Source organism: Metopolophium dirhodum, chromosome 6, assembly GCF_019925205.1.
Source record: "Metopolophium dirhodum isolate CAU chromosome 6, ASM1992520v1, whole genome shotgun sequence".
Lineage (NCBI taxonomy): Eukaryota > Metazoa > Arthropoda > Insecta > Hemiptera > Aphididae > Metopolophium > Metopolophium dirhodum.
Genome location: NC_083565.1, coordinates 13,332,409 through 13,394,791, shown reverse-complemented (window position 1 = coordinate 13,394,791; position 62,383 = coordinate 13,332,409). Strand labels below are relative to the sequence as shown.

The window sequence follows — 62,383 nt, the reverse complement described above, 5'->3', positions numbered from 1 at the left end:
ATCAGTATTTATTTTTAAAATTACCCAACGCGCGTTCGATAGTTATTACTTATTAGTTACCTATTTAAAATGTTTTAGAAAATTTCGTAGCGAGCGTTTAAATCGGTTTTTTTTTTAACGATGCGATATAATATATCGGTCGCGGCTTTCCCGTGCACGACGTCTATATATTGTAGTGCAGCTGCACTCGTTTTAATAGCAGAGACGTCCATCACACCGAGTCGATCGTGTCGATGATAATATGGGATTGACGTGAATATTATAGACGTCACGTATGGTGTTATTAGATTATTATGTTTGGTAATCGGTTATCTCCGTTGTCGGAGCATACGAAATATTATATTGCACCATAGCTGCAGCACGTGTCAATGTGTCACAGGTATAACCGGGTAGCCAGGTATACGCTTTTTGTGAGAGTCTGCCTCGCACGAAAACTACCGTTACGACTCACGGGCCACGTCGAAATATAATATACAAATTAATATATTATAACATAAATTGTATGTTTGTATGCATTTCTATGTTTTCTCGAAAAGAGCGATTTTATGCGTTCAATGTTCATGCACGAGGAAATAGGATGCTCACGCAAATATTATTATATAACAATATAAAATAATATTTGGAGGCACCGAATTGATTCAAAATATTAAACACAATCCCAAAACGACATCCCCACCACACGCGTTTATATACGGAACCACTCGAGCGATTTTTACGCTAATAACAGTGGTGTAACTGAAGCTCGACCTCTAGGCTGGAGGGACAGGGGTAGGGGATGGTGATTAAAATGTCTATAGTACAACTTTACCCATGACATATAGATTATAGAGGGTTCTCCCTCCATACCACACATTAATCAACTTATTTATATTTTTTGTTAATACAGTATCTAATCATATTTAATGGTAGATAGGGTAATTTGATAAATTTTATTACAATTGTACCTAACCGATGATGGCAACAGTATCTGCAACAGTACATATCGGGTAAAAACTGGAGTTAAAAAAATCAATATATACTTTATTGACGCGTTTGAATTGGTTTTTAAAGTTTGTATCGGACAATGTGATAAATCGCTACGTAACTGCTATTGACAAAACGTATATTATATATTATATCTGCGCATCATACCCTGTGAATGGATACATAGCGATGGCGGTCATACACATTAACACTTAACATTCGCGTTTCGTTAATTATTTTAAAAACAACAATGTAACTGACACGGTGACACCAATAGTCAATAAGGCCATTATAGGCAATACAAGTACTCACACATAAAATAAATGCACTGTACCGGTATCGATATAACAATACATACTATATTATAGTAACTATAATCGGCCATTATGATATTGTTTTATCGACAATAATAGAATCATCATCAAGTAAAATTTTCGACGATCGGAGAGTGTACGATATATTATAATATATATATTGTATATTATGCACGTACGAATAGGTTCGACCCGATATCATACCGCCCAGACAGACGATTTAACCTAAACTAACCTAACCCAGTAAACGCCGTCTACTAACCTGCAGAAGCAGCTGTACTAAATACAAAGCATATAGACACTACATATCACGTATAGCTAGTACAAATACACGCGAAAACCCGTTTGTTCAATTTATTATTCTCGTGGTCGTAGTTTTGTAGGTATATACCGGATGATCCATTTAACGTAAGACATTCGATATTTCAAAAGTTACTAACGTTTTTGAAAATATTTTTTTACATAATTTTAAAGCGTCAAACAATTTTTTTCTAAAAATATATTTTTTTCCCATTTTTTATTGTTTTCATTTTTAAATGAGAACACCCATTTTTATTTCAATATTCCAAAGTGGAATATTTTTTTGAGTTCTTAAGTAGGTATATATATATATATTTTATTTTATTTCACAAACGCACACACACAATCTATACAATTTTGTACAATAAGCATATAGGATAAGTGTTAAAAATAAACTTGGATTTCTTGAATAAGATGCCACCCATTATAGTGACACTAGCATGGTGTTAAATTTAAGTATATGAAAAACAAACTTTGGACGAGTAGTTGATGAGTTATAATTATTTAAAGCTTTAATGAGCCGAGTGGTGTGGTACAGGAGTACTCCACAAAATATCGGTACACTACAACTCCGATTATCATAACTTTAAATACTTATAAGTAATAAATATTAATAAATAACTTGTCCAAAATTTGATTTTAATAGATCAAAATAATCCAAATCATATAATTATGCTTCGGCATATTATTATGAAATTAAAAATGTGTTCTCATTCAAAAAGAGTAAAAAAACTCAAAAAAATATTAACCACAAGAATAGTAAAAATTTTAACTTTTATTCAAAAATGTTGTTTTGGCACGACTTATAAAATGAAGAACAACAAATATTTTTAAAGACATTGGTATTTTCCGAAATAATGGGTGTCTGAAGGATCACCCTGTGGCCTGTGCCTATATATACGAGAAATTCTCACAAATACGAATCACTAAATGGCATATAACAATAATAATATTATATACGTTCTAATCGAATTTCGAACGACCGGTACGATTACGGGTCATCATTACAACGGTCCTATGGATGAGCTGCGTGCGGTTTCGAGTCTTATCGAAAACACAATCGCATCGACCGCAACCGGTCGGACTTTTTTTTTTCTTTTCTCGTAAAACAGCGTTTGTTCAAAAAAACGTACAATTAATTTATACATTATACCATTATTTTATAATCGCGTACCTACATCGAATATAATCGACAATAACTTTGAGCAGATACAAAACATATTATTATAGAATGTATAGAGCCGTACAATCAATAACCGCATTGCCACTACGATCGCTGATGACTAAGAAAAAACGACTTGCGATACCTGTCCTTTAACCGTGCGTACCTGTTTTGGTCAGCGTAATAATGCAGGTGTAATTATTTCGATTTCGCCGCTTATCAATCGACGATGTGATAGGTAAAATGTTTGACAAAGTTTTCTAATATTAAAAAAATACCACCCGAAAAATAGTTAAACACCCTATACTTACTAAAATTTAACCCAAATAAATTCTCACTAATTTATCGTAGCGTAATATTATTATATTGTACGGCGCGATTTTTCAGCTCATTCAACACACTGTCATACTCAATTAACAGTAAAATTAAGCATTTTTCCGAATTGCGATTTCTTGAACTTTTAAGTATACTATAGTAAAGTCTTCTGACGATTTTTGAAATCTTTTTTAGGACGTTGTAACCAATGTGCATCTCACCTTGACGCAACGCCTCCGGCGAGAATCGAACAGCAAACGCGGCTTCGGCCGACGAAGAGGACGGCGACGACCGCGTTTTTTTCATCGTTCCTAACCAGTAACCGACGACGCGGAAATAATCGTGGTTACCATCTCGCGAGAACGTGAACCGTATGGACGGTGGTCACGTCGACCGCGGTATAAATTCGGAGACCACATGCAGTGTACATTGTACATAACGTGGTTTATTCGCGAGCGGATAACCGTGGTATAATAATTTCCGTCGTCGGTCGGCCAGACAAAAACGCGGTCGTCGGGTAGGCATTTTTTCCGCGTCCGTCGTGCCGATCGATTCTCAATCAAACCGTTGCGCGTTTTTCTGAGAACGCCACTGGCCTGAGGTTCGCAAGTGCGTACAATATTACAGTAATGGCGTCTGATACACATCGTTCGTGACGTGGACGGGCTAGGTGTGTGGTTCGCGGGGTTTCCATACTGCACAGAATAATAATATAATAACCGTACACGTGTGACATATAGGTGGAGGCTTAGAAGGGTGTAGCCCTCCCCGGAACATCTCAAGCCCTCCTTAAGATATCTTACTTTGGATATAATTACGTTTATACTTTATAGTCTATGCTCAAATACTCAATAGATAAAAGTATATATTATAATGCTGGGTTGCATAATACATAATATATAAGTCACTATAAAAATCAATCACTATAAAAAAAATAATCATATTTATTAATGAATCGATTGGCGTGGATTAGTGATTGCTTAAACATATGATTGGTCGATTGAGTTTTAGAGAACCATTAAATTAATATTTTTTGTATGCAACTCGGTATTGATGCATTTAATTACATTATTCGATTATTAAAGTTATTGGTTATTTTAGTAATTTTTATATAAATGTATCATGCCACTGATTTGATACTGGTATTGTTAATGTATAGACCTATAAAAAATATTTTCTTTTGTACATCCCAAGACCCCATTGAATTCTACGATATAGAGTATTACAGTGACAACTGACAATTAATGACAATCGTATTATATTTTGTACATTTTATTCACCGTGTTTTTTGTGAATTATTCATTTAACTTTTAGACTGTTGTCTGTTATTGATTATTATGTTTAACATTTTTATAATATTAAGGACTACAAATTCAGTCACTGATGGAAGATGATGCTCAAATAAATCTATCAACGAATACTGACTCTCAACAGTCTCAACAGCTAACCTAACAGGTATCAACTAAAATGTTTGATTTTACAATGTACCTAAAAAGTTTATTTTATTTATACATGTTATTATTTTCACATATTAAACAGTTAATTTAGTAAATTAGGTACCTATCAAGTAAGGCTTTGATATAACAGCTATTATGTGTATAACTGTTATATTATAATATATTAATTTGTGATTGTTTTGAATTGTATCATATGCGAAACCTTTAGGGCTCAATATTTTGAGAACTCCATTTACGCCATACTGACAATTTCAAAATTTGCGTCAACGTTGCCAACGGGTGTCGGTTAGTATAATATATGTATACTGTATACATTAGGTTAGGCTAATACAGTAATACCTATATAAACTACTAGCTGATCCCGCTGACACTTCGTTGCTCGTTAAATGTACCAATTCGATATGACTCAAACTTTGTTCAATTCGTTATTTAACATTCGGTGTATGGTAAATTTATCTTAACTTTTCTGTTGCCCGGAATAAAAATTCTGATTCGCAGCAGTATATTATCAGGTAGGCAATATACCTGCGGTAGGTCGCGGACCCCGTGCTGTTTGTACGTAAGTATATGATTTAACTCTAAAGTATCAAAATTGTACCAAATTTGTCATTTTTACTTAATTCCACCTACGGAGGATTAATATAATCAATTAATACAAAAGCCTAACGCAACCGTTGAATAAAAAAAACAAATTTAACACTTATTAAATTAGCCTATCTTCTTCCAGAGGTATAATCTACACACAAATATTCATTTTTATCTATATCTATACTAATATATAAAATGATAGCGTTTGTTTGTATGTTCGGGATAAACTCCGAAACTACTGAACCGATTTCGAAAATTCTTTCACCAATACAAAGCCACATTCTTTGTGAGTGTCATAGGCTAATTTAAAAAGGGAAGTGATCACCCCTGGTAGGTGCTCAAACAGGAATTTTGAGATTTACGATAGAAATGTTTGTTTTTTAATGGTTGCTATGGGTTATATATGTAGATAAAAATAATTGTATAGACGTTGTTATTGTTTTTGGCCATGTCACCAGGTGTGCACTTAAAAGGCCATAACTCCGGAACCACTAATCTCACAGCGTACAAACTTCACAGAAACCATCTACATATCAATCTTAATATGTCCTGAAATTTTTATCAAAATCGGTTTGGTAGATCTTGAGTTATAAAATGTATTCAAAATGTACACTTATTTTTATATATATAAATAAAAATACGATACTCCATATATATAGATGGAAATCGAGGGGCTTAGCATTTATGTTCAAAATGTAAGCCCCTCCTGAAATTTTAATGGATTTCCGCCTATGATGCCATACCTAATATAAGTACTAAACTTCGGTTTCAAGCAATATAGCGCATTTTACCTTAATTATTGTTCGTTCGTGAATTCTTGATATTAGTTTCCGTGTTTCAGGCATTTCAACCATCGTTTGAAAACGATTTGGTGATTTCAGAAACTCGTGAGCCCGGAGCCACATCTCGTACTGCACTCCATGATATAAAAACAAGGTATGATTGTAACTTTTTGACGGTCAGATCCTTCGGTAAGCACATGGCGTGGCGTAGTGTATGGTAATAATAATTTAATGACAATATGATAATACTGGTAAGCAAGTGACGAACTGCGCGGACTTGGACTTTTGCGGTCATATTATACCATGATGGTGTTTATATCATGCTGCACTCCATGAACACCGAACAGCAGTCTCAACTCTTAAGTATAGTCCTAGATTTATAGAGTTGAAAACGAATTATAAAAAATCACTGTTACTATATTATTTGATATAATATAAATAGATTAACATATATAACGGAAACAAAACTGAAGTACCTAGTCGTCATCAACGAATATTGGGAATGCAACACCCAATATTCGTGAAAATATTATGTCTAGCTTGCGAGGGCCACTAAAGTATTTTTGAAATTCTCAAAATATTTTGATTTTGGCATTGCGTACGCTGCAAGTAATATATTACAGGGCAGACTTAACACGAAACGTGACAATGCGGTGTTGCAAAGTGCTTTAAAATGTACTCGGAAGCGATGCATTATAATATATAATAGTTAAGTTTCCAAACGCGTGCTGACGTGCCGCTTGGTCCCTGCAGGCCGCGGGTTGTTCGGTATACTCGTCCAGAATTTTGCATGTTATTCAACCGAATTCGTCCAAAGGGCTTTCCTCCCCCCATAAACAGCTACGCTTTATTAATAATAAAATATATATATATATATACTCCTACCATTCAACCCTCTGTCGTATATGCGCACGCCCGCACGGATTCCAACGTGGGGGAGTCGTTTATAAGCTTCGCAAACGCGGGCAAATCCGCACGTCTAAAACAATATACGTATTTATATGTAAGTGTATACATTTCAATACCAATAACCGTGTGTATATTACAATATTATAACACTGAACACATTCACGTCCGATATTCGTTTAAAAACGTGCGTTATTATTCACCTCCAAACTGCAAACACTAATGTTTACTGATGAATATAAATAGAAAAAAGTCATCATATAATAACGATGACATTTTTATGGGATATTATTATGCCTATGACAAAATGATAATTGTCTGGTCTATTATTGTATAGGTACATTTAATAATCCAACAAAGTAAATATAAATAAAATTGCGAACGAACCGTAGAGCACACGTATTATCGTATTGTTCTATGGTGTTCTATGGTAGTGTCCGTATAAAAATACCCGTTATTAGGCTAATTTTAAAATGGTCAAATTTGATTTTTTTTTATTCGTCTGATTTTAGTACGGTTAGGTTAGGATTTTGTATTAATTGATTATATTAATCCACCATAGGTGGAATACGACAAACTTGGTATGACTTTGATACTTTAGAGTTAAATCATACACGTACAAACAGCACGGGGTCCGCGATCTACGGATTAACGGAAAAGTTAAGATAAATTTTGAACACCAAACACCGAATATTAAATAACGAATTGAACAAAGTTTGATTCACATAGAGTTGGTACATTTAACGGGCAACGAAGTGCACGGGATCAGCTAGTAATAAAATTATAATATAATTATTATGTTGTTGTATTAGTTTAAAACAAAAATTTAAAATGTCTGATATAGTAAATATCAAAAGTTTATGCACATTTTTTTTTTTGTCATCTTAGATCAACGTCGCAGGTCATAATGTAATACAATATCATTATGTTATTACGTAAACGTACACGTAGGTACGTATTCACGTCATATTATTGTTACTATAGGCTATATATAGTATACATATTATACGAATGTGCATTCGGTTCGTCAACGCCGTAGGTCCGTTAATTTGTCCGAGTAAAAGGTAGTGTACGCGCGAAGAGAAATTTATATATTATATTAGGTATTATTGGAGCGTGTAATGTACAGATAGGTAGGTCGGTGTATACCTATACATATCCGTCTTACGTTCCCACGACACGTTCTTCACTCCGACAATCGTGTGCGAAACTGCAAAAGTCGTACTACTCGTATAGGGTACCTATATAGCATAATATTATATAGTATATAACATATTATTATTGTATTATATACGTATTATACGTCATACGTGTCTTCGCTTTAATGATAATCGGTATTAATATATGACGCGTACCGTCGTACCGATATCAACAGGTTGTATACAATATATAATATAATACGTAGTCGCTGGTTCTATGCATCTATGCGATCTTAATATCTTATACCCATTATGGGAGGGTCGAGATGAGAGATGCCCGGAAGCCACGGAGCCGAAGTCCACTCCTAATAGAAACTATTTCAAAGGGTCTTTTTCGATTACGTATATTAGTTAATTTTTAAAATGGTATTCCTTGTATTATGTATAATATGATATATGATATTATATGTTTATAATTATAGTTCAGGTGTAGTAACACTACAGTAGGTATAAGTTATATTGTTATTTTTTTTAATAGGTATACACACGCCTTACAGGCTACAGGAACTACAGAAGTATTTTATAAATTATAAGCTTATAATAATATGATTCATCATGTATTAATTAAAACCTACACTAATACTGGTATTTATTTTATATGATATTTTATTGGACTTACTCGTTTACCCGTATATAAGTACCTTTATTGGTGGAATGGCGCATGTCTTGGGCCGAGCCTTCCGCCCGACCCGCTTTCAGCCAAGATCCACTAGCCAAGCTACTATATCTACACAATATATTATATCTATAGGTACCTGCCTAGTTGTTAATACTTAATGGTTATGTAGGTATATTTATTTTACGGGCGGTGATAAACTCTCCCGATTTTTAAAACTACTAAACTCTCCTGTTTACACACTACCGGGTCAACATTATGTTTATCTGAAAGAATGCTACACTATGAATCGGCTATTTTCCTAAACCTCTAGTACTGATCAATTTATATTTATATTTATTAATGCCCTAACCGAATTCAAACTGAAAAGTACATACAAATTCAAAGTTACAATAAACGAAATCAAATCAAATCAGTAAAACAAACCTTAAGAGGATGTCACACCCGCACGTGTTGTCTCCGTCTTACAACATACCAAAAACTGTTTTATCTTTCTGTATTGGTAGTAGTGGCTTCAACATTTCTGAACATATAGGGTGGAAAAGTATCTATGCAACACCGTGCCAATATTTTAGATAACATAAATACAATAAAAGTTATTTGCTTCTAAACATTTTGTTTTTTTTTAATTTGCTTATGAAAAACGATTGGATATTGCTGTTAAAAAAAAGCACACTGTTGCACATATAAAGTTCTTCTTTACGTGTTGTGAAAATTTGGTAGTTCTACAACAAAGAAAAAGAACAGAAAAGTTGTCCCGCGCAAAACAGTTTTTGCTATGTTGTACATTCGTAAGACGGAGACAACACATGCGGGTGTGACATCTTCTTAAGTTTTTTGAAATCTATATGTTCGTATTTCGTATACCATCATAAAAATTAAATTTAAACGTTTATAGTATTATACTTTAATATTATAGCTCGCAGCAGCTAAAGGCATTGATTTTTATTATTATACAATTTACTTTTTTTAAATGAAATTTAGTCGTACACTAGTACTGAAGTAGATCCGGGAGAGTTAAATGCTTCCATCAGGTAGTACTGGAGTAGACCCGGGGGCCGGGAGATTTTACCATCGGAAGAGTTTAAAGTTCATTAAAATCTGTAGAGTTTACAATCGCCCTGTTTCACTGCGGTAATATTTGACCGATATAAGAATTATTATAAAGAACGATAAAGAAATATATTATAATTAACTTTCGACCGCACGTTTTGGGAATAATTATGAAATCGTCGTCGGATGACCAGTTGTATTCTCATTTCTCGTGATATTATATATTTATATCTTGTGCTGTATATTGCATATTATGTATATATAATGAGTATTCATACAATGCTCGCGTATTATTTGTTTAGGGTTTCTAGACTCGGTACACATAGGACGTATTAATATGACAATATACCAATATTGGTACACGCGGAGTCCTGTTCGGTAATTATTTTACGATCTGCCGATCGCGTACCTTGACGTAAGTACAAAAATACCTATAATATAACCTATACATAACCATTTATTATAAACACTAGTATTTATGATTAATGATATAACATATCTATGTTCTCCGTCGGTTCAAACCAAGGGTGTATTGATATAATATATATATTGGTACACCTTGGTTCAAAAAAACTCTAAACAAAATTATATACAAGCGATGATAATATATTATATTGTTTACAGTAGAGAGCGAAGAGTACTGTTCGTGGATATAGCAGATAGCATATAATATGGTGCTTATAATTTATAAACTATTAGTAAATAAGCAACTTTTTTTTTTAAGTACTCGGTATACTATTCCACTTACACTAAACAACGGCCGTTAGATAGCCAATACTATAATAATAATATAATCGCATTGCAGTAGCATAATAATATTATGTATATTGAATACATACTATTAGGTATACACTATACGTTATAGACCAGGTATTACAGGTTCCTATTGTGATATAGGACATAAGTACTGTAAACCTAACCACACTTTTTCTTATTTTTCAATGTGACTGTCTCTTGATTATAATTGATTTTAGAATCAGAGCGAACCGTTAAGTATGATTTATTGATTTTACAATGATTTGGATTTTATTTTTTTTCTGTCATCTTGGGCTTTTGGAACAGTGACAATCTTCAACTTTGCGAGAGGTTTCTGTCGTTTCTAATATAAAACTGTATTTATATAGTTGTTACTTTATAAGGTCGAAAGAAAAAAATGCTCGGTTATTTACGAAATAATCGAGAAAAACAAAAACAAATTATAAGAGAGACGGGAATATTTATGCAAAACCAGTTTTTGGCAATATCGATGTTGTTTTTTTGCTGTAATTCAAAAACGAATAACTGTCGGTAAATTCTTTTATACAGGGTGTGCCAATACTCAATACACTTTGTTTTCATAAAACTGAAATTTGCCAATAACATAAAATGTGACCAAGCGTGGACCATAGTGGTGATTATAAACTATATATTATAAACACAATATCTTTGAATCGACATGGCATTTCTCATGTATTATCAAGAAGAATAAATATGATGATACCTACGTGTAAAACGTACTAAGCACCTATTGGTGGACAAGAAATAGTGCCTATTGATGTATGCCGTATGCGAACGATGTTTGAATATTCGCAATGTATATATCGTTTTGTTGACTTTGCACATCGATGACGTACAAATACAGATTGTAACGTATCCGTGCACCCGACACTGAAACAACTGAACAGTGTTATTACTTATTTTACATTATTATATTGTATATTTTATATATATACTCGTAATATTATAAATGAATACCTACTATAACGCCAAACAACCACCAAGGCTTTTTTTTTTTATTGTGCAAACACGCCGACGTATTATTACGATACCGCGGGTGTGCGTGATATATAATATTTTGTCTCCTACAGCTGTATAGGTATCATCATTGATATAATAATAATATGTAATAAAATATTATGAGCTATATTATAACAGCTATAATATGGACCGCTGTTGTATCGCATATAGACAACCGCGCGTGCTCCGTTGAAATGTATATAATAATATTATGACGTATCATAATGTACCCAGGTATAGGTTAGGTACCTATTATTTATGTTTTTTCAAAGAATAGTGTACTAATCACTGTTATGGTGTACTGCACAATGCATGCAGGTGGGTATTACTATACAACCGACAGGCATTAGGGCCCAGTGGCGTCATATTTTAGACTAGGTGCGCTATACGTTTGCATAATATAATAATAATATGGTACTGTTGCGGTGGAATAAGACATAACGAGATAAGAAAAAAATAAATCGTATCGTACAAAAGTGCCGAAATCCCAGATAGGCATATGTACCTGCAGACTGAAAGTGTACCTATATATTATCTGCTTACGATAGAGCGTCAGAGTTTTTTTGGTTATAACTAACTAAAATATTTCATTGTTGGTATGTACTTACACATTTATTAATACAATACTACAATGTATACATTTAACTGATGAGCAACTGATTTATTTATTTTTCGATCGATACAGTAAATTTGGCCCTTTATTGTCACGTCGGCTATATGCAATTCAGCCAAATGGAGTCGGCACTTTATAGTATTCGGCTTAGTGGGATTCGAAGTTATGTAGGTACCACACTACCACACCTTAAACACACAACATCATTTATTACAAATCCAAGTTACCAACATCAGTGTTTAAAGTTTAAAACAGTTTTTACTCATTTACCGTGAGTGATGAGTGTCAATATAAATATTGATATATTCCTTTTTTTATTATTATATGGACAGTCGATCATGTTTACTTTTCCGTATAGAATACTATTAATATAAAGCTCTGCCAGCTTTATTAGCCTACTTAGTACTTACCCAATTACTAATGTACTTTTTAAATTAAAATAAAGTATCATATGGATATAACAAAACATACATGGATGCATGCATAAAAAATGTGGTAATGAGAGCATTTTTATTTTGACGCCTTTAAAAACGAAAAGGTTAAATATTTTTTTAATAAAATAAAACGCTATTTTAACCATAATTTTTTTATAGTTAAAAACAATGTTCAAGACGGACATAAAAAAAAGTAAAATCCAATGTTACAAGTGCGTGCTACTGGATATTTTTCCTCTACAAGGAAAATCTATGAATCATAAATATGTTTTAGTTAATATAAGTAACCATGACATCGAAAACGTTATATAAAATCGGTTACGCAAAATGGTCAGAAAAAAAATATATTTGTTTCCAGCTCAAAGACATATTTATGTCAAAATATGTAAAACAGAGCTTTAATTTTTTTTGTTTTTCTTTAGCAACCGTTAAGATAGTTAATACGACCGTGCTTCAACAACAGGTAGGTAACTGTAACCACAACCTATTATGGTTGAGGGTATACAATATTGTCAATATTTGTAGAATATCGGGGATATCTTTAGTGATATACCATATACGGCACTGGATTATTCCATATTATATTATAACAACACAACATTGTATTACATAATAAACACTGAAAGTGTGAATGGTAAAAGATTGAATTTATTCGACTGATATCGGAATAGGACCAAGCTCATTATTGCGGACCAAAGAGCTGAAGATTAAAACTATGTACACCGTTATGATTATATTTCGAGAGCCGGTATTTAAATGAAACCTCGACTATCTCTTAAGACACAACGACGATAATAATTATGTTCGTAATATACGATTGAAAACGTTATTTTTGGTACCACGATTGAGAACGCTCGATAATATTTGAACACCATATTTAAGGATTATTATCCTTAGTATGAACTCAGAAACTACTTGTTAGAATTTTGATTTAGATACATCAACATTTTAATGAGAATCACCCACAAAATATGGGGATTTTCATTTGAAAAATTGAAGTTTGTATCGCCACACTCCTTGAGTAAGTAGTACAAAATTATCAGGAATTTGAAAATATGGTCTTCAGGTATACTTAAAAATTCTAAAAATCAGAACAAATGGAGGTGACCATGTTTAAAAAATCATTCTGTACCTATATTATATATTATTTATTAGTTCTACATATTATATTACATGTTTTATTCATATTATTAGGTGATTTATATTTGTATAAGATTATAATTATTAATTTCTGACTTAGTTATAGTTATATTACAAAATAAATTATATGGCAACGTTGGACGTAAATTCATTCTCAATCGTATTCTTTTTTGGATTTTTTTTAGGTCAGCGGTAAGTTCTTTGAATTCTAAATGTTCTTAATCGTTCGGCCCAAAACATATAACGTTTTCAATCGTTCTATAGCCATTATGTGATAATAATATTAAAGTTGTAATTTATTAAGACGGCGCTTTGGGTAGGCAATTTAGTGGCATCCTTGAGTTATAGCCTATATTATTATAAGCAAGTATGTTTTGCCTTTTGGAAAATAAGGTCTAGAACTGGTCACTGTTTATTTGCGTAAACCTGAATTATAGTCGTACATTTTGTCATATACTATAATATATGTCCACTAAAATATAAGCCATATTATATATATGTAGCAATGCGAATCAATATTATAATATATTATTATTTAAAAAAAAACCTCGGTAACTGTGGTAATTGGTCTGATTATATTTTGTTGTGCATATTAGATTTTATTAGAAACTTAATTAAATTATGAATAGCATTTGGAGGAGTCGTACTAAGAATTTCATATAATTGTGTAGAGCATAGAACTTCCTTGTGATCTTGTAGTGATAGCAGCATTGAGTGAGAAATAATATAATTCATTATGTATTATAGTATAATATTATTATATATTTTAGCATTTAAGTCCCTAATACATTGGTAGGTTCCAAAAAGCAAAAAATGCGAGGTGACTAAACGAGGAGAAGGTGAACGGTTATCATACGGTCATTGATACTAAGATGATATGTTAGTTTGAACATAATAAAAATGTTTCCGACCATAAATTGTGTTTAAATTTTTTTTTTCATTCAATCGTCTGATATCCAACCTTAAAATACTGAACTGTATACTAATCATAAAGCTGATGAGGTATTAAAGGTAACGGACATATAGATGTATGCCATAGTAGTTTGTTCCTCACCTCAAGGCTTAAGTAAACATAGCTGGTCAAATTAAAGACGTTGTAGATTTTAGCGCTTATACGCTATTTATATTGTACCTAAAGTAACTAATTACAACCTCTTTGTATTGCCGTCTTGACATTTAATTTAAAATAAATAAATAAATAAATACAATTGTTACAATTATTTATACAAGTAAAATATAGCTATTAAGGGACCTATATTATTTAATAATATGTTTATAAAAACATGAAATATTTATTCACTAGGGTTCAGATTTAAATGCCCTAAAAATTTTCTTTATAATATAGATATGTTTTTGGGCTGGATACAACTATTTTTTGTAACTGATATTGCACAACTCTTTGTTATAAGTTATTGTCATAGAAACCCAAATTAACAATAAAAACAAGCATAAAAAAAAATATTTAGTAGCATGCTACTTTTAGTTTTTTAATTGTATTACACATAATCAATTTAATACATATATTTTAATGCTTATGGAACTTTAATAATTCTATTGTAAAAATTGAAATTGACATATCGGCAATGGGAGTGAAAGGTCACTGAAGTATCCAACTTGAAATGGACAACTATGCTTCTTGCCACATATTCATTAGGATATTGAAGTTGGTTAGATTAGGTCAAGAAACACCAATTGATAATTATGTAAGAACCACTAGACAAATTAATATTAAGTGGTAATATTGTCTATAATTAAAATGTTGAAGATGATTTTGTGTAGACAACTGACAAAATATAATACTTTCACGCAATAACTATACTAAGAATAAAATGATGTTGTTTTTATTTATTTATATGAATTTAAATAGTCTTTCATATTATAAAGAATACATTCCAATTATTCATACACATTGAGCACTTGAGTCACCCTGTGGTAGGAAAAAATTGATTCACCTAATTTACACTAATTCTTTTTGATTTAATGTAAAAATATAACCATTCAACAATTTATTATTTGACGGTTTTAACTCGATATTTTGTCATGTATTAGTTTTAGCGGTAAAGGATATAAACGAATACAATTAATTATTGTGTATAATATATGAATATATATAGAATGTATTTGATATTAAATAATATCGTGACACGTACAAATCAATAGAAGCAATATAGAAAACAATGTAATTTAAAAATTATGTTTTGACACACATTAAACTAATATTATAACATTTAATGTTTTGCTTTTCAGTCTTCACATAAAAAAAAAAATAAAAATAATAATAGTTATATTAAAATAATAATTAAAAAAAAAATATAATATGTAATATAATATTTATAAAAATCATTGGACATAAATTATTAATTCATTTTGTATTAAAATGCTCAATATAATAAGGGCAAATTATAATTTATAGAACACTTATATATAATATATGTAATACTCACATACACACACACTCCTAGTATATATTATCAAATTTTTAAAGATACAAAATAGTTTATTACATTTATTACTAACATGTTACAAATCTAATATAGTAAATACAGTATATTTAAAATTATACATGGAAAGGATGATATTGTGGTAACATACAATTTTAAGATCATTTCATGTTGACATTGGGGAAACTCATGGCACTGATAAAATTTTTTTTTTTAATTGTTAATAGTTTTTACCACCTATTCCAGTGGTATATTGAACAATTGTTGTTTACGATGTTATAAAAATATATTTTGGATTTGTTGATAACTTTATTAAAATATTACATTTTTTATGTATAATAATGAACACGAGTCAGTCACTATTCAATTCTTTGAGCATCAGCCATATAAAAGAATATAAAATAAAACAACAAAAGGTAAAGAAAATTAGGAGTCTTTGTAACTACTTTATAGTAATGTCATACAAATACTAGGTAACGATAATAATAATAATAATAATAATAATAGTAATAATAACTATAACTATAACAGATAGATACCTTAGGAATAAGACAAATGACACTAAATAAATTTAAGTTGAAAGAAAAAATAAATATATATATAAATACAAATTAACAAGTAGTTTACAATTTACAGTTTTGAATTGGTTATGATGTTCTATATATTTAGTTTGTATTTATCAAGAAAGCATTATCATAAGAACGGAAATATATTACGCCAACTGAAAAAAACCAACATGGAAACAATTAAAACGCTTAAAATAAAAATACTCAATATTGTATACTTTAGTTACTATTGTTATATTCTGTGATACTATTATTAATTATGACAATATTTGATCATGATAAATATTTATAAACTCCATAAACAATAAACAATTTGTCAAGTTCAAATAAACAATTTATATTTTTTATTCAGAAAATATAATTTAAACTTCTACTTTGCTTGCTCAAATATAATTTCAAAAGTTGAAGAAACGTAAAAAATAAAATTACTAAGATATTCTTAATTTTTAAATGAAGAAAAATTTTAGATAGATATGCATAATGCATTTTATCAGTAGCAGCTAACCATCCAAAATATTGAATAAAAAGAAAACTATTCATGAAGAACACAAATTAATATAATGGACAGTAAAATTAAATTTAAAAAAAAATCTATCAGATAGTACTGAATTGCAAACAATCCATAAAACAATTATATAACATATTTTAGTATACAGAGATTACTGATTAGTGATTAGACTACCAGCATGGCGGGGTTGGCACAATTCCGCTGTGCCCCGAGATCAACTATATGTACTGTATACAATTGTCAGCACAAATTACACGGCGATGCAGGGTATAAACCAATTGGGCAATAACACTATTTTTTAGTGTTCTTATCGTCTTAGTTCGTAATAATGCACATTACACAACAAATATTATTTTATCATTAATGTTATGATAATGGGATAAAATATTTGTGTCCCACCTACTGTGAACCATACGATCACTGTGTTTTATAAAGATTATCAACGTTTATATGGTTAGATACTCACTTATATGCCTCAAGTGAAATATTAGGTAACATAATATTGTATTGATAATCACACTCCAATGTTTTTATGTACTCCTTGTAGTTCACGTAACACTTGTTGTTGATGCTCATGTTCAGCCTAAATTAAACATTAAAACACATATTATCAATGTAACTAGAAAACTAGAAAAATTACTAGAATAATAATAATATTAAATTATAACATACCTTTAAGTGAGAAAAATCTGTAGCTAGAAAATGAGTGTTGGCATTTGAAGAAAGTGAATTTAACTCGGTTTGGATTTCTTTCAGCTGACCTTGTTGTTGGTCCATTTTTGTCTTAAGTGTGTTCTGCTTTTTCTCAAGCAATGCACTTTCTAAACTCCTGTTATGTTGTAGGACATGAATTAGCTAAAACATAAATTTAAGTTATGGTTTAGAGTCAAGTTGACAAGGTTTATACACTACTATTTAATAATATTAAATAAAACATACAGGATCTTGAATGATATCTATTGGATTTACATCATCATAAATACCTGTAATCAAATATTTGAAATTTTTAATATTACATAATATTTTTTCAAATTAAATATTATAGTACCAGTAACATATGAATTATAACTATCTGGTCCCATGAACAAAGAGTTATCATCGCCAATTGTTTTCTGAAACACAAACATGCAATATAATTATGCAACACTTCAACAACATTTTAAAAATATACAAAGATAATAATAAAGTTGTACAGTTTAAAATTTATATTATTAGTAAAACCTATCATAGTACTAAAATAGATTGTATTTTTTGCACAATAATGGGTAAAAACTTAAGTCGGTTGAACTGTTTTAAAAAATATATGATGGATTGGGGAGATTAATTTAATTTAATTATATTCTGTAGGTATTTATTAAATCATTAAATAAAATAATGTTATTTAATACTTTAAGTTCAGTTTGAACCAAATCGAATAATTGGCAAGGTATACAAGATGTATGTAGAACTGTTTGTGTCAATTTTTATGGAAGTTTATGTACCTTTACATTTATTTTGAAATTGTAAAGATAAATTTTTTTTATAATATGCTATATCAGGTAAACAAATTATTATTCAAATTAATATTGCAACGGTTTTTAATCCAAATAAATTCAATAAAATAAAAAAATTGTATGCATAGACCTTATACTCATAGATGGAACACGGGCTTAGTTCTAACAGGCCCCTATGAGAGCGCTATTCTACTATTACTCAATTACTACGCACATGTGCAATAGAATTTCAGGTTGGGTGATCGGTTACTGTTTTAAAAAATATTGTATAAAATGGATTGGTAAGTCGGTAAGATTAAATTTATTTTTGTCTTTATTCTTGACAGTTGGCGAGCATAGTGCGTATAAATTATAAATCGTAATTACTAATTTGCAATATTCTTATTTCTTGACTCTTGTCAACACGAACATTCACTGTTGATACTTGTTTTAAATTTTTATTTTCTGGCTACTGATCTGTGCTAATAACTTATTTGTTACAACAATAATAATATAATTATTACTATTTTAGTAATGGTTATAAAGTGCGTTGTTTGTGACGTTCAATTTAAACCAAACATTGAAAAGAAATTTCACTCGTAAGTAATATTTAGAACTTAGAAGTTAGCTTAATAAATGATAATAATAATAATAATAATATATTGTATAAATGCGAATAAACATATTTTGTCGTCAGAAATGACAACACTGCTATGCCGATAGCTGTTACCGCTCCACCCAACCCCGCCGATCTGTGATGCTCCGTCTATGAGTATAAGGTCTATGATTTTATGATAGTGTGAAAACATTCAGGGATGCATCAAAGTTAACTAGACTTTAAATTTACATAATATAATAGCTAATAATTAGTAATCTGAATATTATGCTATAATAATAATAAATATAGTGTAGTGTACTTTAATTACAAATTAAATAAAAAATAACTATACATATTAGCTTAAATACATATTTTATAAATTAATGATAAATCACATATTATTCATTATATACCACAATTCAATATTTTTAGCATTACCTTAAAAAATGTTTCAATTAGTTAATAAACAAAATAATACACATTTAGGGGTACCAACATAATTAATAAATTAAAAAAAAAATTAAAACTCGATAATAAAACATAAAAATACATTCTACACTAAATGATAAATCAACTATGAAAAATTAAATATCGAAAAATTGCTGTAATACATTCAAATTGAACACATATATATTTTTAATTTATAATACTGAATAGCTATTTTTTATTTTTATTTTCAAGGGAGTAAGGTTAGGGCTGGATCATCGCAAACAATTAATTGATGGAAAACGCTAGTTAGTCGGATATTAAATCATTCATAATTATATGATATATTTTTAAATTCTTCTCAATTTTCTTCAATTCAATTTTCACGATTAAATGTGTGGAATTGGGTTACATTTTCAATGTATACTGCTATAACTAAAGACTTATTTTGCTTCAGATACATTTATACATAATAATATATTCTTTATCAAAATTTTTAATTTTATCAACCTAATTTATTTAATGAAATAATAATCTGACAGTTTTAAATTGACCAAAAATATAATAAATTAGGTTTTATTTAGATGTTAAGTTTATATTAGAACTAAATGGTTATAAATTATACATACATACATTTTATTAACATAATATACTACGAAATAGCAATACCAAATTTAAATTATTTGAGAAAATCTTACCGTGAAATGATCAATATCCGTCACATCAGCAATTAAAGGATCTGAGGAAAACAAGAAATATATTTTAATTTATGTAAATTATTAGTACATGGATAAAAAGCCTATTTTAAGGATGATCTATTAAATATGTATAATGTAACTACCAAATGTTTTAAAATAAATCATTACCAATATCATTGTGTTCATCGATGCTGTGTGAAATTAGTTGTATTGGAGTAGCTTGAAAGTTAGAAAAATTGTCAATACATCCTAAAGTGCTTAGCTGATTGTCAGATAGTGAATCTGTTTGGTTGCTGTAATTGCTACTGGCAGGTGATTCAACTTGTGTCTCTAACACAATTTTTGCTTTTTTTGGTAAGTTATCTATTGATTGTGAATCATTTTGTCTTTTGGGTATGACAAATATGCCACCCCTACGCTCTAAATAAGCTCGATCTTTCTCTGTAGTTTTATCATAAGTTGGATGATTGTAAACTAGAACAGGTTGTCGAGAAATTGGCGGGGCAACTCGGAGTACAGATGGCCGATCCTGAGTTACTGGCTTAACAACATTAGGCTGAGGGGATAGAGATGATCGTTTATAAATTTTTGGTGCATTAGATGCTACTGAAACTGGAGGTATTGACTTGGACAATAGTGCAACCCTCATATACTCCTCGTTATCTGGCAAAGGTCCAGGATTCTGTGCAGTAACTTTAAAATTGTCCATTGCCGGTTCAGGAATATTTATAATCATTTGTTCGACCACTTTGTCCAGTGTTTTAAGATCTTCAGTAACATCTTCCAATGTCACAGTAGATTCTTTTTCCATCTGTAATAACGATCAATAAGCATGCGTTTTGACTTATGATATAACAATAATAATACACTTACAAATTGATTATTAGTTATTGCAGCAATTCCAGGTTCAGATGCAGCGACTATTAATGGTGTAAACCGTTTTTTCATTTCAATTAATTCTCTTTTACCTTCTTCTGGGGACACCAAAGTATTAACACAAATGAATGATTCAATTGTATCCTCAATTGGATTCAATTGTAAGAAACCATGTGTTCGCATATACACAAATTCTCCATTTTTTGACAACAATCTATAGCAACTACTGCCAAAACTTTGACCCTTAAAATACACTAAACAATCATACAATTATTACAAACATTCTGTACATAATAAAATATGTATGTACACTATACAGTAAGATATTGATAAACCGGCACTGCGTCAGTTTGGCACCCTCAGTAATCCAGCATAATTTTTGCTTAAATAATTCTATGGACATAATTGAATCTTTTGATAATTATGTTGGAATTCCAACAAAAATTATAAACTTGTCGGTGATAATAATTTTTTCTACCCGTATAAATTTGACCTCTTCATGATTAGGTACTAATCGCTAATACTTAACATAATATCTATGTGTACATACATTGATTCAGTTCATATTTGTACGTCTATCTATACGTGTTTTCTTGATTAAATTTTTATTATTATTAATAAATAAATAAATATAATATATGTAAATACATACATAAATGTAACTCAATAAAAATATAATGGAAATAAATACATTTTCTGTTTAAATATCTATTTTTTTTTTTTGACAGTCCGGCAATACTATGGTCATATATGTGTCGGATTATCAATATCTTACACTGTATATAATTAATTATATTAATAAAAATATATACTTTGTCTTAGTGCAATCATCACCCAACGTACATCATCTTTATGCATATATTTGAATGCCAGTTGTCCAGATACTTCTTGAGGCATGAATCCAGATACAATCGAAATTCTATAAATACATTTTATATAATTAGAATTATTTTAAAAATGCATTAAAAAATAACATGTATATTTTGTCCTATATAAGAGTAACCCGAAGTGGATACAGATTTTTGTCCGGTTTGGTCAGACCACAGTCATCAATAAATCGGTTTGTCGATTTTTATTTCTAACGATCAGTCACAGTCAAAAAATTTACTTAACCATATAAATCTTAACAAACACATTAGCCCACTCTATACCACTGCCTTGCACTGAAGTCTGCGGTCTGGGGTTACTCTTATATGAGACAGAATGTATAAAAAATATAAAATTCTTGTTACGTTGGAGAACATACAGAAAAAAATTACAAAATCACTCCAGGTAGGATAGGTTATTAATTGTATATAATAATGTCTTACAATGTTTATTTCAATCTACAATTACCATTTCTAATTAATAAGAAATTAAATATATGCTTACCTATGATCAACATATATTATACGGCCATCAATTTGATGTCTAGTTATGTATTCTTCGCGAGTTGCTTCTAACATTGATACTTCAGTCACACGTCGTTCATTGAATGGCCTGACAACTGCATTTAAAACTATATCATTTTCAGTGACTTCAGAATCTATAAGAACGTAAAATGTTCAGTTAGTTAAATGTAACCTTTTTTAAAAATAAAACAGCAATAATATATATTATACTTTTTGAATCGGATTTTTGAACCATTAACGTTCCCATCACATGTACCAGCTCCACCTCTGGTTGTTCATCACGAGAAACCACTTTTTTGACCAACCGTAAATAAAATGTTCTACGTTGTATTTTAAAATTTCCATCACTATTCAGTAAAGGATCATTAGTATCAGCTAAAACACAAAAATATGTAAGAATTAATACCAAAAGAAATATTGCTTTTATGCCCCTTTTATAGACCTTACAATATGACTCATTCAACATATAACCATTAACCTCATACAATATCAATTTCTCCATCCTAATCAAATTTTCACAGACTAAATTCTTCTCGACGCTCAATAAATAATAATTAAAATTCAAAACTCAAACCCAAACCGACCAAACATTAAATTACAAATAAACTCAAAAGTTTTTCACAATCATTAATAACAACAACTTAAGTTTTACAACCATATTGATATTTACATGCACTGATTGTATGGTACCTACAATATCAATAGGTACTCTTTGAGAAACTATTGAGAACATATCTGGTAAAAAAACGACCTCTACAAAGTACTCACTCTTGATTTTCATTCAGTGAAGCACTGTCTCCGTTGAAAAAATATATAATAGAAAAAACAACCGACATTGCTATAACACCAATATACATTTTTCATTTCACTCATACATACATTCATCGATTGGCTCAGATTATTATAACTTATAACTATAGACATAATATAATATTATGTATATTATGCTTATTATAACTATTAAACGGGTTTTCGACGATATTGGAAATAACAAAAAACTGGTCGCAGACAAATCCATGTGTGATACTCATAATTAAAGAGAAATATCTAATGCTACCTATATATTATAATGCGATACTATTATTATACATAAATACATGATCGAATTAAACATTAACAAATTACATATCCAAACACTATACATATTATGCAAATTTAGAAAATGAACAATAGACTTACTGGTGCCGCTGTTTGATGTTTCATCATGATACTTGAGGTTTTTTCTTAGCTCATCGTGATCTTTGGGATGGGCAAAATTAAAAAGTGATTGGCCCATGAGATCGATCTACAATTAGAATGTTATGTTAATATATTTTAATTTTTTGATATTAAGTACACATACATAACATCCATTTCAAATATGGTAATATGTATGTCATTTTTCGGTCAAATATAAATACGATTTTCCGATTTAAATAAACAGTAATTTTCATAGAAATACACTCAAAATTCAAATACTCCATGTGGGGCTACACGCACAAATTTGCCACATTCAAAGCTATCATCAGAACTTCAAAAGTCAGTCCTTAGTTTTCAATACCCACAGGTCGCATTATACGGAAAACTAGCAGCAATGAAAATACCACTATAATTTATTCAACTAATAATTATATTTATTTTACGCGTGAAATAATACATAACATTATGACATTGTCTGTTCCTTGAAATATATAAGAATCGCCTATATTATAATAATTTTATCAATGGTTTGAATTCTTTAAATTTTCTCTAATTACACGGTGTTTATCGTAACAAGTTTAAGATTAAATTTATTTTCTGCACAATAACAGTTATGATTTCCTACATTCATTTTTTCATAAATATCAAGACATAAATTGCAAATTGCAGGAGAATACAATAAATAATAACCACACATACAAATTAATATAACACATTCTTGACTGTAATGTTTTATCTTCAACGAAGGAAATATTTTAGTTCCGATACCGTTGAATTAACATAATATATATATTGTATCTTAGTATATTAAAATGAACACTGAAACTAGTTCAGATTGTTTATATATTTCAATAGATTTAAAATATAAAAGAACGTATTGTTGTCTTGTAATATATGAAAAGGTCGAATAAGTAATTTGTTTTAAATTTTTTTTTGATGGGGAAGGGAGTTTTCTTGCGGAGGGACGAGGATTAAATTAATATGAACAGATTTTCTTTCGTTGAATTTTATTCATCACTTACTAACAAATAAGCATAGTGCTAACTGTTAAGATATGTTTGTAGTTATAAACAAGACGGGGTTTGATTGTTTTCATTTATGGATTCTACTACGTTGCAGGTTGTTTAGAGCTTAGAGGACAGAAGTATTATATATTGGAAAGTAAGGAAGATAAGATAGCACCTAACAAGACGTCCGAGTTTATTGGGTAAATAGGAAACATGTCAACACCAAAGTCTGTGGTAAAAGAGCTATCGTCTAAAAAGAATTAAAATGAGGCCGAGGAAGCAGCTATGATCAAAGGCCTACGATATGTTAAGCATGTAAAGAACTTTTGAAATATAATAGGAAAATAACTTGGATTTTAAACTACGTGTATATTGATTATGCGACAAATGATACGGTTGGCATGCGGATATTGTTCCAAATCTACAGTGAATATGAGAAGGAAAAACGGCTTTATTTGTTTTAAATAGAGCAATATAATTTATAATATTATAATACAGACCTATCGTAGTTAGGTATAGTAATTTTGACCAGATGATGAAATTGATAAATATTTTGATTGAATCCGGACGGGAGCTGAGAGCTGGGGATTTTTTAGTTTGGTATTACTGTTCAGTACGAGTTCGGTTACTATTCGTATTTTGCTATTTTAAATATCTCTATCAGTAGAAGTGCATTTCACAATATAATAGAAAGCGTATAGGACGTATCACACATAAATACATAATATATAAAATGGAAATATTATTTTAAAATTACTAAAGCTAATTTTTAAATTGCTACTATAGTATTATGTAAGATTAAAAATGAGATTTGATTCAAAAAGTATAAAGATAAAATAAAAATATTTGGGAATATTTGTTGTTGTAAAAGTGCACTTAGACTTAATATAATATATCGATGCATGGATAAATTAATTTTTAAAAATACTCTGTTAAATAAATAAAAATGTATATTTAATATTTATTGAACAGAAACCTAAACATCCAGATTTTTTAATATATACAACGAAATTTGAAAATGCACGATAATGCGATATAATATAAGTGAAAAACGTTCAACTTTTGTACAATTTTGTACAACAAATGGGCCAACTAGTCGTAATCAATTAAAATCTAAAAATAAACAAAACCGTACAACAATATTAAAAAGAACTGTATTTTTGTATTGAAAATTCAAAGTACGAAAAGCAAATAAAAAATAATGGTTGGTCGACCTTGATATAATGTGCATACGTGACTTTGCAAGTAATATTGCATAACTGCAGCAGTGATATAAACATTATAATGAGTTCGGGTGCATTTCAACAAAAACCCTTCCGTGCTAATATAATTATTTACGAATTAATGTTATAAATTATAATATCACACAATGATGGGCTTTGTGATAAATTTGTAATTAAATGCTCGTGGTTGAATGCAATTTCCAAGGATAATATGTGTTATATTATAAATGTAAAAATAATAATAATAAGGTTAAAACTTAAAACGGATGCAGTCCATGTATACAAATGTGTTTATCGTTCGGTCAACGATAATAATATTATAAGAACGGTGTCCTTGGCTGGTGCATAATATGATGGTTGCGCGGGTAGAGATGGTGGGGGGATTGATGTGGGTGAGAGGGGAAATCAATAGTATGCATTGCTTCCACGATAAAAAATCAAGGTAAGAGAAAATATTTTGATTAAAATACAAAATATTATATTCTACCGTAGAACGATTAAACAACAATGACACGTAGTCCGCGCTGGTGCAAAAATATAATTGTGAGTTAAAATATATCCGGCGGATTATCGAGGTGGGTTTTAAGTGGACTGAAAATAATGACTACCAAATAAAAAAACAGTCGTGTGACCATTGGGAACCAATGAGAGATCGATAATGATAATAATAATTATATTATAATATTATTATTATTATACTATTAAGTGATATTATTTATGTAAACTTTCGCAATGACGGCAGACACAATGGACAGTTAGAACGCACTTTAGTTTCGCGTGCGATTAAATGCGTGAGAGCGACGGGCAAAATAAAAATAAACCTCGACCAATGCGACTTCGTACTGCGCAAAAGGCGGTAATACTAGGACTGATATGTCACAAGTAGGGATGGGAGGGGGGGTGAAGGGATAAACGATTGCCTATCTGATTCCGAACGCGGCGCAACATCCAATAAAACAACAACGGCACGGACGATAAAAAACGCATCACTACAACAACAATAATATTATTATTATGTATGCGCTATGCGTTTTCCGACAAATAAAGTAGGAGCGATCTGTAGAAACTACAGTGGGAAACGACATCCATTGTGCGTCATTTCTATCGGATAATTAAATAATTAATACAACATTTTAATATAACAACATAATACCTATATCGATACTTATAAAATATGGTAGTCTTAAGACTGAAACGAGCTATAATAATTTTTTGTTGATTACAGAAACCTCGATGATAAGAAGAGGATAAGGCACTGTTATACAGCGATATACGTTGGTATATAATATTACTATATTGTTTTCTAGTTTTCTAACATTCGTTATACGTTGCAGTAAGAGCATAATATAGTGCAATATAATAGCACATTATCACATCTGTAATAATAACACTATTCACATTTTCAAATACACATTAAAAGTGGCGGAATTCCTTAGGAACTGCAATACAATTAAGTAAATTTGAATACATATATATCATATAAATATCTACGCACAAGGTTAGCGTAATAATTTAATTACGTATTAATTATGAACATCGTAAATAATATGTTTGTGTGTACATAAAATGTAAACGACAATAAATAATGATCTGCCACTTTTAGTGTAATAAGTAAAGCTTGAGCATTTAAGAATTCTGAATCATTCTCACATAAATACACGGTATAATATTATGTCCAGAAAAATTAAATAAATACCGTATTTGACTTCGTAAATAAATAGGCATACAGCGGTAATATAAATACAATGCAGAAACGATAATAGGTACAGTTTATTATTTTAAAATGTAAATAATTAGATATATTCTGTATAGAATCACTTTATTTTTACCGTCTCTGGTCTCTGGACTAGTTTTCAAGTAAACAAAAAAAAACACTCAAGGTAAAACGAATACCAATTGTGAATTGATGCAACTTAATAAGCGTATTATTGATTTTTAATATATTTTATAAGTATTAGATATATTAACTTGAACATCACAAATATTTATAGAGCCATAGAGGGCAACTTGATTTCCAACTTAAACACCGTTCGTTAACATAAATTAATATAATGATGAAGTGTGAATCAATGTCTTAACTTTTAAGTTAATTTATATAATTGCATTTCAATTGATTGAAAATATTTAAAGGACTGAAACATCTGTTTAGATAGTTTCATCGCACTGTTTACGAGGTGATTTTTTAATTGAATTAAAAAAAAAACGTTTATATATATTATTATAGATACAATGTACATCTATAATAAATAAAATGGATATTATGTTAGTTTAATACTAATAAACTATAATAGAATTATTATTTAAAACGAAGCCTTAATTTATGGTGAACCTACGGAAAAAAAACTTACCTGTGAATAGCCTAATATATTCTCCACGGAGTGCGAAACAAATACTATTTTACCACCTGATGTGACCATGAGGTATATATCGTTCTCCTGTGAACAAAAAATAAACCATAAATATTAAATAATTATAATAACATCAGCTATGAGGGAAATTGAATAAGTATTATATAACCATACATATATACGTTATATTATATGTAGTTCAAGTGTTCAACATGTGTTGTAAAACAATATTCTAAGCAATTTTAGTGATTAGTAATAGATGTAGGTTACTAATAAGTAATGACCAGAAAGAAGTATTGCCATGCTGTTTTTTTGTCTTAGCGTTTTTTCGTTGATTTATAATTTCGTACATGAAACATTTTTAGAAAAAACTGCCAATGCCGTGTAAATTGTAATAATATAAAGACTTTGCACTATCTGAATAAGCATGCGTACATACAGTATATAATTATAACATCTGGGCTAGGTATATTATAGGACTTTCTTCTCGGCATAATATAAAATAACATTATGTTAGGTTTTTAGAAAACGAACTTTTGGCAAAGCATTCCGCATAATGAGCACCATTAAATAATAAATACACATTAACTATAACAGCATCGAAGATGATCATATGAAGTATATTTTTCTCTTTCGACAGATTTATTTATATAGATTATTATAGTAAGTATAGGTTATAAGTAGATACCTGATTTATATACACTCAAAATATGCTAAAATATGATGCAAGAATCAAAATGGCAAAATATGCTCCTATATGCACAAAACAATTCAATATATTATGCAGTATATGCATTTAAAATATTTACCAAAAAAAAAAATGTATACAAGAAGAGTTACCTAAATAGAGTATTTAATATGAATAATATCTTAAGTAGAGTAAAAGTAAAAGTAGAGTGTTTTGTCAAATTATCTTTGTAATACAATATATCTATACAAACTTTTAAGTAGGTAAATCACATTTATATTTATTGGAAAATGTTTAGAATTTTAATTATATATATTATGTATTTATTTTATTATTTTTATTATATTTAGTTCAGTGGATTCAAACAAAGATCACAAACCATGGTAGTAACTTCGAGTCGCATAGTTGTAATAAATACCTACAGTGTTGCAAATAATAGAAAACTATGTATATAAACAAAAAAAAATATATTAATATATTTCAATTATCAAAAAGATTTCCGAGATTATTTAAAACTAATTGTTGAACAACGTATTAATCCACGTTTTTATATTAACGAGGGCCAAGGAAAGAATAAAGTTATTATTTTATTAAGTGTTTAAAATATACAAATTTTATTTTATGCTTTAATATGAAAATATGCCTTTAACCCCTCAAATATGCATCAATATGCAAAATAAAATGTTGTCTATGAAATCAGTTTGATTTGAAATGCCTACATTTCGAACTCTCGTAGTTGTGCATATTGCATACACTCGGTATGAATATGAAAATGCATGCAATTCCGATCTCTAGTTATAAGTAATAACTAATAAGTAACAACTATAATCTAACTAGATATGACTCAGACAACAACTTAAATAGTTACATGTAATTATATTCCTAAATCCTTAAAATTATATATAATTTATCTGCAGAAATAAATGAAAGTAATTCAATTTAAATTTACAATACGTTAATTACCAAAATAATATACGTGTATATAACTTATATTTTTTATTTGTAACCTGAAACAAGTATTAAATGGGTTTTGTGTGTTCTGTTTTCAGTTTTTGACAGCTACGTCGAAGCCTATAATAAACCGATATTTTGTATAGATCGAGTGAGTGACTTGAATAATTATATATAATATAACGAATAAAGATTTAAAAAAAAAATCAAGATGGAAACTCTGATAATTAATAACTTTTGTAGATATCTAGATATAGAATTGTATTAAAAAGAATATACATACGTCCAACAGAAGATCAGCCACATTAACCTCGTTTATGTAGACTGGCAGTTTCTCACGATTTTTTTTTAGTCCTAATAATACTGGAAAATAATAAATTGCAATAAATAATATAAATAAGTAAAGAACCATGTGATTTTAATTATATTTTTAGTTGAAAGAATATACTTACATCGCTTCAGCCGGAGAAATGCAGCACTGAGTCTAAGAACACTCGTTTTTTCTACTTTTTTAGAAGAATTTGATATTAGTGGTACAAGTTCTGTAAGGTCTGTGATAAATTTATTCAACTTTTGTCGTCGGTTTTTTTCTGCCAAATTTCGACTCTCTCGGCTGGAACTGAAAATTAGAATACATTATTTATAGTTAATCTAAAATTGAATAGCAAATATTTTTTTTTTCTTAAATTCTAGTTTGAAGGGAAATTGGAAACGGTGATTTCCTGTTTTTTTCCAATACACACACAACGTAGAAGCTGAGACGTGTTATATTTACAAAGACAGATTAATTTAGCGAAGCGAAATGAATTCTGAAAAAGGAAGTGCACTTTTCGTTACCTAAGTCTATACTGAGATCGACATTTTGATTTTATTTCATTAATTCTAGAAGTTATATTTAAAAAATATAAATAAAAAATTTATCTTATTTCAACTTTTGATAAAGTTAAAATCAAAAAGGTGGACAAGTGAGTACCGCACTGCTGTACAGTAGATGTCGACTTTCATCGAGTCGGTCACTATAATGGATGATGTGTTAAATCAAATACGATGTACGACAATACGGGACACTTACTACTGTATAACCTGGCGACCAGTCTTATCAATTCCCCCCCGAGATTCCTATTAAATTGCTTAATTTTACTCCTTAAAATATGATATATAATATAGCCATATAGGTATAAACTTATTTATTTTTAAGGGGTAAATTACGGCAACCACAACTACAATCTCGGGGGGAACTGATAAGAACTGGACTCCAGGTTTGACCATAGCTGTCCCGTATTGTCGTATATAGTATTTGATTAAATTTGAATTCAACGATATAAGTAATATTATCATTGTAGAATATACGAAAAACGATTCTGAGCGAAGACCGTCTGTCAGCCTATATTACAAGTACCTATATATTTTTATGATGATATTATTGATAGATATTAAATAGTAATTTATTTTGCTATTAACAACAGATTTTTTTGGTTACAGTATAAACTACTTATGAGAAACCTTGATTTAAATGTTCAATTCCTAGCTATAAACATTTTATATTTTTTTAACTACAAAATAATTTACAAATTTTAATATTTTTCAGGAAATCCCTTAAGTGCAATGACCAAGAAACAATAACTATTTATACATAAAAGTATTGAAATAATGAAAGTAGTTCACGCAGTTTTCATCAGATCTATCAGCATTCAGCATACCACAAAGCTATATTAAATACAATAAAATCGAATAACATTATTTTGTGCTACAATACACACACAACACTTCTATGTTTTCTGAATCCAAACGATGTGATAAAATAATAGATCTCCCAGAACTAGGAAACAATAGAACAACGAAGCTACCCCGGCTGCATAATATGTTTCTAAATCGGTTAAGACTGAATAATGTACCTATACAAAGTACGACACATATTTACCGAATTTGGCAGTGAATAGCTTACATCGGCCTTGGAATGGGACTATACTTGTGCCGTACGGCGCAGGAGAGGAGGGGATATGCAGTCCGTTTTTGGTTTATACGTAAAACGCAGTCGAGTTGATTTTTACGGTATTCTATTTTTTGCTGTTTATTATTATGTTAAAACGACATTGCACATTGCATCACTGTTCTCTCACTCGCACTCTACCGAACATGCACTAAGCCATACGCACTAAAGCACCATCATCATCAATTGAAATGCACCGCAAGATATATTAAATGTGCACAATACAATATTATATACATTTGAATAACGTGAAGAAATGTTTGCGTGTTTTTCTCTTATTTTTACCGACAAATACCTATTTAACGATATACACACACACTACACGCACGTGTCAAGCGAAATGTATATACGATAACGTACTTCGTGGTTATTATTTCCGTATTAAAGACGAATCGGTTTTTCATATTAAGATTTTTTTTTTTAAATAATGATGATTACAGCATTTATGTTCTATATACATTTATAGAAGCTAGATTAACGATATTTTTTCATATTATACCAACAAGGCAAGTAATATAACAATCAGTTTAATTATAATGCCGTTAACGGGTCACGGGTGTATGTAGTTTAAGTTTTAAGTATTTTTGAACGGAGGGATTTAAAAAATATAATAGGGTCCCTTCATGTCTATGGCATAACTCACAAAACCTGCTTGTTTATAATATATTTATATGCATTGTTTGTGATAGCTTTTAAAACAACGCGTAAAGATATTTCATAATATTATAAAAATCGAATAAGAAGTTTTGATTTTGTATACTGCTATACTATATCTACACGTCACACCATTACTTACTTAGGTTTTAGCAATGTGAAGAGTGAAGACATATTGTCAAATTCTGTTTAAATAGGCCATACAATTTGTTTTATTTATGTCCTGTCAATTATTATAAGGGCTATCCTTATAAGTTTCAAAGTATGTAGGTTAATCAACCATATATAAATTGTAACCTATATTATGTCATCCAAGGTAGGGAATTGTAAGATAACAATTTTTTTCCTAGAACATTAAGAAAATGACAGCTAAATAATATAACAGCGAACAATATCTCATTGTGGATATTAACTGATGAATAAAGATTTCTCCAGAAACAAAATGTTAGTAAGTTATAATTGTTGTAAATCAGAAATCTATGTATGGATATACACGGGATTATAAGAAATTCTCTTCGAAAATATAGTTAAAAGCCAAACTGGTAGCAAGTTTCTTGTACCAATTTTAGCTATATGATCAACAATACCTTACAAGTGTAGATCACATATACGGTTTTATTTTTTATTTTTTTTTTGCTTAAAGTAAAATGTCTTTAACGTATGAAAAAAACTGGAATTTATACTCGGCGCTGTTAACATTTTGAGGTCAACGACATTGATATAAATTCTTTAACTGATATATTGTATGTACAGCGTACATAAATACATAATACGTTTAACTTAATAGCAAATTAAGGTTGAAATGTCAACTATACTAAGCTATGTTTAAAGTTAAGATTGAGAAGAAAAATTGTAATTCTTAGATATATAGATATGTACTACTAAAAGTACCCAAATAAATTATTGAATCCGTTTAAGTCAGTGTATATACTTCTTTAAATTTTAAATGCATAACATAATTAATACTATAGACTCAGGTATATTTAAAATCAAATGTTGATTATTTCAAAATAAATCAAAATGTTAGTTATTATTGTATTGGTTGGCTTAGATTAAAAAATTATGTTTTTAAGATAAAACCAAGTTTTATTTTATGTTTGTTTGGATTAAGGAAATTGGCTACAACACAATTAAGCATAAAACACCTTTTTTACGACAAGATTGAGAAAATTTGTCGGCGTATCGAAGACCTTAAACCTAAATTTTAAATAATTTGAGCATATCTTCTCATTATAAATATTGTATCAATACATTATTGAGTTCACAAATTGATCGATTATCAAAACTATTATTAATATGGTCGAAATCCAAATATAGTATAAAGATAATCGATCGACGAATTTTATAATTATTACTTACTTCAATATAACGTAGAAGTATATATTATTATTTATAAGTTATAACTCATCTAATACAAGTACAACTGACTTACAACTTAAAAGGAAACATTTTTGTTTAAATACACATAATATACTTTTACAATGACATTAACATCACTAACTAATGCTTAAGAAAATTGTTATTTAATTAGGTATATTAGAGGATGTTAGCGCACTTTTTGTTTTCTCTCTCTGACCCACGCGGAACATATAAGTTAATATATTATAATTTATAATATAGAAAATTTTACGTCGAAAATAATGATTATAATCATATTAATTTCTAAAATTAGAGTGGAATGACCTCTTATAAAATTTAAATGTAAGAATATTATCTAGGACATCTCATTGTCGTTTTATTATATTTTAATTTTAAACCGAGTTATGAGTATTTCAATTTGTTAATTGTTTCTATATCTTAAAATACTCTTAACTTGCTTGAGAATTAAAGTATAATTAAAAGCTTATGAGATTTCTTAGATAATAATCTTAACTTTAAATTTTATAAGATGTAATTTCACTCTTAATTTGAGGAATTAATATGATTATAATCATTATTGTGAACGTAAAATTGTATATGTTGCGCGTAGGTCACAGAGAGAAAACCATTACTGCGCTGACATCCTCTTAAATATACATCATAAATAAACTAGAATTATTTATTGAAAAAACGTATTAACAATAGAAGTATAATAGTTTTTTTTTTTTATTAAAGAAATAACCCTCAGCAACTTGTCGCCATTGCGATAAGATACATTTTTTTTTTACAAATAGGTGTTACAGTAAATATAAAGGTTTAGGTTAGGTTAGGTTATGATATGGACTGATATGGGCATAATTATAAGGTTGTGTATTCAACTGGTTAAATAAGTTTGTCCAATCATATTGTGTCCTGGAGGAACACTAATATGTCAGGTGATGGCAAGACTGGTCCAAGTATTCCGTATAAATCGCTGGAAAGATGATTGCGGTTCCTTGTATAATAGTTTATACTTAACAATAATTGGCTATACTGCTTAGCCTATATTATTAAAGGGTTTTTTTAAAATTAAAAAACGGAGTTTTATGTATCATAAAACGGTTTAAATGTTTCTTAAAAACTAAATTCTAAAATCTAAACAAATCGATTTAATCTAATAAATGTATTTATAAATTTTAAATTTCTTCATAATATTGGAAAAACCCATACATACTTCGGACAATATATTGTAATTGTAGTAAAAAAATTCGAAAACAATTAATGGGTTTGTTTTGTTTGTTCACCACTCCTATATATTATATAATATGTACGTATAAAAGATGATGATCCATTAAAATAACTAACATAAAAACAAAAAATATCCGATATTATAAATAACACACCTTAAAAGTATTTTGTAGAGATACACGTCATATATATATTTTATATCGTACAAGCCATTACTTCTCAAGAATAATAGTTTTTTTTTTTTTATTAGTTAACACGCGGCAACTTAGGACATAGGTGGTTTTTTTAAACTGTGGGGGAGAAAACTTTAGGTACCTAAGCATTAATGTATAATGTATATAGTTTTTTTTATCAATTATCACCGATGAACTTAATAAATGAAAAAATATTTAAGACTGATGTGAGTACAGTGTCTACTATCCAACGGGCAACGATACATAACTATTTAAGTATAAGGGTGGTATTGTTTTACACGTCTTGGGTTTGGTCATAATTCATAATACCTATTATTATTATCATCATTATCCTGATGACCGCCGAATGATACTAGGTATACGCTTTTATATGTATATTTATAATATGGCCGTTGTATCAATGACTTTAATGATAATATCATTAGCCAATAGCCATCATTATAAACACGTTATTGGCTATAGTGAGACTAAACAATTTGGTATGTACACATGATAATATTATGCAAGCATTGTTACAAATTAATTACACGTGCGTAAATAAAGCAACGATTTAACAGACATCGTACCAACTAATTGATAACGACAACTATCTAACCTCCACATAAATAAATCATAATACCAATGTATTATCATTGACTACAAATACTAACATGTATTATAAATTATAATCAATAGTATTATACAAGCGTAATTTAAAATGAAACAAAACGAGAACCGCGAAATTGGGAATACTAGGCTTATATATTATAATGAGTGACGAGAGTTTTTCTATGGAATACACGTCTAACAGATAAAATCGATTCTCACTTTGGTTATTATTAGAAAAGCATAACATTTACCTATTTGTCAAACCTCGATAGTATTATACTATTATGATGGTGTATAAGTGTATACAATGTAAGAGGGCGCGCGAGCGTACATGTGGAATTTCTGTTCAGCTATTTATTTAGTTAGTTTGCATAAAACATAAACGTATGTTTAAGAACTTCAAATGTCATTGTTCACAATAATGGTTACTTGATTATAATCTGAATATTATATTTGTGTTGTTAGAATACACATATTTAAACTTAACTCTTATCGAGTTGGTATCAAATGTTGTATTTTCCACTAGTCACGCAATACAAAATATAAAAGTCGGGAAGATTTAGCAGTTAAAATTATAGATTATTATAATTAATTAAAATTTCAACAGATGTTTTTACAAAATTGAATCCTTAAATGAAAATGAGTATGCTTTTAAACGAAAAAAGAATTTTAGTGCACAAAATAATTTGAGATGTAAACAAGTAGGTATAAGGAATGTCCACTCTACAAATGTTCTAAATTCCCGGTTTCTAAACGTATATAAACAATAAATTATAATTCTAAAAACAATTTGTTTTCAATATTATATACTTATTTAATATAAAAACTAAATTCAATTAAAATATGTCTTAATTTGTTAACAATTGACAGTACATTTTCCTCATTTTTTCTTTAATTTAGTTGTCTTCTCTAATATTGCATAATACAGTAATATTTATAAAATTCTAAAATGTATTATTTAATTAAATTATTGTTAAATTATCTTTGCATTTAATCACTAGGTACAGTTTTTATTTATTTAATCCACATCGTATTAATTTCAATTTTTACCGCTAGATAAGTAATTAATATTTTATACGTAATTTGAGTTATCAATACTTATGTTTTTTAGACTATAATTATGTCTATTATTTTCTTCCAAATAAAGAAAAACCAAATATATTTATTAAGCTCAATATTGAGAAACAAATTCAGTTTCATATTCCTAAAAAATCTAGACTAAAAAAAAACGGCGTGAAGAAATCGACAGTGCAGTTATTTACCTATTAAATTTTAAAACAAAGAAATTTCTAAGTAATACAAAAAGTAAAATGATTTTTCATCTGTCTAATATTTATTATTTTTAAGAGGTACATAATTGTTAATAATTTATAGGGTTTTTTCATGATTATTTGTTATAACTTATAACAATTAAATTTGTGTAAACATTAACATTATTTTTATTCTTAATTTCTAATCGGGGGAAAACAGTAGCTTATTTACGGGGCTGTATAGGAGATTCATAGGCTGTATATAATATGCAAAATTTCCAGTCCTAACTTAAGGCCTCTAGCTTTAAAAGCGGGGCTACTGGATAAAATCATACCCCCTCCACACCATGACAAAAACCTAAATACGCCACTGGGGGAAAATATAATATAATAGTATGACTTAAAAATATATTTTTACTATTTATTTTATTTGTATTACATAAATATTATTTTTATTGGAGGAAAATGGCTACGACCATTATTATTATGTAACAGTAATTCAAGTCAGGTACTCAGGTCTGGTCTAGTTCTTTGTTTCCACCCGAATAAAAAAAAAAAAAAAACACTAGACTAACATCTTAACAATTTTGAGAATGCTCTAGCTAGTTGCGGGTACTTTAATTTATATTTTTAACTGTGCGCTTCTGTTGGCCATTATATTGAAATATCTATAAATATTCCATGTACGCCAACTGTGAAATAAGGCAAACTAAACATCGAATACAATTATAATCATCACATAAAAAACACAATAGGATTTTGTTCAAAACAAAAAATCAATATTTCAGTCTACTATATACGTGGCAAATATTCCGAGTGGAGTCGTATGCATATTTTAACTTTTAAGCAAAGTAATCATGTGCTTACAGTGACAATTTTAGAGGGAATAGTTGCCCCCTTCTCGGTTAATATAATTTTTATTCGATCACGTAGTATTAATTTGTGCCAGACCGAATATTGAACGTATAAAAAAGATAAGATTGTTTAAGTAAATATTGATGATGAAGCGACGACAATATAGGGTGGTGGAGGGCAGTGTTCAGACAGCAGACTCTAAAAAAAATAATAAATCATTTGTCCAATTACAACAATGAAAACATCGAATAATTAATTTAATCGAAAATGTTTACTTGCATGTACACTTAAATAGTGTATAGTATATAAGTAAACATTTTCGATAACTACAACAAATGTAAAATCCGTTTGATTATTCATTTCATTAAATTTCATGAACATTTGACAGTTCGTAAGTACCTACGTTAATTTCGGGAAATATGAGTTTACACATTGTTGCAGATTAGTCTACATAAAAAAGCCAATTATTTATGTATTTATACATTATGTAATTATGTTTTATATCACAAAATCCATAAAAATCTCCATTCAATTTGTCTTCAAAAGTTAATTTATGATGAACCAATGTTAATATTATGTTATATTTATTATAAAAAATACTTCACATGTGGACTGACTGACTGAGTATGATTTTTCAATACAAAGTGAGCGTGATACAGCATGTACAAACACAAAGAAATCAATAAGTAATAATTTTTTAAGCCTCCGATTATTTGGTAAACAAGCTTATTTTAGAATATTAAAATTTAGTTTAAATTATTACTTATTAATAATGATATTTAATTCTTTATTAGTATTATTTTAATCTTATACATAAAAATAATAGGTATACCGAATTATGAACTTTTTATTTAAACATACGCGAAATATACCACAAATAAAATAAATAATACATAATTCAAGATAAATTACATTTTTTTAACTTAACACATTTTTACCATCGACAGGTAGGTCAATTATTTTTTATTCTGTCAGTGATTCCATTCAGCCGTTGCTCAAGAAATACGACAGAGGAACAGCGTAGATAAATTAACCAAGTACCCACCTATGACAACATGATTTTTGACTTGTTATCTTTGGCAACCAACATGTTATATTATATCGCTTATATACTATTTTATAATTGAACAATTCAAATTTCATCACCAAAAAAGTTTGTAAATAACATTGCTTAATGGTGAATACTTAATACCTACTCATTCTAGGTTTAATACTAGGCGGTTATAAGTCAATATTCTCTGAAGTACTCAGTGGTTTTTGTTATAAAAATTTAATAAAATAAACTACAATAGCGTATAGTATTAAAACACTACAAACTGTCAAAATATAAATTATTATTTTAATAATGTGCTTTAGGTAAGTTTGAACGAGATAAACGTTTTCTAAGTAGATACATAATATACAGCTTGCACTTATGTCAAAATATGTTATTTAAGCATTTTGTGTGCCACGAAGAATTAAATAGTGAAATTTGGAAAATACTTTATAGGGCATTACAAAATTCTAAAGGCTATCATAAAAATAATACTTATTTTAAAAAACACTGGGTGCATTTCACTATATAAAAAGGTATTATGATTTTATAATGTAATAGGCGATATTTACAATTTCCCCCTTAACGGCTACAAAAATAAATAAAAATCTAAAATTTTATTTTAACTATTATCTCGAATTATTATTATACCTGTATAACAACTTCATTCCGGTTGTATGTGTATAAAACGCATTTTGGACAATAATGAAATGTAGAATTGTGTACGTGTGCATTTGATTTGATTGCATAATCATACATTGCAAATAGATTAAATTGATCAAGTGGGAGAAACACCGGGTGAGACAAAGTTAGATATAATCAATTTACATATGATGAAACCAACGTAAATACGAGTATATATAAATATTATATGTGCTATGTGCATATATAATGATAGAAATGGAAACAATATTGAAAATACTTGGTAGAATTAGTGAAATAATATCAAGGTTAACGTGCAAACGAATATTGAAGGATTATTTCAATGCACTATATTTTGTTATAACGAGACTGCATTATAGGTACACACTCAAAATAATAATATAAAATATTATAATAGATGGTATAGTATACATGCGATCATGTATACTATATTACTATCTATACCCTTATCTCTACAGTTGCGTCTATTTAACCTACAAGTTACACGAAACTAAGGAGGGGATTGCACATGTAAAAGAATCTTATATAATCCCTACTTTTATATTTCTGTAGATAAAAATTTAAATGACCCTGTATGTATATATTATAGTTACATATTATACACGTAGTTCACAGACGTATATACAGATGTAGTAGTTAAATGTGCATGGTGATTAAAATGCATATACCTACATAATAATTGCAACGATATGGCGTCAGGTTGCATATTATTATGGATAAACCAGTTAGTCAAAAACATGATATCATTTAATTGCGTAAACTGAACTAGATGAATGATAATAATATAATAATAATAAACGATTTCAACTTTTGTTTGTGTACGCGCACTTGGGAAATCTCATCAGTTTTTAAAATTATACATACGTATATTAGATATTTAGAATATTGAAGGTAGTATACTTATATGCACACAATTTAATAACATAATTGTGAACATTATGTTTGGCGATTGTTGGTATCAATAAATCAGTGGTGTTCTCAAGAATTTTAAAAGGAGTGGGGGTTGAGGATAAATTTTATAAAAGATGTAAGGGGCTTATCGGCTTATATGCACAAAAAACGGCCTAAGGGGGAGGTAAACCACATGAACCCTCCCCCTTGGCTGTTTTTTACCTCCCCTCGTGAGTATGACCATGTAATTAATGATAATAAAAGATTAAGTATATTTGTTGTTGATTTCCCTAAAATTAAATTCCATAAAAAGTGAATAAAAATATAAAAATTAATGACTAATATATTAATAAGCGACAATAGGATTGCTGGTTATATTATAATTCACACGTAAACAGGCAACGTATGAAAGTCATATATTGTTATAAGTTATTACATTTTAACATTTTGTAACACATTCTAAGTTACCGATATCAATAAAGTAAACATGAGAATCTGTAAATTACATAAAAATCAACATTTTATTAAATGACCTTTGATATGTGTTGTGTATTTAATTGATTACGTTTTGAAGTACCTTTGCACTACTGCACAAAGAAAAAAATATCTTCCTGTATTATAGTAAAATACTTTTATTATTATTATTATTATAAAATATCAATAAAAATGGATTTATATTTGTCAATGCACTATCAAAAGGTTTTATTTATCTGGTCTCATTTAAAAAAGAGGAGTTAATTTTTAATTTCTGTAATTTTAGACTTCTCGAAAAAAAAAAAGATAAATTGTTAATTATACACTTGATGGTTACCTCTAAGTTGTACTAAAAAATGTAATACGTGTAGGTAGCGTATGTTTCATACACACTATTGTAATAACATTTAGTAAGAATGAAATATAAATGAACTTTGATCAGAAAAAATTTTAAAAAACGAGATTTTGTTAAAGCATCATATTATATAAATATATTATTTTTAAATTCTTTTTTTTAATGAAAATGTATAATCTATAAATTGTGTATAATAAGTATAAATTAGTGGAATAATATGAAGCTGTGAATAAATAACAATGATTGGGCGTTTTATATTAGAAACGCCTGAACATGAGTTATTATATTATTAAATATTATTATGACTTATTAATTAAAATTGATACATATATCAATAATCGCGAGATATTGTATTATGTTGATTTTTTTAACAAAGGTAAAACTAAATATAGCATTCAATAAAAACTAGGGCAATCTTCTGTTATAGATACTATCATTGATTATAAATCAATAATACAAGTATTTATAATCAATGATACTATATATGTAGGTATAAATATAAAATTCACGTTAATAAATATCAAAAACTATATTTTAATAAAAAAAAAATAACTTTCATGTGATTTAAATTGTACCATATTATAAAAATTTATTTACCTTAGTTCACTATAATAGAGTTACTTAGGTGTTTTTGTTCATGATTAGAAAATGGAAATAAAATATTATAAACCAAACTGTGTCTAATTACATTAAATAAACAACAAAATAAATTAAACTATTAATAAAATAAACAATAGAAGATTTTTAAATTATTTACATAGTATGGTCCAGAATAATCAATGACATTTAGCTTGCCCTCTAAGTAAACTATATTTGCAACGTAATAAATACTACAGATATTTAAGAAGTTAATTCAGTAAGATCGAGAATGGCTTATTGCGAGATGCGACGTCAAATACAATTGGGATAAGTGCCATGAAATAACTGAACATTTGTTTGAAATAAAAGTAATGTTATATTCAAGTGAGTATTTTATGAAAATGTTCCTACCTATTTAAGATTTATTTTCATATTATAGCTATGGAAATTAAAAAAATATGGATATAAAATATGCAAGACAATTATTTTACCTAAAGGTAAATGAAAGTTTACAAACAATTTCTTGAAAATTACTAACGATTTTTTTTTTTGCAAAATTTTTAGTTATAACAAAACTACATTCATGAAAAAATACTTATAAGGTTTTTATTTTTATAAATGACAACACTGTATGCATATTAGTTAATTTCGTATTTCAAAGCAGAATATTACTTGAGAATTTTCATTTATTTAATCGAATTTAAACAAGTTGTTAATTAGTTATATCATAAAACGAACAAAAATGTTAAGACAATTTAAGTTTAGGTGAGCAACGTGGGTTGGATTTGCGCTTTAATATTGTACTTACTGTAATATATTTTATTCGAGGAGATTTTTCAATCATTTTTCAATAAATTTTAATATTCGTTATAAATTTCTTAATAAGACACAATTATTTTAAAATTTAATGTGCGTATGTAGAAGTAATAACTAGATAATTGTTAATTAAATTTTTTTTAGGTATTAAATAGTAAAACTAATTGCAGTTTATTTTTTTTTTTATTTAAGATTAAAAAGGTGGGTAAGTGGATGTCACTTTGCTGTACAGTAGGTTACAAGTGGGTCACTGTAATGGATGGTGTTAAATTTGGATTCAATGATATAATATCATTGTATAAGAAAAACGATTCTGAGCGAAAACGGTTAGTCAGCCTTTGATATTACCAAGTATATTTGATGATATTATTGTGAATAAAGCAATTTATATATAACCAATTTACGTGGAGCCTTATTTTAAATTTTCAATCCTTAGCTATAAAAAGTTGAACATTTTATACATTTTCAACTACAAAATAATTATTAAATTATAAATTTGATAAATTTTGTCAAAATTCGAACTTCAAACGCTTATAAAAAATTGTGTGCCTATGTATTTTTAATATTTTACAATTGCTATATTGTAACAATATATCAGGAGCCTTGCATTAAATTTTCACGCATTTTTAACTAACAAATAAAATTTTATTGATATTTATAGAAAAAAAAACTAAAAAAATTGAAAACTGACAATGTCCGTAAACAGCTCAAAAGAATCAAAATATTTTCAAAATTTAATGGTGTATAGAAAATGCTAATATAAACATTCAGTGAAATTTTCAAGTATCAACAGTCATTTGTTTTTTAATTACAATAAAATAAGAAAATTGTTACATTTGAAATCGAGTGAATATCAAATGTTGTAAAAATATAAATTTCAGACGTTCATAAAAATTTAATTTAAGTTTCTTGTAGACATTTTTTTTTTGATAAAGGTAGACAAACTTATGACTAATTTTATATTACATTTTCAAATCTTAGATTTAAAAAGAAAAATTTTTATGAATTCTCAACTCAAAATAATTTGCTAGCTTTCGTGATTTTTCCGTATTTAGTCAAAATTTGAACTTTAAATGCTTATAAATAAAAACTGTGAGTAAGGATTTTTAATTTTTTTCATCTGCCTTTGAAACTATAACCTAGGACCCTTCTATTAAATTTTCAAGCATTTTTACTCAACAGATAAAATTTTATTGATATTTATAGAAAAAAAAACTAAAAAAAATGGAAATTGACAATGTCTGTAAACAGCTCAAAATAAGTCAAAATATTTGGAAAATGTTATGGTGTATAGAAAATGCAATTATAAACATTCAGTCAAAATTTCATGTTCCTACGGTCATTTGTTTTAGAGTTACACTAAAAACCAAAATCAATTTTCCCGAAAATTCCCGTTTTTCCTTAATTTTTCTTTTGTTTTTCACGTCGCTTTTGAAAACTACTGGAAATTTTTACTTTTGACCCCCCCCCCCCCCAAAGTACCAACTAGATTCACTTTCCTATCAGAAAAGTTACTGTTGAAGAAAATCCAAGCACTTTTTTTATCTTAAAAGGTGATGACAAACACAAAAATTAAAAAAAACACACATCATTGTAAAATCAATACATTCATCGTTCCACTCAGAATCTAAAAATTTAATTTACCATGAGGACCTACAATATTAACAATTAATGGCTTTATTGTTTAGAATTCTATTAATAGGTAACATTTTAAATCCATAGGATACATTGTGTATATTCAATATTATGAATTATTTTATGAGCAGCAATATAACCAAGTTAGTTAAATAGGTTGAATGGTTTTCTAGTGTACCGATAATTTGTATGCTATTTATTTGGTTAGGTATATTTTATCGACCCCCCCCCCCAAAAAAAAAAAAAAAATTTCCTTCGATAATTCGATAGGTTATAGCATAAATTAAAATAATAGAAATTGGATTAACAATCATGTTGAACATGCCTATTAATACTTTCAAAACTATTTGTCAGATATTCAAATTTGACGTTAGTTTTCTATAACGAAGGAAATAATATTAAAATATTACTACAAGACGATATTAATACAAATTTAGATTTGAGTAGAAATGATAACATATTCGTGTAGTTTGTAACAACATTAATTAATAAATAATATTATTTTCAAACATTTATACTTAGGCAATAAAATTAAAATTTTAAAAATACAGTTGTTACACGTAATTTTGTCTTTGAATATTTACTAAGGTTTGTATTGAAATTTTAAACTATATTATACATATGTTATATACGCCATGTTCTGTTATACACCAATCCAAAAATAAGAAGTCAATAAAATATTATTTTCGAATTTTCGATAAATTAATGTTTCTTTTAAAGAGTGTAATAAAACTACCATTGTTAATCATAAAAATAATAACAATAAAACAAAAAAACTATAAATTTTACAAAAACCCGTGGATGACATAGATTTTTCTCAGAGTTCAATCAGAACAAGTTTGTTTATTGGGTTAGGTATATTCGTATTATGCCCGGTATTATGTATATTAGTTATAAATTATAATACTATTATAGTATTATATGAGTTACGCATTTCATTTATTTTTATTTGTATATATTTTGGCGTTTAGTCAAATATTATATAACTTATTATGTTGCCTACTTGTTATTTGTAGTGTTTGTATTTAATATAGTTTTTTACATTTCTAATGCGCACTCCAACTCTTGCGAAAACCAATTAAACCTCTCTTGTAAAACAATAAGGACCAAGTTAAATTATTATTGAATTAATTTAATATTATAATTATACACATACCTACATATACATGGTAAATACTTAGTTCAACCACCGTAAAAATCTCCGACACGAAAATAAACAATCAAAAATTATAATGAGACAAATAAGAAATGAATAATATTCTTTTTAAAACAATTAATATTTAGATATAAATATTTGGTTAGGTTATTTCAAATTCGTCGAAAAATAAAAAGGTAATATAATATTGTACAAACTATTATAAATATTATATTACGTATCATGCTATATCTTTTTATTATAGTCATGCCAAGTCATTCTCGCATAATACATTTATTTTTAATTTGATTATAATTGGTTAATTTATTACAATTTAAATCTTGATATCATAGATGATTGACATCTTACAGTTAACACGTTCATTACCTAGCTGAAAACATTGAGGAAATACTTTATTAAGTAATCTAGATAATAAAAAACAAAAGGAATAAATTGATTATTTTTATTCAAAACTATCATAAAAATTTTACTACATTTGTAAATTTAACCTGTAAATACTTATCACTATAAATTTTAATTTATTTTAGCTGAATCGACTACCTAGTTGAAATGATTTAAAATATAATACAAATTGATAATATAAATTATATTTGAAAATACAATAATGTTCTTACAACCACACATTTAAGGTCCTAAAAACAATAATAATTTAGATTAGTCAACTGAAACCACAGCATCTAAGAAAAAGTGAAGGAGTGTTATACCTAATATCTAGACAATATTTATAGGTAATTTTATAGCTAAAACACAAAGAACTGTATTTTGTAGCTTTGTACTATACCGAAAATAAAATAAAAAATAACCAAATAACTCAAACGAACAGTTGAAGACCCATTTTTCGATTAACCACATAATAACCACAAAACTAATGATAAAATAAAAACGTTTAAATGCCTTTTGTACAGGTTAGGATTGTAGTTACACAAAATACTAAAATTTAAATTTCTTAAATTATTAGATAAATTAATAAGTTTACCATCAATACGTATTTCAACTATATAATGTAGTTTACTCTAACTTTATTTTTTTTTTAAAACTAACCATTCTTAAACTAAATATTGATAGTTTTTAATTAATCCAATATAATTAAAATATACTGATACAATTATAAAAATATTTTTTTAACTTGAAATAATAATAATAAATGATAAACTTATTTGTTATTTCTATGCGCTGTATATTTTTACTTCTGTATTGAAGTAATTCAACGAATTATAAAACAACGAGTTTGAATTTGCTATTTTTATATAAATTGAATAAGATATTATACTTAATATTATATTGAAAATAGTTTTGTATTTGACGCCGAAAACACGATAATTAAGTAACAGTTTTATATACCTACCTACATTATATATAAGAAGAATGCATATAAACTTATTATAACTTAAAGAGAAACCGTTAATACATTGAATACAGGTACCAGTGTATTGAAAGAAATAATTGTATAAAACTTGTTTCAAAGAAACATATTTTTAAAAATGTTGTTTTCAAATAAAAGCTTGTAATGTTATATTTTTATCGAAAAATTGTTTTGTTCCCTTTTAACGAGACAGCGCGTAGGATCTATTCATATTTTCCATGAATATTTTGTCCACATTATATTCAATTTCAATACAAGTTCTTCATTAGAAACAGAGTTTGGATTAAATATATATTAAAATGTATTCACAAAATTACCACACACGTGAATAGATATATAAATATATAATATATACATTACAATTTTCCGATATATAGAGATCATACAACTAGAGGTTAGGTTACGCAAATTTTTAACGAATCTTATTGTGCATGTAGAAAATAAGAAGATGTGCAACACAAGTTGGATATTTCGTTTGGTTGAACTATTTAGTTAAAATAATAAACTTCAAAACGTAAAGTTAGCAAATATTCTTATTGGATTAATCATTATTGGCTCACAATGTTGTTAAAGATTACTTTTCGTTTACATAAAATATAAGAAATAATGAAATACCAAACGAAAAAACATAAACGTACTTGTATTTAACTAATTAGTAAAAAATACGATATTTTTTTGTCCCTTATTTGTCGATTAAAAATGTTCATAATTACTTACTATTTTTTATAAAAGTTTTTTCACGTTTACAAAACTTAAGTAATAGATATCATTATATAAGAACAACAAATAAATAAAATAAAAGTAAATATACCTATATCTTTTTATTGTGTACAAACAAACAACTTAACCAATTTATTATACTAAATATATTGTTCGAAATTAAATATTCAAACAAATTGTTTTAAGTGACATCCTGCAGGCATATAAATACAATTTGAAATTGATTTAAATTATCACTTCAAAGGTTGTATGCGGGTAGTTATACACAGTATTCAAAAAACAAAGGACCGTCCAGGTACTATTAAACATAAAATAATAGATCATAACAGCGAATATGATTTCGGACTAGTTTATATTTAATATTGCAAGGTGATAATTTTATTCATATTATTTAAATAAATAGTTTACGGTCGTAAAAAAGTATTTTCGATCTTGTTAATGTACATACAAATGTTATGATGATCTATAACATATTTCAATAAGGATAAAAATACATAAAAGTTTACTTAAGTTCTGTGCTGATTAAAATGTATAATGTTTGACGAATAATTTTAGTATGAATTCCATATTATAGAAGAATAGGTAATTTTGTTTTTTATTTTCAAAACGCATCTACAAATGCAACATTTATTTATTAAATTTATTAAATAAGAAATATTTTAATTTAGTGGGCATGCAGAAAGTTAAATTTAGTTCATAAGTAAACAATTATACACAACAACACCCAGATTTATTACTTCAATAACATTTTTTATAATACTATAATAAACACTTTTTTTTAAAAAAATATTGCATAAATTGTACGAGCACTTTGAAAAGTGCAACGTGAAAGTTAATTAGGTATTGGTTAACACAATGTCTAGTAGCATGTATTGTGCAGAAATCAATTTGCACATCCGATGACTTACCTATATATTAAAGAATAATGAATATAATATATCAACCAAAGTACATTTTTGAAAGTTGATCGAGCCTTTATTAATGAGTACCTAATGGCTGAAAATACCTAAAAACTTCTGAATGAAACGTGTACGATAACCATACAACTTATGCGAATAATAAGTATATTTGTGAAGTTCTGTGGTCTTTTTCGATCACACAAAATTATTACTATTAAACAATAAACTCGAAAATTAGTTGCAACAAATCGAATTAGATAGAGATGTGATTAATTGGCACATTGTCAACATATTACAAAATATGCACTGAATACATTGTATGTATATCAAACCACTTCTAACAAGACGCAAGTCCAAAATTTCCACCTCCCCGTCATTAGAGACAAAAAAAATGTAAGTAACTATTATTCAATGCATTGTATTATGAATTCTATTCAATCACTGAGCGTCGAATATTATATTATAAGCCAAAGAAGATCAAGGTGGTATCTCCCAATGTTGTGTTACGAAAACAGGCCGGCGTGTACGAGAATCCTGCGTACATTTACATTTAAATAACTAAGTAGGTGGCGGATGACAAATTTCGTAAAACTTTATATTATTTAATATTATTATTACTTGTTTCCGGTGGGCTTATCGGCGGTCTGCTGCAAGTCCAGGTATTTGTAGCGATCGGTGTAAGTATTGTTGTTGTTGTTGTACTTGATGTTGTTGTTGTTGTTATTGTAATAGTTGTTGTTGTTGTAGTTTTGGAAAGTTTGGGTCGGAGGCTGTGTGGGCAACGGCACCAGAGCATCGTTAAGGCCGACTGCCGGGGGATGGTTGTTTCCGTATGTTGTAAAATTATAATATTGGTCGTGCGACTGCGGCTGAAAGTCGGTCGCCGACGGATGAGGGGGAACGCCGTGACAGTCGTACGATAGCTGATTAGGCGAGTATCCGGGACCATACGACATGGGCGACATCGACGAAGAGGATGACATTGGCGACGACTGCGACGACGACATGGACCGGTAACTGTTGTCCAGCGGCGTGATCGGAGACGACGAAATCGCGGTGCACATGTTTGTGTGATCGAGGTGCTGCATCGCCGAGTCACGGAGTTGGTGGTACGACACCTGCAGGTCTGTATGGTGGTGCTGCTGCTTCTGAATATGTGACGCGTATGGGAGACGATGATGGTCTACGACCGGCGCGAAACCGGTTACGCCGTGCGGCATAGGCGTGCAGCCCGCGTACATGAACGACGGTACGATCGCGGAATCGTCGCAACAACCGCCCGGGAACATGACGCCGCCGTAAAAATCGTTCTTGTACCGATGCGCCAGTTTTTGGATCTTTCAAATTGTATATATTATAAATTACAATTATCCTACGACGAGAACGAAACCAAAAAAAAAAAAACGAACCAAAACCGAAAACACAATATTATACGATGTAGATAATTACAATAACCTGAAGCGGTGAGAGACTTACGAACAAAACGGTCAGGACACGTCTAATAATAATAGTATCACCGGCGGTGGTTAACGGGAGAGCGCCGTAACGGCGGCGGCGGCACGAGCGTCAAAAACCCTAACCGCACTCAACTCGGAATCGCGTGTACAGCACATGTTGCTTCCGTCTCGGCGACTACTTCTGGCGGCCGTGGCGAATCGCTCGACATTGACACATTGAAGGAAGGGAAAAAATCACGGGCAGGCGGGCAGGCGGACCGCCTCCGCTGGTGGGTCGTCCCGCCGCGTATGCGCGCGCGGTCCAGTCCTGCAGTGCAGCCGGGCCTGCGCACGGTAACACCGCGGGCAGCGAGCATGCGCGCGCGCTCGCTCAGTCGGTCTCCCGCGGCGGCAACACTGCACCGACCGCTTGGCGGTGCTCTGGGTGCGCGTGACGCGGCGTTTTGTGCATCGCGCGCGGCGCGCCCGCAACAAGACGGGTCTGCCGTTGCACCGCCGCGCCGCCGACGGTAACTATGCAATTCTCATGACCCGAGGTCAGGGTCTGCGGCGACCCAGGAGTAGGATACACCGGTCGCGATACTGACCCATATCATATAAATAATATATTATACTATAATATTATAAATTAAAATATTATGGTTTTTGACTTGTTAAATATTATAATTTGTACGCGGTTTAGAGTGCTCATAATACTTAATTTTATTACGTTTCCGCGACAACTCGATAAGACTTATCAAGCCGAATCAATGTAATAAAGTATATGTTTTGAGACCGGGGAGGTTTCGATTTTGGACCCAGATGACCAATAACCTACACGGTTAAAGACACTTATTAATTTATTCGAAAATATTATTCCGGGGAAGGGGTACCCTACATATATTATTATATTATACATAGGTACATAATGCTGTTTTCAAAACATTTGTATTAATTTTAAGCTATTGCCTATTAATACCCAGAAACTATTCACTGTTCTATACTTCTATGGTAGGTGGTATTGACTCGAAAGTTAATTACAATAATAAATTATACTATAAATGTATACAATAGGTATTTTAATAATTAAATATTAATAATATGCATACCAAATGCGATATTTTCAGCAAAAATTAAAACAAATAACCGTCATACATACTTAAAGTAAAATAAGTTTGTTTTAATATAAATATCAAAAAACATATTACATATTACGTTTGTATATTTAATGATGAAATATACATAGTAATATAGATTGCTGGCTGACAGACCTTCATTTAGAGTTGTTTTTCGTATGCAGTCTTTATCATAGAATTATTTAACACACACACTACAGCTGCAGTGACTTACTCTTTTACGAGGTTCACTCCACACCCACCGTACAACAAAAGCAGTTACTAATTCCCCTTATAGAATGGTTTTGACTGAAAATGTCAAAACGATAGTTATATAATTAGTTTCAAATCAGGAAATCATATTGATTTAAATCTTAATACCTATCTAATAATGTTCCATTTAATAAATTTTTTTTTCACCGCGAAAATACGAATTGTATGCAAAAATAATTATAATCTATGTGCTCAAATCTAAGGTTTTATATTTTAGACAACTGGACATAAAATTATATACTACTTCCTTACCTTGGTGGATTTGAGCATACAGTCCCTTCTGCACTATATCGGGATGAAGTAGACTTTTTATCGTCTGTTCCTTGCTCTCGATCTTCTTCTTCGGCATCGCCGCAATCATCAACACGAGAAGAATTGCTATTGTCCTCCATGACTGCTATACCTAAAGAATATTCAATTAATAGTAAAAGTCAATTTTTTGTTCGTTAGGCCACAAAAATCTTATTTCGTAATAAACGATAAATTATTTAAATATGATAAATTGATAAACAATACTATCAAGCAATAATTTCAAAAAATAATTTGTAAGTATAAAATAAATCTGTCGTTGAAAACGTATACAAAATAAATTCCTTAGTATATTTTTAAATAAAAACTTTACTAGTTACTACAAATATATACAATCAGAATACATATAAATATAAACAAACTTTGTATTGTGAGTCATTAATATTTGTATTATGTTAAGTATATATATTGGTATATTTAATACGCGCTGAACCAAAAATGAATCAAAAATAAAATATTTAAAACGACCTGATGCATTTTATATTTTTATTTTAAATGCAATTCGTATAATAGAATATAAAAATATCCTTTTTAAGATATTTTCTCAGACATTTTCATTTCATTATATACTATAAAAGAAATGAGACAAAATACCTAATAATTAGTAATATTGTAATCATGTACAATATTGTACTCATGTAATTATACTCAATTAAAAAAGTATGCAAATTCAAAAAGAACTGGAAATGATTAATCAACACGACAAATTATACGCGCTTTGTGGTTAGGATAATTATTGATTATATTGATGAATAAGAATTTTCTATTCTTTATATTTGTACAGTTAAAATTCACACAAACACGTTTGTTCAACCTACTCTGTGGTAAAAATGATTAAAAAAATAAACAGATCATGAAGACGATTTAAATTACAATAATTATTTAATGGTAAATGAAGAAAATATAAAATTAGGTAAGATTTAATATTTTAAACAAGGATAAGTTTTTATCATTTTCGATCATATGTTCAGTATATTTCACAAAGCATAATTTATAAATGTATAAAGAAACAAATCATAATAATATCTATTAATTCACAGAAGTAAGTAAGTATTTACTGATTGTGAATTGTGAAAATGTAAAGAAGAATTATCAATTTTGTATTTACTGCACGTGTGCATATACGATACTCAAATATTAATATTCTATAGCTACCTATTACGACTGTCCTTTTAATTGGATTACTTACCTACTAACAATTTAGATAATATGTATACAATTAAATTGATTTAAAATACTGTATTACAATACTATTATATATTCTAAAAACACTTTATCAAGGATACAATTAAAAAAGCCAAAAATATATATTAAAAAGGGCACAGAAGTAATTATAAGAAATACAACTTTTCGCTATTCATTACTTAAACTAGGTTAGTATAAGTATTTTAAAGTTAGATAATATTATACAGGTAGCGAATTATAAGTTTATGATTAAGTTAAATTAATGATACATTTCTTAAAACTGTTATACTTAAATTACAAATAAATGTACGTATTTTACCGGGTTAGAAGTTACATAACTAATTTATATTACTGTTAGGTTTAATATAATAACTTTGGTAATACTAAAGCAGGGAAAAACTTAATTATTACCTATAATGCGTACGATTCTTTATTCTTTATTATGTATTACTTAATTTTGTGAATAACTAGACACCAAGACAATATATTCCGTCACTAGAAAATACTGCTCAATTTTTATTCTTTAATTTTTATCAAATTAAAGAAACAAGGAAAATAACATAAAATAAACTACTGAATTTACTAACATAAAATAAAATAACGCGTTTAATTAAGACAGTCGAATATAAGATTTCCAACTGATTTCTATTAAATATTTTATTTATATTTTCAGTCAAGTTTTCAGTTTTATACTGTTTTCACTCTACAGCCTACAGAATACAAAGAAACACTTATTTATCACTGTGCTTAGTAATGTTCCTATTAACTAGGCAGCTAAAAATATATTGACCAGTGGTGTACTTAAGGAGGGCAGTGAGGGCGAATTCACCCCCCCCCCCCAATGACTTGAAGAATCATTATTGGTTTTATATAGTTATAAATTGTAATAGGTACATACTATATGTTAAGGCAAAACGAATTTTTTTTTATATTGAACATTTTTTCATATAATAATATGAAAACATATACTTAGTTTCTACACTTATCGAACAGTAACCTTACATACTTACACCGACCGTTTATCTGTGGTAGGGGTGAAATTAAGGGTGGGTGAGGGTTAATAGATTCCCCCAAAACCTTTATAACATTTGTGAACAAGAAAATAAGACTTTCTTTTATAATCCATGCAAGTACATTTATTATATTATAATACAAAGAAAATTAATTTAATATTTTGAATAAGTTCACTTTATAACTTATTACCCAGTATTACTTTTTTGAAACATATATATTTCAACGAGTTAAGAACAATGGTGCAAAATATATTTCAGGAAATCAGAATTTTGGAATTTATATCAATTTTTATTCCCAAGTTTGCGATTCTAAGTTTATACGCATACGCACAACACTGAACTTTACTGCCACGCTTATAGAGAATTTTGATTTTTTTTATGAAAACATATTATGTTATACACTCGGTTATACAAGATGTTATAGCTGACTGGAGTTTCTAATAAATTTGTTTGTACGTCCTGGGGAATGGGCGTTTACTTCGTAGTAGTCAAAGCAGTAATCTTATCACATAAACAATCGCATACTCGCATAACGATTTACATTGTCCCCAAGCCCGGATAAGGGGGGCAGGGGGCAACGTCCCTAGGCCCACGTTTGTAAAGGGCCCATAGTCTTCTCGGCTTAAAATTACATTGAGTGATAATTTATACTTTTTATAGTGACAAGAATATATTATTTTTCTTGTTTTAACTAACAGGCGTTGGGGCCCGTCACCATGTATTGGCCCCTGGGCCCTCCTGAAAGTCTTAATCCGGGCTTGAATTTAACACCAAAATACCAAATTAAAGATATTATACTATATAAATATTATTTTAATTTATAGCAAGTTGTCTATAACCAGAAATCTTCTTTGAAATTGAATATTTAGCATTATTTTTCTAGAAAAGGGTCATCGCTCATCAGACACAAAAGTGGTAAATTCAATAGGATAGAATATAAGCTTGTATATAATAATTAATAATTTTAGTGTCGCCCCCTTCCATACAACTAAATCAAATACGCCACTGATATTGACACTTATATATAAAGTACAACGAAGAGGAAACATAATATAATTATTCAATTATACCTACCTATACATACATTAGACTTAGTTTCATTAAATTGTGTTAGATTTTTAGATTTTACAGGATGGTACAACATAATATAATGGTACTACGAAACTACACTTCAATTCGTTCAAACAAGTCTAGTTGGGTAAATAAAAGTGGAAAAAAAATACTTTTTTAAAAAAGTTCATGAAGTGGTTACTATAAACGGATCAAACAACGTGGACAATATGATACTTAGGGGCATTTTGACCCCATGGATCAAAGGTCGTAGCCATTTTTTTCTAAAAATAAGATGATATTATAATATTTTAATTTATAGCTATCCCTTCCGTGAGATTCACTTGTGATTATGCGAGCAGTATATTATCAGGTATGAGGTAGGCAATCTAAACTGTAAATCGAGGACCCCGCGTGGTACGTACCTGTGTGTATAATTTTACTATAAAGTATCAGAAAATGCAAAAATTGGGCCACCAAAACCATGGTTCGAATTCTAAAATACACAGGCTTATAATTATTATTTATTATTATTAAAACCAATAGCAACCATTTATAAACAATAAAAGTAATCTCAAATTTTTTTCTATATATGATTTTTTATTGATGCTTCTATTGGCCGTAGCGTGATGTTATATAGTGTCAGGCTATACCTTCCTCTATAAATGGACTATCCAACGCAACAATAATTTTTCAATTCGAACCAGTTTGACTGAACAAACAAACTCTTCAGCTTTATAATATTATAGTATAGATTAATAATAATTGTTGTTTAATAATAATAATTTAATTTACACCAAAATACATAATCGATAAGCTCTCATTGTATATTATTAAAGTTTTTTAAAAATATTTATAAAAAAAAGCTCGTATCTCGGCTGATATTTTGTAATTTGGATAAAACATTATTGGTGGTCAAGCGTGTATTAGAGTCGTGCAATCGTAATAGTATAACAGTTAAAAACGATTATTATCAAATCATTAAAACATATCTTAACACATATTATGTTATATTATGTGAGTTGTAGAAAATGGAAAACAATTAGAGAATAATATGAAGAGATAAGATGAGATGATGGAGGCATTGCACCGCAATTAACCGAAATAGCTCGTAGATAGCCAAGAAGAAGAAGAATATTAATAATATTATACACCTTAGAAAATGAATAAAAACAAGTAGGTAGGTAAGTAAGTGTAAAAATAAATACGTTAACATTGTGGGTACACAAATAATTAGATAGATATCGCGATATGAGGATATTTGAGGTAGGTGGCAGGTGTATGATAAAAGTAACGCGACGTTAAACAACGACGGTTTTCCTAGTGGGGGACTGGTGCATCAAGTATACACTGCGCAATCTGAACGCACTATTGATCGGACCAATTCGGCGTCAGTGACGATAGCTGTTGACCTATTTAGACCGGTACACACAGTCTACAATAGTGTTATATATGGACAATACTACGAGTAGAAACTAAACAAAACTTTAGAAGAATATACAACAATGACAATGAATGTTAATATAATATAATATAAAGCTAAATAGATATAAAATAAATATGTAAAATACGATTGTTTCAAGGAATGATATTAAAACTTCGAAGTACCTAAATATGATGAGATTATTTTAAATTAAGCAGCATTTTATCAAATATGAATTTTTAAAACATTTGTAACTAAAATCGGTGTTTTTATATTTTCTTATCCAATGTAAACCACAAAAAATAATGAACTTGTAACTTGTAAATACTAAATGCTATATAGTTGTATAAACAAAAAATTGTTAAAACAATTAATTTAATAAAAAAAAAAATCGGTGAAATACAAGTACGATTGCGCACTTTATACCTTTTTATCTGCAAAAAATGCAACGCGATTACACACCAAAAAATGTAGTTTGTTATGTGCCGCAAATACAACACAATTACGGACCAAAATAAAATGTACGATGTACCTATGAACGAAATTAATATTGTTTATTTGAACAAAAGTTGTTTCAATTGTTTTATACCAAATTTCTAAATAATATTTTGTATTTACAGGATTGGCAACATTATTAAATTGTTCACTTGGTTAAAAAATGTATAAGTACAAATTTTAATTACGATTAGGTTGAACAGATATACAACATACCTTTATATTAGTCTTGAAAATATACTGATAACTATTAACTTGATGAATGAAGGAAAATCAGAAACCCCGACTTATCAGAAATCCGATAAAATTTAGCAATCGAGATACTATTTTATTAGCTGATATTGGATTAGTACGTTGTCACATTTCCATTGCTTTTAGTGTGTTTTGTACGAAATACCAATTTAGTACTCACTGTTATAAAATGTGCTGTGATATAATAAAATACTCGACAAAATATGTTGAAAAAACAATGGATGTATATCTATTTAAAAAAACAATTGAGACATAAAAAGGTAAGCTATACATTTTAGTAGGTCATAAATATAGGGAATATAAAGTAGGTACTTAAAAGCATGGTAGTATTCGATATTTCGATATCAGTGTACTAACAAAAATTGTAAATAGAGTATTGAAGAATAATTGTCACTTAGAGAATATAATCATGAAATAATTTCGGAAAATATCGTTAATAGAAAAATATTAAATTTCCTAATCAAAATAAAAAAAAGGTGAGCGATTTATTTACGAGACCAAATAAAATAATTCGACAAGAACTCTGTAGCACTGAAATTGATAATATGCCGATATTAGACTATGAAGAAAGTAGGTATGTATGATTTCCGTAAAATGATGTACACCGAATATACAGATATATAAGTAATATGTACTTTCAATATTATTAAATGTTTGTAAAAAACAACTAATGAATTATCGATTCCTTTTTCCAGCCTAAGTATTAAAATCAATAATTTTATTAATTTTGACAACAAAACAATTTGAATATGTTAGTAATTTTAACAAAATGTTGTCAAAAATTGAACTTCAAATGTTTAAAAAAAAAATGTGATTAGGAAGGTATTTTATTATTATTTCGCTGAAATACTAAAAATGTATGATAACAAAGAATAATTTTAACATATAGATACTAATACCTCAAAAAGAACCAAAATATTATATAATTTTACCATGTCTACAAAATGCTAGTAGAGTAAGTCTAGTATTTATGAGTATTAAGCAAAAATGTCCAGTATCTACAAATAATTATTTCTGAATTACAACAAACAAACAAAATTAATTTTGTCTTTGAAAACTTAAATAAAGGGGTAAATGGTTAATAACAAAAAAAACAGCTCTGAAGAAAATATGATATTTGGATCAATGAGTAGATACACTATGAGATCCATTAGTTGTATTGTTTTTACTTTTTTTGCAACCTATAAGAAAATATAGGTACCTACTTAATATTACAGTAGGTAATCTAATATACAATACTCATACTCAAAACAGATAACCAGTCTTTACGTATAAGTACATAAGCCACAAAAGTTAAACAAAATTAAAATCATTTTAAGGAATTTTTATAAATGTTGATAAACCAAAACAATTAATTTCGAAATTATATTACCTACTTAATCAATAATAATAATATTTAATACACATATTACAATAATATCTGCATTATGTAAGGTATCTACATAGCGTAGCAGCCAGCGGGGCATGGGTGAAAAGGTTTTCAGTGATACCAATTCAACATGATAAAGGTATACTAAAAGTAGCTTAATAAATAAAACCACATCAGCATTAGATACACATTTTCTGTTGATCAAAATGGTATGGAATAAAAATCACCATCTATATAATAGTATAGATTGCAATTTGACTAGAAGTTGTATTTTTAAGTGCAAAATCAAATCATATTATTTAAATGTATTAAAAAGTAAAATCATAGAAAAAACTAGATTTTTAAGTACATTTCTAGGTAGGTACCATACAAAATAAAGACTATCTCTAATGCTATTAAATTATAAAATTGGCCTTGATTCATAAATAGAAAGATGGTACCTACACTAAATGTTAATATAAAAAAATTCCAACAGAGTTAAAATGAACTATTAATATTATCATCAAGAGGATTGTAATTAGTAATAATTACTCAAATAATTACAATACCTACTATGGCTTATGTAGTATGTACCTACCTATATTATAACATAGGTAATCCTTTAGGTAATAATTATTAATTTCACTAAATATAACTCTACATAATATTATTAGATATTTAAACAAATTTAAACCACTATCAACATAATATAATAATTACCCAGTTATATAATATTAATATTATTGATAAAAATATTGCTCAATAAAATTTGTGTCTACAGAACAACCGAATATAGTTGACTTATTAACCTCAATGCTAATGTAAAATAAATTTAGTACATAACAAAATTTAGAAAAAAAATAACTTTTAAAATATAAAATGCACTGTAAAAAATATGATAATATAAAAAATAAAACTATAAAAATGTTATGTTTGCACGATTAGGTACAACTGATTACATTGTAGTACAATATTACTGCATTACCTACCTAACATAAATATTAATCAAAGTGTTATACCTATTTTATTTTTGAACTGGGTGAAAAAACCACTTAAAAAGTATTTACCTATCAATAAATTACTCCATAAATTATGTATAATATGTACAGCATAATATTAGCTATGTTCATAATTTATCCAAAACTTAATTTCACAAGCAATCGTTACATTATGTGTTACTTAAAACTATAGTTGTCCCTAGTCTATTTATGTGGAAAGTAAAAAATGAGCAGAAAAAAACTCAAAACACACTATCTAGGTAGGTATATCAAACATTGTTATACATCTTTCATTGTGTCTGATCAAAGTATGCGTCAAGACCATTGTCAGGTAGGTAGCCTAGTAAAAGTTTAAACACTTATAATATGTTATTTCATTCTTAATAAAGAACATTGTAAGAAAGGCGCTAAGAAAAGTGTAGAATCGCATACAGCATAATCTAGATCAGAATGTTATTGTTAACTGTTACGTTACACAGTGAACGTCATCACCATTCGCCTGCGTTACAACCGTGGCCGTACAAAATAAAACACACTCTACGTAGGTAATAGTATATAATAGGCATACGTACTTGTACAAATTGCTTTTCCGTCAGTCTTATAAGCGATGATGTTCAGTCTTGTAGTGCAGTCTTATCGTGCGGCTCATATGTGTGCCAATTTAACTATTTTGTATCGTGGTGGTCATCCACAGTCGTGTTTACGATGCGTCTAAGAAACGTTTGTCGGACATCTGTCTGGAAGTTCTGCGACCGAACGATATGACTGATCGTTCCTCGACCGTACACTACATGTCATGGTAGCCACCTTAGAGACAAACCTTCAATAATATTATAACAAACGCACCGAAATCACATACGAGATCCGCACACGCCGAAATACCGAGCGTCATCCAAGCGAGACGCACTAGCACCGAGACGAAACAGCGAAGAAATAGGTCGAACTATATCGTTATTCGCAATAATCAAGTATCTATAGCAAAACTAATAGGTAATAACTAAATTGTTAATTATTGTTATTATTTCAATTATTATTATACGATACGATCACAATATACGAACGACAACAAACCCGACCCGACCCATCAGACGCCATGTTTGTTGTTGATGGTCCCATTATCACTGAGTCGATCATAGAAGAAAAAATCAAACGAAAAAAAAAACAAAAATCATGTATTATGCAATACAACTACTGCAGAATGGTATGTTCTAGAGACAGTGCAGCTTCTGACACTTTTAGCCGCAGCCGTCCTTTGTTCAAGGTTTCGCTCGGTATTATGAACTATTGCTCATTTATTGATAAATTTTATCCCTACATTGTTATGAAATGTGAAACGAATAAATCGATTTTGTTCTTCGATTAATTGTTGTTGCGTTTTCATTGTATAAATCATCCATTATAACTTATAATATAGGCATTATCAACACAAATTATGAGAAACCTTGCATTCAATTTTCAAGCTCTCAAGTAGGTACCTAGCTATTAAAATTGAAAGTCGTATTCATTTTTATTTTTAATTTGTACCCATAATTTCGTGATTTTGACAAATGTTGTCCAAATTTAAACTTCAAACACTTTTAAATTTTAAAATAAAACCATGACTATACCTATGCATTTTCAATGTTTTTAACTGATGTAAAAGCAACTAATAAGGACCGCTGAATTTAATTTGTTGCATAGGTACCTACAAACAAATTTTTATCGTCATAAATCAAAATTAAATTTCTAGAAAAAGCAAAATTATTTTGAAAATTACATAATTATGTCTAAAAAATCAAAATATGAATATTTAGTTAAGATGTCAAGTATCTAAGGTCATTCATTTTTTAATTACCTATGTCCTATATACAACAAAATACCAAAATCTATTTTGTGGAAAACTGGTTTGTCCATAGCGTAAAAACCTATATTCCCGTTTTACCATATTTTTTTAGTTTGTCCTGTTGGTTTTAAAAACTACCAAAGAATTTTAATTTTGAGTTCCTTGGTTCCCTAAGCACCAACTATATCCAATTTGCTACTAGAATCCAACCTCAGTGTTGAAGATAGAAGCATTTTACTGCTCCAAAAAGTAACATTAGCACACCCACACATATCATCGCGGACAAGTGCGATAGCATATCAATATTAGGCAATCAACCTGCCATTAAAAGTGCAACTCAGCTACCTTGGTAGACAATGTGTGAAAATTCGATTTGATGCATGCTTGTAGGTACCTCAGTACCTGATCTGCCCGAATAGCCAATGGCAACCAATAATGAATAAATACTAATTAGTAATTTCCACTAATTATTTTTCCTATAACCAATAGCCATCATTTATAATCAAAAATGTCCATCGTAAATCTCAAAATCCCCGTTTGAGCACCTCCCCAGGTCCAATTGTGAATCTAAACCATCCAAAGATTCACTCAAGCACACACAAAAAATGTCATCAATATCGGTGCAGCCGTATATAAGGATTTTGAATACTTACACACGGACAGAAGAAATAATATAATATATTATATTAAGATACCTATTCATATTTGATAACGTTTGTAAATTAGTGAAAATGGGAGTTCAGAAAAATGTAGTTCAATGTACTCTGTATTACCTTATAGTTATTGAATCATATTTAACAATTAATATTATTAACTTATTCAATTATGAATTATTAATACATATTTTATAATAAGTGTTTTTACCTATTGGCATGAGATAGGTAATAATATTATATTTTGTATGTTAGTGTGTACCGCTTAAAGTATTATTTGTTTCTGCGATGATTAGGTTAAATATAATATATTTGTTTAA

At 28.8% G+C, this 62,383-nt stretch overlaps 1 protein-coding gene across 2 annotated transcripts; it reads right to left on the bottom strand.

Moving 5' to 3' along the window:
• Positions 1–15,885: 15,885 nt before the first annotated feature.
• Positions 15,886–60,709, bottom strand: LOC132946239 (circadian locomoter output cycles protein kaput-like). 2 transcript variants are annotated; one of them, XM_061016121.1, is made up of 17 exons: positions 60,161–60,709; positions 51,768–51,918; positions 30,443–30,609; positions 30,274–30,353; positions 28,352–28,438; positions 23,774–23,879; positions 22,805–22,969; positions 22,575–22,728; positions 22,016–22,122; positions 21,201–21,457; positions 20,496–21,138; positions 20,328–20,368; positions 18,182–18,245; positions 18,073–18,116; positions 17,806–17,988; positions 17,600–17,716; positions 15,886–16,780 (listed from the first exon to the last, which is right to left on the bottom strand). In XM_061016121.1, exons 2-16 carry the CDS (start codon positions 51,905–51,907, stop codon positions 17,648–17,650), a joined length of 2,307 nt encoding a protein of 768 aa, XP_060872104.1. In that variant the 5' UTR covers positions 51,908–51,918; positions 60,161–60,709; the 3' UTR covers positions 15,886–16,780; positions 17,600–17,647. The 2 variants fall into 2 exon arrangements, with proteins under 2 accessions (XP_060872104.1, XP_060872103.1); XM_061016120.1 differs by lacking the exons at positions 51,768–51,918; positions 60,161–60,709 and adding an exon at positions 49,310–50,381.
• Between the last annotated feature and the right edge of the window lie 1,674 nt (positions 60,710–62,383).

Bases quoted from the DNA above. Each gene is read 5' to 3' on its own strand.
- LOC132946239 (XM_061016120.1), bottom strand. From the start codon at position 49,980: ATGTTCCCGGGCGGTTGTTGCGACGATTCCGCGATCGTACCGTCGTTC. The intron at 22,123-22,574 runs GTAAGCATATAT...ATGTATTTATAG, and splicing joins ATAATATATGTTGATCATAG to AATTTCGATTGTATCTGGAT. The intron at 18,246-20,327 runs GTAAGATTTTCT...TTTGTGTTTCAG, and splicing joins CGGATATTGATCATTTCACG to AAAACAATTGGCGATGATAA.